Genomic DNA, 65,893 nt, shown 5'->3' with positions numbered 1-65,893 from the left:
CAGATTCTACATTATTCGTTATCGTTGCATAGTATTCCATTGTGTATGTACCATAGTTTGGTTATCCATTCCTCAGTTGATGGACACCTAGGTTGTTTACATCTTTTGGCTATTGTAAATAGTGATGTGATGAACATGGGTGTGCATATATGTCTGTTCTTGTCATGGCTCTCACTTCTTTAGGATATATACCTAGTAAAGGAATGTCCAGGTCAAATGGTATTTCTAATTCCAACTTTTGAAGGAACTGCCATACTGCTTTCCACAATGGTTGTACCATTTTACAGTCCCACCAGCAGTGTATTAGAGTCCCAATCTCTTCACATCCTTGCCAGCATTTGTTATTTTCTGTCTTTAAACAGCCCTTCTGGAAGGCATATTTTTTGATTGCTTAACTGATACTCAGGACAAAGGACATGTAGCTTCCATGTTAAGAATAACTGAAACCTTGCCAAAGTAACTCAACCTAATTATTGTCACATAGCCACAATGTCAAGAGAATTTCAAATAACTTAAGTTAAATTTACAAGTTCTGATTTTTTACTGGGAGCTGGTAGCATAGTACCTAAGACATTTGACTGCTAATCAGAAGGCTCAAGGTTCAAACCCACCAGCCACTTCTTGGAAGGAAGGTTAGGCAATCTATTTCCATAGTGATACTGCCTTGGTAACCCAAGGAGGGGTTGCTGAGTCAGATCCAACTCGATGGCAGTGAGATTGGGTTTTTTTTTTGGAATTTTTTACTACATCTTTTACTACAATCTTAAGGAACTCTGGTGGCATAGCAGTTAAAGCATTTGGCTACTAAGAAAGGTCAGTGATTCAAACCCACCAACTGCTCTATGGAAGAAAGATGAGGCAATCAGCTTCCTTAAAGATTTAAAGCCTTGGGAACCCAAGGCAGTTGCTACGATTAATTCAACAGCAGTGGGTTGACTACAACCTTATGAATTAATATTCTGTAATTTTATTTTGCTTTTCCTGGCACAAAACATAAGGAGTTCTGGTGGTTTAGTGCTTAAGGCATTTTGCTGATAACCAAAAGTTTGGTGGTTCAAACCCACCAGTTGCTCTGCAGAAGAAATATGAAGCAGTCAGTTTCCGTAAAGATTTACAGTCTTGGAAACCCAATAGGGTCACTATGAGTTGGAATCGACTCGATGGCAGTGAGAATGGTTTTGGTTTTGGCATAAAACATGAAGGTTACCTTATCATGTGGATTGAATTTACCACTCAGAAAATACTCCAACATAATAAGGTAGAGGATTTGTATACATGAGAACTTAGTAGGTATGTCCCTCATGTTCTCAAATGAGTCATTAGAAATAGAGCAAGTTAAAATAAAATAATTAAAATAAACTAATTGATCATCTGTTTCATAAGGCAAGATATTCCATGAGGCATTTAATATTGTCTGTCTTTCAAGCAATACAACAAGAACAAAAATAAAACCTTTTAGATTTTTTGAGTTAAGAGTTATAAAGCTTTTTTTTTTAATTTAAGGAAATAAGGCTTTCAAGTAATTGTGATGTTGAACTAAATTATGCTCCTGATGCTTTTTTTTTTAATTGAGGCAATAATACATGTAACAAACATTTGCCATGTCAAATCAACATTTTCTTACATGTACAAATAAGTGACATTAATTATGTTCATCTCGATGTTTTTTTACATGCCTCCTGTGCTCTGGTGGCATAATGGGTAAGGCATTTGGTTGCTAACCAGAAGGTCAGTGGTTCAAGCTCACTCGCTGCTCCATAGGAGGAAGATGGGGCAATCTCCTTCCATAAAGAGTTTCAGACTTGGAAACCCAATGGGGGTCACTATGAGTCGGAATCAACTCAATAGCGATAGTTTTTTGTTTTTTTTTTGTGTGCTCAGACATGAGTTTCAGAGGAAAAACCCACACCAAACTCACTGTTGTCGAGTCAGATTCAGCTCATAGCGACCCCTCCTTCGGTTTCCAAGGCGATATCACTATGGAAGTAGATTGCCCAACCTTCCTTCCTTCCAAGGCGTGGCTGGTGGGTTTCAACTAGCCTTCTGGTTAGCAGTCAAGTGCCTTAGGCACTATGCTATCAGAGCTCCTATACATTGAGTACATGAACCTATAAACCCCAGGCTGTACTATATCCTTTCTCCCCAGACAGTCTTCTCTTCTCTTAACTCTTGCCATTCTCCTACCCAACTTACACCACAGGCTGTGGCCAGAACCCCAACTCTGCAGCCCTTCCCTCCATCCCTCAGCTGGTGTGGTGACATTCCCCAGACTTCTCTCCCAGGTCTTCTCTCTGAGTAGGGCTCATATCCATTTTGAGAAAGTCAGGCACTGTGGTGTGAACAGATCACCCGCCCAGCATGTGGTGGGGGCAATTTGAAAGGCCACAGGCTCTCTCTTTATTTGGAAAATTCCCTGCCATTCCTCTCCCACCTCCTGTCTGTGTACTCTTCCTAAGAAAATAAAGGGCCTCTTCCTATTTCGGCTTCACTGCCTCTCCAAAACTCTGCAAAATACTTTGGGATATATATATTTTTTTTAATAATTTCTAGTTTCTGTATCCTTCCACTTAGCTATTATTTCTCTGTCTCCCTACCCTATTCTTTTTCTTGCTCTCTCGTTGTCCTTACTCTCTGTTGACCTTTTCCTTGTTGTTCTTGTTAGATGCAATCCAGATGACCTAGACTCACGGAGACCCCATGAACAAAATACTGCCTGGTCCTGTGTCATGCCCATGATTGGTTATAGATCAGACCCTTGTGATCCACAGGGTTTTCACTGGCTGATTTTCAGAATTAGATCATCAGGTCTTTCTTCCTAATCTCTCTTAGTCTGGAAAGTCCAATGAAACCTGTTTGGTATCATAGCAACACACAAGCCTCCAATAACAGTGGCTGGTGCTTGAGATGGATTGGGTTTGAATCAAGCCCAGGTCTCCCCATGGAAGGCAAGAATTCTACCAGTGAACTACCACTGCCCCTACGCCCTTGCCTTCCCTTTCCATATGTTTCCAAACCCCGTTACCTCACTCTCTATTCCTCCTGCTCCTACCTCTCTCTCTCCTCTGTCTCCATCCAAGTTAAACTTGCTTCTCCTCCCTCATTCTTCTCCTCTCTTCCAACCTACTGTTCCCAAAGACACATTTGGATCAACAATTTTCAGTGAAGATCAGGGGCCCACATGCCAACATGCACTACCCCCATTCTCTGCACAGCAGCCAGTGGGGACATTTTAAAATACAGGAAGAATTGAAACTAATTACTGTTTAGACAACATGAGCTCAAGGATGAAATAGGAAAAAGTAGGTATATTGAGTCCTGAGGGTATATAATTTTTTTCCACTGGTGATAAAGCCAATCTTATGGCCTATCTTATTTCTGATTATTGTATTTGTTGTTATGGCTAATAATTACTTCAGAGTGCCATCTTGTGAAAGGTAATCAGCTTTAATTTGGATTTGAGGCTCACCTTGGTAGCAATGATAACTAGACTTAACAGGGGTTCCATCATGAGAACTTGGCAGAGCAGGTCAGTTGCTTCCTCAAGGTCAGGCTCTCAAGTGCTAACCACAAAAGAATGACACTTACCTTTGTTTCTTCTGCATTTCAAGTGTTGGTTGTTGTTAGTTTCCAAGATGAGGTGACTGAGAAATATCCTGGGAGAAGAGATGTGTTTTTGACAAATTCATTCATTCATTTACTGCACAGATGTTATATTGAGTAACCAGGCACTGTGGGGACATCAGTGAACGAAACAGAGCACCCCCCCAAGTTCCTCAGCTGTGTATGTGTGTATGTATGTGTAGTGTGTAGAACAGTTAACAAAATAAATACAGTTAAGGACCTCTGGTGGTGTGGTGGTTAAGGCATTTGGCTGCTAATCAAAAGGTTGGTGGTTCGAACTCACCAGCTGCTCTGGGAAGAAAGATGAGGCAGTCTGCTTGAAAATCCAATGAGTAGGAATTAATTTGGTAGCAGTGAGTTTGCTCTGGTAGCACAGTGCCTAAGGCATCTGACTGCTAACCAGAATGTTGGTGGTTCAAACCCACCAGCCACTCGGTGGGAGCAAGACTGGGCAATCTACTTTTGGTAAAGATTTACCACCTTGGAAAGCCAATGAAGGTTGCTATGAGTCTGAACGCGACAGCAGTGGGTTTGGATTTTTTGGTTTTAGAAGGAATTTAGTGCCAGGAAGAAAATAAAGTCAATAAGGGGAATAAGGAGTGTTTGTGTGAGTAGGTGGAAGATGCAATTTTAAATAGTCTTGGGAGTATGAAAGAGATCAAGTGTTTCCTGTACAGCTACAAAGTGTGTTTGTGTGTAAGGGAGGAGTCACAGACAGTGCTGGCCCTCACTGCACCTTCCAGAGGCTGGGGTCTCACCAGGGCAGTTAGAATGGGAGGAGCCAGGAGTCCGTGGTTGAATTAGTTCCTAATACATCCTCTGATTCCCTACAACTTCTCCAATCCCTTTTCACATCCTTCCATCTCAGGTTTAGTGCTTGGCTGCTAACCAAAAGTTTGGTGGTTTGAACCACCAGCCGATCCGCAGGCGAAAGATATGGCAGTCTGCTTCCGTGAAGATTACAACCATAGGGCAGTTCTACCCTGTCCTACAGGGTCAAGTCGGAATGGACTGCATGGCAGTGGGTTTTCATGCATCAGGTTCATACAAAGGTGTGTCAGAGGTGTGTGAGAGAGAGGCAGAAAGAAACAGAATCAACACTTTTTGGAAGAAACATCAGTAAATGAAAATTGAACTACAATAAAAATGATGGAAATAAATTCCTGACCTCAGTTACAAGGTACACAACCATTTTTGTTAGTACACCAACACTAATAACAACCGAGTCCCAGAAACCGCAGCCCCCCTTATGCATTGCGGGCGGGGAGGTCGGGGCTGGGCGCGCAGCCTCCCCTGGCGGTTGCCTACAGAAGCGCAGAGAGCGCCTGGCTCCTTTCAGCGCTCACCTCGCGGTGACTTGCCGGCGGACCCTGGCGGGGCGGGGCCTGCGTGGGCCCCGCCTCCGCCATAGTCTGTAGCGGGCGGGCAAAGAGCGCTGGTTAAAGAGGCGCGTGGAGGCGGGCGCAACGCAGACGGATAGTGGCGCGCGGAGGAACGGCCCACGTGTCCTTCTAGAGTTGAGTTCTGGGTTTCCCCTACTCCTTGCGCTCCGGGGACCCAAGGTGCCCTCTCGATCCCCTTCGTGTCTTCTTACCCCGGCCCACGTTAGCTGGGCTCCGCGCACCTACACGCGTTCAGTGTGCCAACTTACCCGAGCAACTCCGTTCAGAAGCGGCGTTTCGGGACGGGGCACTGCGCATGCGGAGCTCCAAATTCAAACAGCTGTTTCCAGAGGCTGAAAGGGTGGGCGGACCTAGAGCCGTAGGGGCTCTGGAAGGCTTTCTTCAGGCTGTGGCCACTCGAGAGCCATGGTAGACCGGGGCCCTCTGCTTACCTCGGCCATCATTTTCTACCTGTCCATCGGGGCGGCGATCTTCGAGGTGCTCGAGGAGCCTCACTGGAAGGAGGCCAAGAAGAATTACTACACGCAGAAACTGCAGCTTCTCAAGGAGTTCCCGTGCCTGGGCCAGGAGGGCCTGGACAAGATCCTGCAGGTGAGCCGCCGCCTGTAACCCATATGCACTTACCTGAGGTTTGCTGAAGTTTAGGGGTGCTGAAGGGAAGCTCCCCTCAGCTTTTGATGGCCATCAGACCAGGTAGAAGGCCCTGGGGTGACGGGAAGAGCATGTCCCAACTTGAGTCAGACTGCAGGGATCTCTGCCCATCTTTCGGATACACGGGGGTCTCCGTGCATGGAGACTCATTGGAGCCCAACTTGTGGGGACAGAATTTGGGGTTGACCTCAGTCAACTGAGCGCAGCCCTCGCGGTTGCTTGGTGTGGTTGTACGGGTACCTCCCTACTTGGAGGGAGGTTGTGGGGAGGATAAAAGCGTTTATCTATCCTTGGAGACGCTCCCGGAGTCCGGGAGCTTAGCCGGTTGCCACCCCCTCGCGTCTCCACCTCGCCGCTCCTGGGACAGCGCCGCGCCCGCGCTGCTCTTCCTCTGGAACGTGACCCGGAGGAGCTGCAGGAGGGTCTCCCAACCCAAGCCTGCGCAAAGCCCTGTGCTCCTAAAGAGCTTAGAACGGGGGGAGGGTCCGACTGAGCCTATGGCTGGAGGATTGGTGGAATGCTGGGTGCGCGCTCAAGTTTCTGAGAAGGCTTATCTTGCAGAGACATCCCCGCTTGGAGTTAAACTTTGTGCAAGTAGCGAGTTAAACAAACGGACTTTTCTTGAGTTGGGGAGAAAGGTGGGTGGAATGGGAGGTGATGGGGGAGTTTCTGGTCCTTGTTGGAATTGGCTGTCCTCTGGGTGCACGCCCTATCAGTGGCATTGACCTCACTCTGATAAGCTGTGGGCTGACCTTTTGGCTCACACTCTGCCAGTTTGGGGACTAGGCCTTCACCCAGTTTCTCCAGGGGTCTTAGTGGCACAACCATCCACTCTTGCTTCTCAACCCACTCTAGTGTCCTCTTCTCAATGGAATGACCAAGATCTGGGTGACACCCAGTGAGGACTCTAGATTGTAGAGTGGAGTCGGGGTAGGTTGTCCAAAGTCTTACATTTTTCGTGGGATGAAAGGTATCAGGAAGAAGGGATGAGAAATAACATTTAATCTACATCAGCTGCCTTTTGCTTTATCTAGTTGTACCTCATTTTTCCAGCCTCAGTTTCCCCATATGTAAAATGGGAATTAAGCTATGTTCTTTACACTTTCCTGTCCTGGACTGTTGTGGAAGCATTTAGAAGACACGATGATGTCTTGCCAGTAAAAACTGGTTGTCAGTTAAATGGATTCCCACTCATGACTACGCCCATTGTGTCCGAGTAGAGCTGTACTTCATAGGGTTTTTAATGGCTGAGATTTTTGGAAGTAGATCACCAGGTCTTTCTTTTGAGGTGCTTCTGGGTAGACTAAAATGATCAAACTTTTGAACCCCTTTATGTCTTGAGACATTCACACAGATGAGCATATAGTTGCCCACCAATAGCCATGCGTGTAGAGACTTGTCCTCATAGGAGACCAGTGAAGAGAGATCTAGACCAGGTTGGGGAGAGTCTCTTGTCCTGTAGGACTTTCCATTGTGTGGGCAAGTGGGAGGTGATGGTGGGGAGGATGAGCTTGGAAAGGCAGAAAGTTGGTTTACTATCTAATAGCAGGAGATGATGAAGTTTCTTTCTAACCCAGTTGCAATGCATGGGTTGGGAGGAGGGGTCACTTTATAGTTTCCCTTGAGGAAACAATTCCTCTGGAGAACAAGTTTTTGTTTAGTTTGCTCCAGGGCTTTGTTTAGAGGGGGAAGAGGCCAGGCAGAGATGATAAAGCCTTGAGCTGCCCTCGAAGTGTTTCCCTCTTGCTGCTTCTCCACCACTGCAGGGGAAGGAAGGAAAGAATTCAAGGCTAAATGTGGGAAAATAAACTTCAAAACACGAGGAGAAGGGAAAAGGGGGGAGGGAGTTGAGGGGTTAGGCAGCCGGGTGCAGCTGGTGGTAGCAGCTTTGGAGGCTAGACGGCTTCCGTAAGGTGTTTGAACAAAGAAAATATCTCTTATTTTGAGGTTCTGCTAAATCTGAAAACGGTTATCCTCTGAAAGTGGGCAGATGACTTTTAGAAAAAGATTTTTGAAGTCAGGACAGTGTGATTTGGAGGTCATTATGGACGAGTTCACAAACAAGGTCAACACCATCCCTGTTCCTTTCCAAAAAACTCTGAAACTAACCTCAACTCCAGGTGACTCCCCTTACTTCATAGGAAAAAACCAAGAAATGAAAAGCAGCCATTGGGAGCATTTTGCTAGCATCAATTTTCATCTACAGAAATCTGCTTTTTTGCTCTGCTTTCTGATCTGTGACTCGGGGTGCTGCCTCAGGAAATTGACTTAAGGAAAAGTGAAAACTCAAAAAATCTTTCTTTCCCATCTGGCTGCTTGGGCATTTTCCACCAGAGGTTCTGTGTGTTAGCTGATTCTGAACCACATCATAATCATAAAGGAGTCCTGAAGCTAGAAGAATTCCTGAGATGGGGGTGGGGTGGTGTGAAGGATAGTTGGAAGAGGGGTGCAGTCTGGGTTGGGGTTTTTCTTACACTGGAAATTGTGTGTGCACTTTCAACTGCGTGAGAAAGGCAGTTAACACACCTCTCCTTAGAAATACTCCCAGTTCCATCAGGTGCTGCCTTCCCTGCCCACACTGCTATCATACTGAGTGAGTTTAAGCAGGCAGCAGATACTGACTTAAAAGCGCCCCCGCTAGCCTCAGACCACCCTCTTTCCTGTTTTCGGAAACATCTTGTACCCTAGTTCTCATGAGGTTGCTCTGCCAAGTTTTTGATGACATCCCTAGCCTCTTCTTACCTTGAAGAAGAACCCACAGTAGAAGTTAGCATTTATGGAGCACCTACTGTGTGCTGAGCATGATGGATGTTGTTATCTGCATTTTTTGAGAGAGTGCATGGGTTGGTTTTGCCATCTAGCATTGCCATTAACCCAAGTCTTTTAACCTACCTTTTGCCTCCTTTTCCTCATCTGCAAAATGAGAATTTAGTGAGGCTCAAGTAAAGTAGATATATTAGACAGGATGTGTGTGGACACGTCTCACAAAAGTGAGTAAGTCCGCAGATCGACTAATTGGCATTGGCTTTGGTATTGAGCAAGGCAACTTGCTGAGTGCTTTACCTGTATTATTTCAGGTTCTCCTTACAGTGACCTTATATTTTCAGATAGAGAAACTGAAGCACAGGGAAGTTAAATTGGCCAACTAAGCCAAAAACCAAACCTACTGTCATCAAGTCAGTAGCGATCCTGCGGACAGAGTAGAACTGCCTCATAGGGTTTCCAAGGCTGTAATCTTTATGGAAGCAGACTGCTACAGCTTTCTTCTGTGGAGCAGCTGGTGGATTCAAACCACCGACCTGTTGATTAGCACCCAAGTGCTTTAACCTGGACACCACCAGCACCCCTAAAGTGGTCACACACAAAAACTCTCACTGCTGTCAAGTCGGTTCCAACAGATAGTGACCCCTCCTTGGGTTTCTGAGGTGGTATCTCTATGGAAGTAGATTGCCCAGTCTTCCTTCTGAGGAGTGGCTGGTGAGTTTGAACTACCAGCCTTCTAGTTAGCAGTCAAATGCCCTAGGCACTTTGCCACCAGTGCTCCTAAAGTGGTCATAGGGACACCAAAACCAAACCTGTTGCTGTCTAGTTGATTCTGACTCATGGTGACCCCCATGTGTGCAGAGTAGAACTGCTCCATAGGCAGGAGGCAAGCCCTGAGATGTAAACCAGGCACCGTGCCTCCTGCACCCTTGTATGCCCCTGACCTCTCTCGGGGTTGTGAAGTTATATAATTGTTGTTCTGTAAGTGAACTTTAATAAATTGGTTCAGGCTGGACTCTGATCTGCTGGGAAATTCTATTTTCTGTTCCCTCTAGAACGGACATCTGCACACAGGCTTCTCCCATGTTGTTGCCTGGCTAACCCAGCACCTCCTCCATTACTGGAGCACCACACTTGTCTACTCCCCGCTCCCCTGATTCTCCTTTAACCAAACCCACTGTCAGTGAGTAGATCCAACTCATAGTGACCCTATAGGGCAGAATAGGACTGCCCCATAGTGTTTCCAAGGCTGTAAATCTTTATGGAAGCATTTTTCTCCTCTGGAGTAGCTTGTGGGTTCAAACTGCTGACCTTTGGTTAGCAGCCCAACGCTTTAACCACAGCACCACCAGAGCTCCTGATTTTCCTTTCAAAACACACAAAAAAGCTGAGGAGCAGAAAGGGAGGGAAGACAGCCCTTCTCACCCTCCTGCTGCTGGTGTGCAGTAGCAATAAGCAGGAAGGATTTGAGCACCCACGTTCTGCCAGGCACTGTGAGTAAGCACTATACATACATCTCATTTTAATTTGATCCTGAAAACTTCCTTGGGACACCAATGTTGTTCCCTTCTAATAGATGAGGAAATTGAGGCTTGACAAGATGATGTAACTCACCCCTAGGATCTTATTGTGTATAGTCAGCTTTCAAATCTTAAATGTGTCTTATTACAAAGCACATGTGATTATTCAACAAGTATTTATTAAGCACCTGCTGTGCGCTGGGCATTGGGCTAGGCACCAGGAATGCAAAGGTGAACTAGACATGGTAGCTCTCTCAGAGGCTGTCCTCTGGCAAGACAGAGGAGTGAGCTCAGTGTACCAAGATGGTGAACAAGGACCACAACAGAGGTGTTCAGGAGGCATGCTGAATGAGGACCCTGGGTCCAGCCTGGGATGATCTCAAGCCAGAGTAGAGTTTTGGGATGAGGATTTAACTGGGAAAGAAGGGGTGAAGAGAGTCCTAGCAGAGGGTATGGTGTTGCCCTTGCTTCTAGCCTTGTCTCCTGGGAGTGGGGTGGAAAGTGACCCTAGGTCCTGCGCCAACTGTGGCACCCACATCTAACTCTGGTTTTCCTAGGCTGCTCATATAGCTTACCTGTTCGCAGAAGCCTCTCTGATCCCACTGATCTCCTTTCCTCCTCAGCTGCAGCCTGCATTATTATATTCTGAGGTTTTCCATGTGTACCAGACCTCCCGCCTCTCGTTTTCAGACCCTTCATACTGCTGTGTACATATGCCTGCCTACAGTAGTAAAGCTCATTCCAATTTCCAAGTTCTGACATCCTGTTACTAACAACACTCCTCTTATCAAAATTTGAGAAATAAAACCATGTATTACGTGGTTAAATGACACCTGGCCAAAATGCACGAGAATGGGGGGACTTAACTGAATTTGCTAGAGAACTGAGGATTAACATGAAAACCCTTTTTGTTTCAAGCCTTGCTGGAAATTGTAAAATGCACGGGTCTACTTTACTGCCTTTGTAAGTAAAGGGAACACAATGAATCTTTTGATTATCGAGGATCGTGGAGGCCTCCAAGTCATTAGTTGGAGCTTGAAATCTCACCATCTGCGACAGCAGAAGTAGAAAGTGAAGTTGGGTTCTTGAGAGGAAACAGAAGAAAGAGGTCCCTTCCTGATGGCGCGTTTTCTTATTTATGTTCTACTCAAAGTTGAGGACAGCTCAAAAGGGAGAAAAAAAAAACCCACCAATTCCCAACAGACAAATTCATAAATTCACCTTAGTTAACTGCTCTAGTTAGAGCTTAACAATTAAAGTGAATTTTTATTAAATCTTTTTGAGAGTTTGACTAGGGACTTTTGAATGATCATAAGGAGCTCTGGTGGCATAGTGGTTAAGCACTTAACTGCTGACCAGAAGGCCAGTGGTCTGAACCCACTAGCCACTTTGTGGGAGAAAGATGTGGCAATCTGCTTCCATAAAGATTACACCCTTGGAAACCTAAGGGGGACAGTTCTGCTCTATCCCATAGGGTCACTATGAGTCAAAATCAACTTGATGGCAGTGGGTTTGGTAGGATGACTACAGATGACACAGTAATAGGATTATTGAGGGTGGGTATTAGCAAGTGTTGAAAGATTTTGGTGGGAGAGGCAGGCAGGTAGGAGGGGGTAGAAGGGAGGTGATGGCTGTAACTTCCAAGTATTTTCCTGGGGTTTTGCCCTATTTATAGCCTAGCATTTAAAAGAAACACAATCCTCTGGTTTTGGATGCTGTGCTTGGCTGGCCCTGATCCTGGGCCAAGGGCTTTCATCTTGAAGTTGGCTGTTTGCTGTCTGATTGGGCTTAGCTTCTGAACGAGCATGTGTGTGTCTGTGTGTGTGTGTGTGTGTGCGCGCGCGCTAGGGGAGGGCTTTGCAGGGAAGTACAAGGCTTTGGGGAACAGAGGAACCAGGATCCTGAGATGGAGCCCTAAGAGAGTCTTTGTACCAAAGGGGTGCTGTATCTGAGTGGAGCTAGAAGTACCCTTTGGCCAGAGCTGGGATGAGGCAGATGATCATGGGAAACCACGTGAAGTGGCTTCACTTTCCTCTGATGTCCCTTTTGGGGAGTAGAGGGGCATCCCCTTGGAGTTGTTGCTGAGCATCCCTCTGGAATAAGGTAGAGCAGCCCTGCCCTGTCTGCCTTCCCAAGCGAGGATGGGGAGTAGCTTGACATAGATAGAGGGTACTCAGAGATCTTTCTCCAAATGCCACACTAGCACGATATATGTGACGGTTATGGGGGTGGCCTGGGAGGACAGACTGCTCACTGACCTTGGACTAGTTACTGAAGAGCTGTATACTTACTTGTTTCCTCATTTATATGGGACAAGTAATAGCATCAACCTCACAGGATGCTTAGAAGAGTGCTTAGTGCATAGTAAGTGCCCATTAAGTACTTGGTGCTGCCATTACTACTTCTAGATATGCTGTGGTCCCAGCTTGCAATGGGGCCAACCATACACAAGTGTGGATGGACAGCTGAATAATATTGCTAAGACTCAGGGAGGTCTTCCTGGAGTGGAGGGGATATCAACCACATTTTTCTTTTCTTTTTTAAATTTTTATTGTGATTTGGGTGAAAGTTTACAGAGCAAATTCATTTTCCATACAGCAGTTCATACATATTTTGTTTCATAACATTGACTGCAATTCCCCACAAAGTGGAAGTCTCTTCCCACTTCCTCCCTGTAGTTACCTCTTCCCTGTGCCCTCCTTTCTTATGCATTCCTGCCCCCTGAGCTATCTCCCTGTGCAAATACTGCCCTTCTGTATTTCCATGATTGATCTTTCTAAGGGGTATATCTACCTGACGTAATAAACATTCACCCTATATGCCTGTCTACTGTTGCTGGAAACCATGGGAGTGAGTTCAATTTCAACCACATTTTTTAAGACAGCTGAAAAAGGAAGGGGGACAGTGGCTCTCTTGCCCACAGACATGAGGGAGGTATAGAACAGAGGGGTGGTCCTGCTGGGCTGTAGCCAAAGGGCAGGGAGATGATGACAAAATCCTTCTGGGTTTAGCCAAGGAATTTGAACTCATCAAATTTTTGCAATTTTCAAGTAGGGGAGTGAACAGCATTTCAAAAATTTCCCTCTTTCTTCATAGCTGTTTGCAACTTAAAAGAAGCAGAATATTCTACTCTGAATTAACGGCATTTCTGTGGGCTGATCCCTTCACCCCATGAATGTTCTGATAAGGACGCCTCCTCCTTCCTTTCTCCTCTGTTGTGATGGAGGACGGGTTTTTCCACTAAAGACAGTAGAGCCCAGAGCCCCCCAGAGGAACCAACCCATCCTCCCTCACACCCTAGCTTTTAGTTAGGGTACCTCTCTCTTCCCACCGTGACCCCCTTGGGAAGCGCAAGGTCTGTGTCCTTTAGCCCTGCCAACGACACCCCCCACACACACACACACACAACTGTTTGATGGCCTTCTCGGTTTACACCTCAGTTTCCTCTTTATGTGAAAGTAGGGGTAGTAAGCTCCACCTCCACACAGCCTGCTGAGGCCTCTAGCTTTTTTATGAGAAGTTACAGGTTCCCCAAAGTTCTTGGAGGCTTGGGGTGAAGTGGAGGCCGGCCCCTTCCGTGCCCATCCCTGCTGGCTGTCATTTCTGTGTGTGGTGTAGCCTCAGAAACCAGAGGGGGCCTTTAACTCTCTCAGAAGCTCAGACTAGCTGGGGAGGGGAGACAGGGCCGCAGTGGTGAAATGAGGGGAAATACGGTCCTGAGTGCTGAGGGACAAGTTGCAGATGGTGGAGACTGGAGAGATGGGTAAGGGTCAGAGGCCCTTGGGGGATTCAGTTTCCATTTCCTGAGGCCTGAAGAACCACTGGAGTCCCTGGGTGATATAAATGGTTACAGTACTCAGCTTATAACTAAAAGGTTGGAGGTTCAAGTTCTCCCAGAGGCACCTTGGAAGAAATTCCTGGTGATCTACTTCTGAAAAACCAGCCCTTGAAAACCCTATGGAGCAGTGTTCTATCCTGACACACATGGGGTCACCATGAGTCTGAGTCAACTAGAAGACTAGAACCCCTTAGTGTATAGGGGATCTGGTTCAAAATAAAACATAATCCCTGCCCTCAGGGAGCCCCTAATCTATCCAGGCAGAAGGATAAGGAGCTAGTCCTTGACTAACTTCAGGAAGTATACTTGGAGCTTCCAAGTGTACACTGGGGAGGGAGAATAATGTTTGCTCTCAGACTTAAAAAGGGGGGCATTTGGCCAGGCCTTTGAAGGTAAGAGGTGGGGGTAATAGCCTCTGAGCATTCTGTCACGTGCCTGCTATATACTGGACACTGGGCTGGCACTTTACCTGTAGCTCATTGAACCAGTCCTGTTTAGGTGTTCTAGCTGGTCCTATTTTAAAAGAAGTCGGAAGCTAAGTGAGTTACCCAGGTCCATATAGCTAGGTAGTGGGCTTGAGATTCAATCCCCCTTGCTGACTTCAGAGTCTTTGCCCTGCCTATGAGAGGAGGTGGAGCCAGGGGTTGGAGTGACAGAAGGGAGTGGAAGTGGCGTTTGTGGAGGCAAGGACAGAGTAAAACTGCCCATCAGAGTTTACAAGGCTATATAAATCTTTATGGAAACAGACTGCATTATCTTTCTCCTGAGGAGTGGCTGGTGGGTTCAAACCACCAACCTTTTGGTTAACAGCCAAACGCCTTAACCACTACACCACCAGAGCTCCTTGAACGTATCCGTAGAGGTGAAATAACTTTCCTGAGGCCCTACAATTGGAAAGTAAAAGAATGGGGGTTTGATCCCAGAACCCACCCTCTGAGCCATTCCACCATGTGTTAGGCTGGTAAAACAGGGAGTAAAGGCCTAGAGGCAGGAAACTGCAGGACGAATGTGGTGTTGTCAGAGCCTTAGGGTACGCAGGTGGCCTTAAGGATGCTTAGCTGTGTGATCCGGAGTAGTCAGTCTCTGAAATGGGCTAATAGTACAGTATCTTGCTCATGCCCACAGAATCCACATGAACATGTAGCAGAGTGCCTGGCATATGACAGAGGCCTTGCTATGATTAGCTGCTGTTCCTGGGCCCTTCTCCCTGTGGAGTCTGTTCCTGACACCCTACTCCTAGCCCTGCCATGCACTGAGCTCCTGATCTGGGGGCAAGAACAGAAATGATGATATATTTTTAAAGTCCCTGCTCATAAAATTTTCTTGGATACTCTGCTTGCCTCCCTGCAGACCTACTGGAGTTGCCCACGAGCTGCTCCCTTTTCTGGGTGAAAAAGGGAGACACTTTCTCTGCTCAGGCCTGCCTTGTCCCAGCCCTTGATAAACCTTTTCTCTCTGGAGAATTCCTAGGTCCAGATAGCCTCACAGGCATCTTCCCTAGGTGGAAGGTCATAGGATCTGGGGCCTGAGTTGGGCCTCCTCGAGGACAGACACCATCCCTCAAAAGGACCCTGGGGTGGCCAGTTCTCTTTGACTGGCTTTGAAATGTGTATTCTTTTTTCCTGTCCTCCATCTAAATATTTGGGTTTCCTGCCAAAATATTTAGGCAGGACTGTATACTTCTAGCTGTTGTCACCTCCCATGGCCCACTATAATCTGGCTGTAGCTGCTCAGCTGGGGCCTTCCTATGAGGAGGACATTGCCCCTGTGTCTGGGAAAAAATGGTAGGCGTGGCTGGTAGCTGCCCCTGTTGGCCATACCAGGCAGGAAGGAGTATGTAGTAGAACCCCTCCATTTGCCTTTGTGGATGGGAGACCTTCATCTGAACCACTACAGTACTGGTCTGTGCTGTGTGACCCTACCCAGCTTTTAATTCTAGACTTCAATTACTTCAAGTAAACTAATCCATTCATTCAAGAAGGCCTATTGAATTATTAAATTAGAGCCAGTTATTCTGTAGGAAAAGGAGCCCTGGTGGTACAGTGGTTAAGTGCTTGGCTGCTAATAGAAAGGTTGGCAGTTCAAACCCATCAGTGGCTCCATGGGAGAAAATACCTGGCCATCTGCTCCCTTGAAAAGATTACAACCTAGGAAACCCTATGGAGCAGTTCTACTCTGTCATATAGAATTGCCGTGAGTTGGAATCAACTTGGCGGCACACAAGTCTATATGGGGTACATAGTGTCACAAACGGTTTGCACTCAACCACTAACCTAAAGGTTGGTGGTTTGAACCCACCCAGTGGTGCCATGGAAGAAAGGCCTGATCTGCTTCCATAAAGATTACAGCCAAGAAACCCTGTGGAGCAGTTCTACTCCAACACATGGGGTTGCCATGAGTCGCAATCGAGTTAATGGGTTTATTTTTTGTTTTTAGTCTGTATGAGCCCCATGTGGGCAAAGGCTTTGTCTCCTTACCATGGCCCTGTATTATTAGGTCCACAAGAGATAATCAGTAAGCATGTGGACTTTAGTTGACCACTGACTTTCTCAGATGTGTCTGTTGGGCCCCGGGTGCACAGCAGTGTGCTAGACACTGAGGGGAATGCTGAGAGGCTTATGGAACTTCAGGTTGGAAGTTCTAGTCCTGAGAGTCAGATGCCCAGCCTTTCACAAGGTCAAAGCTGTTACCAGGTGAATTAAGCCAGGCTCAGACCATTGGAGACTTACAGATTCCAAGGGGGAGGGTTGTCATTATCAAAATTTACTCCCATTCTCCCTCCCAGCCCAAGTGGGGTAGGGCCACGTTGCCTAGAGGTTAAGGGGACAGTCTTTTAAGCCAGACCTGGGATTACATACCAGTTCCTGCCTTTACAAATTTTGAACCCCTGGTGTCATAGTGGATAAAGCATTGAGCTGCTAATGGAAAGTTGGCAATTCAAACTCACCAGCCACTCCATGGGAAAAAGACGAGTCAGTCTGCTTCTGTAAAGGTTTACAGCGTTGGAAACTATGGGGTAGCTCTACTCTATTCTACAGAATCACTATAAGTGGGAATGGCAGTGCTTTGTCTGAAAATGGAACTAATTATATCCCCCTCAGGGGGAGTGAAGATCACATGAGATAATGGGTGTAAAACCCTGAGGTAACCAACAAGACCAGCTTGTTGTTATCCTCTCCCCTTTGATAAGTGCTTTCATAGAATAAACAGTACTTTCATAGAATAAATACCTGGGTTTGTGTATCTCCATGAATCCTATTCTCTATCCCACCTCCATCCCTTACTTCATAAGCTTTTCCCTAATGCCTTTCCTGTGTAATTAATAAGAGCCATTTAGCACAGAAAGTGCATGGCAGGTCAGTGTGAACACGTTCAACAGGTCTGACCCTAGCACCTGGCTAGATGCTGCTTGGGGAGCTGTGCTTTCTGCTTTCAAGGAACATAACGCTAAAGAACATGCAGTCCCTCGTGTAGCAGGTGTGTACTGAGCACGTACTACATAACCAGGCCGATTTCAAGATTGCTGCCAGAGAATGAGCCCTGTAGAGAATGTCTTCAGACCATGTACTGTGGAAACCAAGAGGGCAAGTGGACGTGCTGGAGAGGGAAACACTGCCCCCCCCCCCCCCGCCCCTTCCTTGTGGAAACCAGTTTTTAATCTTCAGAGCCTTCTGGGGAGGAAGGCCAGGTTATTTGTAGAAGACATGTCCTTTGCTGATGCCTTCTTTGGACTGACCTGAACTTCAGGTCAGGGCTTTTCTACTTTGTGGCTACCCCTTGGGGGACACACTCTATAAGGATGCTGACCCTGGGGAAAGGGAGCAGAGGTATTTGCGGGGTGTCACTTGCAGCCCCTGAGTGACAGCACCCTAGTCCTTTAAGAAACTTGCAGATACATAGGCTTTTGCACCCTTGTGTGCCCCTGTCCTTGCCCTCACCATAGGTCTCTGCAGACCCATTCTTCTGTTGAAGTGCCTTCCTGTGACCTCTTTTTGAGCCTGACTGTGAGGTCTGCAGCCAAATATAGACTATTTACTAGATGGGAAAACTGAGGCCCAGTGAGGCCTGGTTAAGAGTAAAATGCGTGGGTCCAGGCTATGGATAGGCTTGTCTTCTCTGAGCCGTTTCTTAACTTACTTCTAATTCCTTTTAAAATTACCTTTAAGGTTAAAAACCATTTTGATGGTATTTTGGGGTGCATAGTACTTACTCTGTTTACACTAAAGTGTTTGGCAGGCCTGATTTCCTAACCTGCACAGCACGTAGGTTCTTGCCACCTCTTTAGCACCAGCTTCCTTCTGGGATGAGGCAAAAGTTGAAGTTGTGGTAGACTAGAGGTTCAGAAAGGTCCCTGGGCGGTATGCATAGACGGTTTGTGCTTAATGACTAACGTAAAAGTTGGCGGTTCAAACTTTCCAGCAAGGCTGTAGAAGAAAGGCCTGGTGATCTACATCCATAAAGGTTGTTGTTGTTGTTGTCAGTTGCCGTTGACTTATTTCTGACTCATGGTGCCCCTCTGTGTGCAGAGTGGAACTCTCCATAGGGTTTTCAATGTTGTGTCCTTTACAGCCAAGAAAATGCTGTAGAGCACATGTCTGTTTTGTAATACATGGGGGTATTATGAGTTGGAATCAATTTGATGGAAGTGGGTTTTTGTTTTTGTTGTTGTTAGAGGCTTAGAAGAAAGGAGTAGTTTTTTAGGGACCATCCAGAGCGCCAGACAGAAATGATAGATGCCTCCCTGCCCCTCAAGGAGTGTCCCCATCACAGCACTCTGCCACCCATGTGTCTGCATCCAAGGAGCTGTTGTTGGCAGCTGTTAGGGGATGGCTGATGGGGCAGAAGCATCATGCTCTGAGTACCTGCCTGGCAGCAGATCATAAAATCTGAGGCTGGAAGGCATGGAGCGGTTACTTAACTGGCCTCCCTTTACAACCCTGAAACTGAGGCCTAGACTGTAAGAGGTTATGTAACTTGTCCAAGGTCACTGTGCTCAAAGGAGAGGGAGGGGAAGTACAATAAAGGAGCGAATAGAGCTAAATGGGGCAATTAGGGGAGGCTTCTTGGGAACAGTGGCAGCAGAGGAGGAGATAGGTTGAAGGTTATTGCAACATGCAATAGGTCTCCTTGTCACCTCCATGCAGCAGTCAAAATGATCTTGATAAAGTCCTTTCCCTCACCTCAACTCAGAATGCCATTGCATGCCTTCTCTTCTCCCTCAGAGTAACAGCCAAAGGTCTTATAGTGCTCCAAGTGATTTGCCCTTTGCTACCTCTGTGAGCTTACCTTTTCTGGACCTCTACCCTTGCTCCACAGGAGCCCTGGTGGCACAGTGGTTAAGGGCTTGCCTGCTAATCAAAAGGTTGACAGTTCAAGCCCACCCAGCAGCTCCACAGGAGAAAGCCTTGATGATCTGCTTCCATAAAGATGACAGCCTAGAAAAAACTCTATGGGGCAGTTCTACCCTCTCACGTGGGTTGCTATGAGTCAGAATTGACTTGATGGCAAGGGGTTTGATTTTTTTTTTTTGAACTTTCGATTCAAGTAGGCCTCAATACAAACAGGAAACTTCAGAAGCCACCTCTTAATAATTTGCATTCTAAAAGCAAATCTCTAATTGTTACACAGAACTAGAGGTCTTAGCCACCTGTAATATAAATTATTTGGGGGGGGGGCAGCGTGGTGGCAGCAAGAGCTGGCAAAGTAAAGGCCGCAGGGAACAGTATTGACAGTAGCTGACATTCAGTGAAATCTTGGCATGTGCCAAACATCATGCTAAATCCTTTATGAGGGCAATTTCATTGATGCCCCAATAGGGGCAAAAGGCACTGCAGGAGGCCCCATTTTGTAGACAAAACAATCAAGGCAGAGAGAGAGGTTAAGTAACTTACTAAGGTCAGATAGCTAGTTAGTGGTTTGAACCCAGGCCTGAGTCCAGAGCCAGGGCTTTGCTGCACTGCCTGTCATTTCAACCCTATTGTGGGCTAAATTAACACTGGTCTTACTGATCTTGCTATGCTACAAGCCATTCCACCTGAAACCATATTTCTTCCTCCTTGTATCCTAGCAGCTCTGAGCACCCAGTCAACACTCAGTGCGCTTAGCTGGCCCCGTTGCTGACCACTTTTCTCTTCAGCCTTGGGGGCTCTGACACCTTACTACCACTGTTTTCCGACCACATTGACCATATATAGGTGTGTTTGTTATTTTTAATGTGACAAGTTTTAAAGCAGGAAAACTTGGGTTATGTAAGTGAAGCCTACAGCTCAGATTGGTACTGTCAACTCTTTCCCCATCCTCAGCCTTTCCTCTCTTTTACATCTGTACAGACCCGTACAGACTTCTGAGCCATTTCTCACAGTACTTCTAATCCTTTTTAAAATTTCCTTTAGGTGAAAACCTTTTGATGGTATACCTACTCCTCAATTATCAACTCAAGATATTTTGTTTAAGACAGAAGTAAAAAATCTATCCAACTACTTTATAAATTAATGACATATGTCTGGCCAAAGTGGTGGGTGAGAGCAGTGCTGGCTGTGATGGTAAGTTATGGTTATGTGTCAGCTTGGTTTGTCTGTGAGATTCAGGGGTTTGGCAGTTATGTGATGAGATAGTCATCCTCCATATTGTAATCTAATGTGGTCATTCTCCATTTCCACATAACACCAATTTTCAAGTAACAACCTCTTCTTTGGAAACTAACATTGTCAATAAGTGAAGAGGGAGTGCCTTTTGGGGTACAGATGTCTCTGACCCTTGTTCACTGCTTCCATTCCCTGCCCCTCACCAAATTTGTGAGTTGGGAGACCCAGACACCACCAACCCCAGGAAAAGAATCAAGGAGCTAGAGGGGGGAAGTGCACTTGCCTCTTAGCTGTGGGGCTCCTGTATGAGTCCCCACATTACTTGCTGAGTCCCTTGTGAGCTAAACACACTCTTGTGACAGTCCCCTCACTTAGCTTCCCCAGGGCTCATTCCTAACAGGATTCTGGTCTGTACCTCAGGAGGAATAGCTTTTGTTTCCTTTCTTCTGGTGTACAAGTACCACAGGCTAGAAATACCAAAAACCCATTGCTATCAAGTTGGTTATTGTAGGGCAGAGTAGAGCTGCCTTATAGGGTTTCTAAGGTTGTAAATCTTTCTGGAAGCAGACTGCCACATTTTTCTCACATGGAACAACTGATAGGTTTGAACCACCAACCTTTGGTTAGCATCCTAAAGCTTAACCACAGCTCCACTGGAGCTTCCTAAACTGGAATAGAGAGAGGTTATTTTGCAGACTGCTGGCCTTTTATGGAGTAGGACGTTTATTTTGGCTTGGGTGCCACTAGTGTCTAACACACAGTTCTGGTTCCTCCCATGCCCTGGGCTCCAGGGTGGATGGAGGTGGGCACCTGCTCGCAGACCCTCTGGAGAAGAGCAAATGGCAGTCCCATAGCTTCCCCACTGCTCCTGTTCAAATAAAATTCTTGCCTCCTGGGTCGTAGAATGCATCCTGACAGTGTTAGCTTTGGAAGGATGCCCTTCCCTTCTCAGCATCCCTACCCCCTCGGAACAGTGGGTGGAAGGCTGCCTCTTTCCAAGGGGATAAGTGCTGAGTGGACTAAGTGGGACTAGCTGATGCAGTAGTGTCTTGTCAGCACCCCCTCAGTAGCAGGAAAAGGGAGGATGTCCTGATTATCAGCTTCTCAGCATCCCATCTCCCCCAACTCCCAGGCTTTAACCTCAGCTCTGGGATCTACTTGGATGAGAAGTTGGACTCATCCCCATTTGGAGGGTTAGAAGACTGTGAGTAATTAAACATTTCCTGAGTGCCATGTATACGCCCTGTGCTGTTTAAGGTTTGTGGTAATTAGGAGAAAGAGTAGACATTATGCCTGCCCTTGAGGTTGGGGTGGGGCTATCACATGGCAGTGTGGGTCACCATGCATATTAATTTATTTGGGCTACTGTAGTGAATTACCACAAAGTCATAGCGACCCCCTCTTTGGGTTTCTGAGGTGGTGTCTCTATGGAAGGAGATTGCCCAATCTTCCTTCCAAGGAGTGGCTGGTGGGTTTGAACCACCACCCTTCTGGTGAGCAGTCAAATGCCTTAGGAACTACGCCACCAGAGCTCCTTGGTGTCTTAAAACAACAGAAGTTTATTGTCTCGCAGTTCTGGAGGCTGGAAGTCCAAATTCAGAGCGATGACAGGACCGCGCTGCCTCTGAAGGCTCTAGGGGAAGATCCCTTTTTCTCTCTCCCAGCTTCTGATAGCTGCAAGCATTCCTTGGCTTGTGGCTGCAGGGAACTCCAATCTCTGCCTCCACGCCCTCTGTCTGTGTCTCTGTCTCTTCTCTTTTATATGGATACCACCCATTGGATTAGGACCCATCCTGTAAGGAATTCTGGTGCCACAGTGGTTAAAGCATTTGGCTGCTAACCAAAAGGTTCAAACCCACCAGCTGCTCCATGAGAAAGATGAGGCAGTCTGTTTCCATAGAGATTGATAGTCTTAGAAACCCTATGGGGAAGTTCTTCTCCATCCTATAGGGTTGTTATGAGTTGGAATTGACTTGATGGCAGTGGGTTTGGTTTTTTGGTTTACTCCAGCATGACTTTATATTAACTAATGATATTCTCAAAGACCCTTCCAAACAAGGTAATGATCACGGGTACCTGGAGTTAGGACTTCAGCATATCTTTTTTGGGGGGACATATTTCAATCCAAAACACCATGTAATACATATGAAGGGTTAAATGGGGGTGAAGCATGTAGTAAAGGCCTCAGGTGCTCTGAGGAAGAAAAGTCCCTTTCAGATGGCCCTGTCAGGGAAAACTCCCCTGGCCCTGATCAATACATCCCACTTGGGGTTTTCATTTGTTTGCCTCACCCTCCTGCAGTGTTTTGAGGACAGAGCCCTCACCTGTACCGCAGTGTATCTCTCAAATCTGGCACCATGTGATGGAGTAATTATTAATGAATGTACTGAACTATGTCCCTCTTATTTTCCCCCTCTCCCACCAGCCCCACTAGCACCTTCACAGCCCTCTTTTGCCTTTCAGATGGGCCCACCTCCAGCCTGGAAAAGTCTCCTACCCCTGCCCTTCCCAATGGGAGCCCTGCATGCCCAAATTCTCCTTGAGCAGCACTCTAGGACTGATCCCATGCCTCTGCCTCTCATTTGTGCAGGGCCCTCCTGGCGGGGGACATTGCGTTCTCTGTTTGGATAGGTCATTAGGTTGCCTGGCAAAAGTCTGTGTCAGTTTCTCCCCCATGTACATCTTTGTAGCCCCAAGGCATGCTCCCTGGGGTGGAGTCATGGGGGAGGGACTCCACTTTCAGGTCTGGCCCTAGAAGGTTCTAGAAGCTGGGCATTCAGAGTTCACAGAACTCAGTTTTGGCATGCTCACACTTTTTGGAATGCCTCTGAGGGTTGCTCAAAACTCCCATCTCCCAATGTTGAGATCATTGTGTACATGTCTTAAAATTTCCCCTGAAGTCAGTTTCCCATCTGCGTATACTCTTCCTCCATACTCCTGCGCACACAACAGTTTAATCACTGCTCGTCGATTAAAGTGATGGCTCTGGCCTGTGGAGTGCAGGACCCATAGGCAGACTGGAACAGAGACCTCTGGCTGAGGGTGGAGGGGGGTGGCTTCTGGTGTTTCTCAAAGTGGGTCTGAGGTGTGAGCCAGCTTCAAATTACACAAAAACAAGGCGGGGGAGGTGAGGGAAGTGGGCAACTCCAGATAAAGTGTACGATCTTTCTTCTCTGTTAACATTGAGTCATCATAGAAACTCAATTTAAAAACAGAAGCCAGGCAGTGCAGGACTGGAGAGGCAGGATTATTGATGACTTTTTCTCACTCTGCCTCCTAAATTTAGTATAATGCAGTTATATTGCTTTTACGACAAAAAACTAGAATATTTTTTTGAAGGATAAAATATGCATATATCATTACCTACTTCTGTACTGGTTATTTTTTAATATATGAGGTACACAAAGCACAAATAAACAGTTTTAGCAGCATCTACTCTGAAGTGAGTATGAATTCTGTCATCTCTAAACAGCACCTTAGTTTTTAAATGTAGCTACCAGAGTGGTGGCTTCCTGGACAGCAGTGCTATTTAAACAGTTTAAAGGGAAAGGCCTCAGAGACTGGGAAAACCAGGTGGGCCTTTGGTCTGCAGACCAAGAAGTTTAAGACCATGCACACAGGCTGACAGTCACCAAGAAGAGAGTGTAGTTCTCTAGTAGAGGTCTAGCAGAGCCAGCGGGACCGCAGCTGACTGTTCCAGTGTGGAATCAGTGTCCCCTCAAGGCATGGGCTTCTTCAGAGGCCTATGGACAAGTATCATTTGGTCCCTCTGTGCATCCAGCTCTGTGCCAAGTCCCATGGGGGCTCATGAAGACCTGGTCCCATCTTCCAGATAAATAAAAAGACCTTAACTCAGTGCAGATTTGGAACAGCCAGGACCATGTGCATGACTCAGTGTCAGGAAACTACTGTGGACAGTGGGCCCAGGCTCAGGTGGGCCCCAAGGTCCAGGGGAGGTGGGTCTTGCCTAAGGGTGATTGAGATGGGATGTGTTTGGTATAGACACTGTACCAATATGGTAGTCACTAACCACACATGGAGTTGCCAGATGCCATTTTAACTTTTTAAAAAACATTCTACTAATGATTATGGCTGTTTAATTTAAAATTAAAACTCTACCCTCAGTCACACCAGCCATATTTCAGGTGCCCAGTAGGCTCCTGTGGGTAGAGGCTACCATATTGGACTGCTTAGATATGGGACATTTATATCATCCCAAAGAGTTCTGTTGGACAGCACAGGGATGTTGGGTAGGAATCTGTTGAGTTTCCTAATGCCACATCTGGCTTTGATCTGTGCCTACTCAGATTTCATTCATGCTCTGGGGTGGGAGATAGGAGAGGTGGCCGAGCAGCCTTGAGTGAAGAAGGGTGAGCAGCTATTGACTTGGAGGAGGATAGCCCACTCACCTAGAAACTTGCAAGCTCTCTACTGATCCATTTTAGAGTGTGTATTTGAAGAGGCTTTGTTGACTGCCTCATTTAGACCCAGATGAGTCTATTTCTAGGTGGGGAAGAGCTCTGGTGGTAGTTAAGCATTTGGCTACTAGCCAAAAAGTTAGTGGTTCCAACCCACCAGTGCCATTGCAAGAGAAAGACCTTGTGATCTGCTATAAAGATCACAGCTGAGAAAACCCTATGGGGCAGTTCTGCTGTGTCTAATGGGGTTACCGTGAGTTGGAATCAACTCGATGGCATCAAACAACATTCCTAGGGAGGAGTGTGATCCCTGGTCTCCTGACCCAGCGTCATCAGTTAACCTTTGCTCCATTTGAGGTGGGATCATGCTTTAGAAAGTGAGTCATTTTTCACGGATATCTGAGTTGCTCATCATCTCCAAATTCCTTTTCATTTCCTCCTGCCCACCCCAGCCCCTCACCCACTGCTTTGCACTGTTCCCTTACCTGTGGGGAAAAGCTTGATCCTTAGGGTTCAGGGTCATTGGTTGAGTGGGTCTGCCTGCTAAACCAGCACATCTCTATGGGATAAGAACCATGAATATACCTTCCCAGTGCAGTTCTATGAAGCGTGAAAGGAGGTGACTGAGGAAATTTGCAGGGGTTTTCCAGGTTAGCTCTCAGTTCTGTGGGAGGGTCTTGGGCCAGGGGAAGGGTGAAGATACAAGGTTTGGGGCTAGGAAATAGGGAGGGGCAGGCAATTTTCAGGGTAGATGGAACATCTGACCTGGAGATTTTTGCTCTAGTCCTAGCTCGTTCATGTCCTTTGAGCCTCAGTTTCCCTACCTGTGTTAGCACTTCATAACCTGCTTCATGCCGCTTTGCTTGGACTTGAAAGAGGCACAGTGGGAGCCCTGGGGACTGTCCTGGCCTCACTGCTCTTTTTCAGCTGCTTTCTCATTCTCTTTTCCACTGTCCTGTAATGCTTTTGGGGCTACTTGCCTGTCTTTATTAGACTGTGAGTTCCCTGTGGGCAGGGCCTGTGTTTTGCATTTGCTTTATTTTGCTCCAGTCTCAGCAAGTACTTATTGAATGAATCCACCCTGCTTCAAGCTGCATAACACAAAGAAAGATTGTTCATGACTCTGGTCACGTGTGTCTGTGCTCAGACACACATGGGGTTGCCATGCATTTGAAGCATGACTCTGCTTTCTGTGAGTTAGATTAGGCGGGTGTCTGTGTGGCATCTGCCAGATAAGGCATTTATAGCAGGAGGGACATACATGGCACAGCTGGACTTTTGTCCCTCCAAAGATGGGAATGGCCCAGGGACCCAGGGGGAAATGAGAGTGCAGAGAACCCCTCGTTCTCCCAGCTTGTCCTCATGTCCCCCTCTCTGCTCTTGCTAGGCAGTGACAAGGAGCCGTACACGGGGAATGGGCAGAGGCACATTGAGAAAGGCAGGTTTTATTCTGAAAGGTCAATGCCAATGTTTAGGTTTTAATGGCCCAGGACAAATGGTCTTGCTTCAGCAACCCTGAGGGCTGAACAGACCTCTCTGGACAAGCCTGTGAAGTGGCCGCCACAACTACCACCCACGATGCCTCTGTGGGAAACATGGAGGGGTATAGGATGCAGCCACGCGAGAAAATGGGTCTTGCTCCACTGACTGTCCCTGTGGTAGCTTGGAAATCTGGTGCATATCTGTCCTTTCTTTCAGCCTCCTCCAGCCACATAGCACATTCCTGCTCCCAGCAACACTGGATATTCTTAAACTGTTGTTAGCAGCCATGGAGTCAGCAAACCCATGCACAATGAAATTGGTCTGTTGTGATCCCTAGAGTTTCCATTGGCTGGTTTTTGGAAGTCAATCTCTCCAAGCCTTCTTCCTAGTCCATCTTAGGAGGCTTTGCTGAAACTTCCTCAGCATCACACCAACACACAGACCTCCACTGATAGCCTAGGTGGTGGTTGCACATAAAGTGCATTGGCTGGGAATTGAACCCTGGGACACCTGAGTAGAAGGTGAGAATTCTACCACTGAACCACCACTGCTCTCGTTCATAAACTAGATATTCATAAGTCAGAGAGCATCTCCAGCTTTTAGTGTACCATGGTTCATGTGCTTCCCTTTCACAACTACCCAGCCTTTTGGCCCCTAACTCTGAGAAGTGGTAGGAAGTGGCATTCCCATTTTACAGATGAGGAAACTGAGGCCACAGCTGGCCTCCAGGGTAGTGGAAGCTGTACAGGCATGGCAGTCAAATGCTCCTCTACTCTGGTGGGAAGGCTAAGGTGTTGTCAAGGCCTGGGTGGGTAGTTGGGGGTTAAATGGGCTTGGGAAACGTTCTTGCTTAAAAATCATGGCTCTTGTGAAGGAGAGAGAATGAGTATGTCTAAGGCATGGTCCTTTCTCAGCCTTCTGTGTTCTCAGTGGGGTTGTGTCTCAGTCAAGATTCTCTCGGGGTGTATGGCAGGAGAGTTTCCATTTCCTGTCGTCTGGCCTGTCCTGGGCCCCAGGTTAGAGGGTGAGAGGTTTTTCCTACACTCCCCACTCCTCACCTCAGCCCAGCCTCTCTGGGCTAAGAGGACTTGGCTGTACTTTTCCATGCCTTCAGCACAAAACAGCTCTGTGTTTCTTAACTCTGGTCACGTCCCACTCTCCAGTCAGCCAGGCATGGAAGGTGGGCAGGGGGTGGGGGTGGGGGGACACATCCAAGCAGGGTGGAAAAAAGCAGAGGCAGCTGTACCTGGTCTGTCCCTCTGCTCTCATGACTTATCTAGGTGGTAGTGGCAGGGATGCCATATGTCAGGCCTCCCCTCCTTTCCCACACTGCTTGGGGATCCTCTCTGTACCTCATCCCTGGTTTGACTGGTACAGCCCACAGTCTGTGCTTGTGTCTGGGAGTCTGAGGCCTAGGGAGTATGTACTTTAAGGTGAAACGTCCCTTGCATCTCATCCAGCAGTTTCTTGTTTGTGGGGAATTGGTCTTAGCTGTTGACCTTAGTTGTGACTCTGTCCTCCTGTGGGGTTTAAGTCTGGGGCTTAGGAGCTGTTTTGGCGGAAGACTCCCCTGCCCCACAAAGAGTACCATCTATCCCCAGATGCCCGTGCTGGTTGGCGTGTAGTTTCATGTACAATTTATTCCAGTGAGGATGGAGGCCAGCTGTTGTCTGTCTCCAGCCGGAGACTGAACCAAAGGAAATGGGCTTGGACTGCAGCCGGAGGGATTTAGGTTCAAGTCAGATAATAAGGAAGGATTTTGTGACAGGTGGCTGCCCTCAGGAGGATCCTGTGGGGAGCTTGGTTCTGAGGGGTGGGGTGAGCTCATACTTACGGCCATTGGCGGAGGAGAAGATGTTCTCGGACAAGTTCCTTCAGTGCCAGGCTTGGGAAGGAAGAGGTGGTTAGTTTATAATAGGCAGTAATGTTATTTCATGGGATAGAAGCTCAGCTGCCCGACCCAGTGCAGGATTACTACCTAGCCAAGTGCCCCTTGGGTTTTTTTTTTTTTTTTTAATTAATGAAGAGGTTTGCAGTTTAGCCACTTGTTCATTATAGTAAATGGGCAGGCTCAATAGTACTTTGTCTCCAGATGGCACAACCATTGAATATGCTCACCTGCTAACTGAAAGGTTGGCTGATCAAGTCCACCCAGAGATGCCTTGGAAGAAAGGCCTGGTGATTTGTCCACTTTTGAAAAACAGCCATTGACCCTATGGGGCATACTTCTCCTCAGACACATACAAGGTTGCCATGCGTTTGAATCACTCATTGGCAACTGTTTTTCATAATCCTTTATCATCAGAACCCCAGCCTTCAAGGACGAGCAGTTATTTATTACCCTGTCAGCAGCCACAGGTGAAGGGAGAGGGGAGGGGAGGAAGCGGAGGTTCTTTCTTGAGTTGGGAAGAGTTTGCTGGGTGGCTTGGGCATTCCAAGGTAGAGTGGGTGTTAGTCACAACTCTTCTCTCAAGGGCATAGGTATAACCAGGAGGGATGAATATGGCAGGAGTTGGCAGGTTTCTTCCCATGGAGGTGGGAATATGGTCTGGGGGTATTGGCAGTGGAGCCTTGTCCTCAGAACCCCATGAGAGGGGTGCTCCAGGCAGGCTGCTCTATCTAAAGGAGCATGGCTGGCAGCCACCAGGTCACAAGAGAGCTGCGTGGAACACGGTATTCTTCCTTCCCACTGCTTGTTGTTGTTATGTGCCATTGATCGGACCTGACTCATAGCGACCCCTCCTTGGGTTTCTGAGGCAATATCACTATGGAAGTAGATTGCCCAACCTTCCTTCCGAGGAGTGGCTGGTGGGTTTGAGCCATCATGCACCGGAATACCTGTGCCCTCAATCTTGAAATCCCTCCTCAGCCCCCGCCCCTACTCAACTCCTTCCTCCTTTCTCTGGAATTCTGATGACTCCAAAGTCCACAGTGGAGCTGACTCACCAGGGTCTCAGACCTCCAGGGGCTTTGACCCTGAAGAGGGTGGGTAGAGCAGAAGAGAAGAAGAACATAGGAAGCACAGAGCCATTGACCCAACCTGTGCCCACCCTTGCCAAGGGTGCCCACCTCATCCAGCAGAGGTGGGAGCCCACCTAAATATAACCCCAGCACCCACAGCCATGCCCTGGAAGGAGTGATTGGTGGAGGCATAATTCTTGGAGATGCATTCATTCATTCATTTAGCAGATATTTACTGAGCCCCTACTGCTGCTGCTAGGTTCTGTTCTGGGATTGAGGACTAAGAAATGAATAAGGTCTCAGCCTTCAGACTGCATAGAGCAGACCCGCTTACACCAGTCAGGGAGATAAAGAGCAAACCAGATAAGCAATTTTATACTAGAAGGGCATGTTCAATGAACTAAGAGGCTGGACTATGACAGGATATTTAGTGATTTAGATAGGGAGGGAGGGAGCCATGTGGCTAACTGGGGGGAGTGTCCCTAGCAAAGGGAAACCAAAACCAAAACCAAACCCAGTGCCATTGAGTCGATTCTGACTCATAGCGACCCCCAGTGGGTTTCCGAGGTGGTAAATCTTTACGGAAGTAGATTGCCCCATCTTCCTTTTTCAGAGCTGCTGGTGGGCTTGAACTGTCAACCCTCTGGTTAGCAGTCAAATAAGCAAAGGGAAGGCACATACAATGGCTCAGATTGCTCCTAGCAAGAAGTAGAGGAGAGCTGCAGAGCCAGGGTGGACTCTGTTCCAAGCCCTGATCATCCCAAGTGGTGTTGGACAGGGAAGAGGGGCATTGCTTTCAACAACTACCCCAGCTCTCAACTCTGCAGCCCTGGACACAGCTCTGGAGGGTCTGTGCAACAGCGCAGCTCCTCAGAACAGGTGTCACCCTGAGGCCACTGATCAACATGTGAAGTAACAATATTGTTGTTAGCCGCCATTGAGTGGGCCCCCTGGTTCATTGCAACTCTGTGCACAAGGGCAAAACATTGACAGGTCCTGAGCCATACCCTTGATTGGTTGGGCACCAGAGTGTTGGTACCCATGGGGTTTTCACTGGCTGATATTTAGAAGTAGGTCACCAGGCCTTTCTTCTTAGTCTGCCTTAGTCTGGAAGCTCTGCTGGAACTTGTTCAGCCTCATAGCAATACACGAGCCTCCACTGACAGACAGGTGGTGGCTGCTCATGAGGTGCACTAGCCGAGAATCAAAATGTGGTCTCCCATATGAATGGTGAGAGTTCTACCACCGAACCACGCTTTACTTCCTATATCCTGCACTAGAACTCAATGAGACCACAGCATTCTCCTGATGCCAAAAGTCAAGCTCAGAGAGGTGACTGGATGTGCCCCAGGTAGCCAGCTGGCAACTGACGGAGCCTAATTGGAACCCAGGTGTGTCTGCTTCAAAGCCTGGGCCTTTCCCTTTCTGCCCCTGTGCTTCTCAGGAGGGCCCCAGACTCAACGTTTGTAAAGTCTGGTGGGCATATTTTGAAGTGGCTCAATCATTTCAGCTTGTGTTTCCAGGCTGCCTTCCAGGCCTGGACTTGGGAGGAGGGGAGCTGGGCTGACGGTGAGCCAGATCTTCCTCAGGTCATCATCCAAGTTGGGGAGATGGCAAGTCAGCAGTTCTTGTGGCCTGCTCGGAGGACTGTTTTTAGAAACCGTGAGTGGCTGATGATTCTCGTGTTTGCTCCTAACACCCTCTCGCAAGGTTGGGGTCAGTCTAAGTAAGAAGCATCTCTAGGGTCTGCTGGGGAGCATAAGCGTACTCCAATCCTAAATAATGTAGCCAAGATTAGATTCGTAGATATGACTAGCACAGCCCTTTTATAGCTCTGTCACCTGTCACCTATATCTATGTGTCATTGTCCCTCCTCTGCTCTGGTTGACATTTCTCAGTTGGGTTCTTGGATGAGAGTCAGGGGACTTCTGGCCGGTTCTGCTTTGTCATCAGCTGGCTGTGTGATTTCACTGTGTCACTACCCCTCTTTGATCAGTTTCCTCACCAGGCAGTGTTTCATTCTGTTGTTGCTTTGAGTTGAAACTGACTCGACAGCACCTTAATGACAACCATATCTATTTTGTCTGCCTTCCTATAGGTCCTTGTGTCTCAGACAAGATTGTGGCCAGGGAAGTTAGTGCTGAGAGGTGCTTGAGTCTGGGGTTATGAGGAGGAGAAAGATGCTGGCTCAAGGCTGTCCTTAACCTTGTCATGGAAGAAGAGGGTGGGGCTCAGAGTGACTTGCCAGCTTGCCTGAAGCCAGGAGCCAAATCCTGTGCAGGGCCCTCTCCTCAGAGCCCCCTAGCCCACCATGGGAAGACCCCTTGTTCCCACTGACCACATCCCCGTGGGGAAGCAGGGGAGGCTGCTCTGCCCATTTGGCGTGTATGACGTGCACAAGGAGTCCTCACTGAAACAGTATTCTGCCCTCAAGTTGTCAACCCACTAGTAAGGGAGACACCTCTTGACGTGAGGGCAGAGAGATGTCTGATACCCCTAAGATCTGGATTGGGGGTGTGCAGGAAGTGAGCCAAAACCAGCTCTCAGGCTCTAGGAACTGATAACATCCCACATAATAACATCCCACTGATAACATCCCAGGCAGGTCCCAGGCCTGGCCAGTGGTTGTGAGCTGGGGCTGGAGAAGCTGCAGGTGTGTGAGGGGTGTGTCTCTTGTCATTTCACCTGCCTGGAAATCCCATTCTCCCCTGAGCCTCTCAGAAGATGAGGTGGGGGCTGGGGATGGATTTGAGAACATAGTTCCAGAGGGTTCTCTGGTGTATATGTTTGGGAGGGAAGGAGATTCTTTCCTACCCTTCCAGGGCCAGCTCCCAGGCAGCCATGCACAGAGATTTCCAGTCTGACTCAGCTCTCCAGGTGCCCGGGAGCGCTCGCCTGACCCCTCCAGCCCCTTCCCTGTTTGCTTTAGCACACCCTGCCGCCCTCCCAGGTCAGCCATCACTCCAAAGCTCTGCCTGGGCTCGCTCTCATGGGAGGGGTGTCTGGCTGCTGGGGATTACCGTTCCAGCCTGAGAACAATGAGGACAGGGTCACCTGCCTTGTTTTCTTTGTCCTTCCAAAGCATGGACAGGGCTCCCGGGCCTGTGAAAGTCGGAAACCCTGAGATTTCTGCTGAAAATGCGCTCACATCTGGCACAGGAGCGAGCGTGAGACCTAGCAGCACCTCTGGGCTCTGAACAGGCTGCTGAGAGATGGTTCAGGACAGGAGGGTGTGGGGGAAGTGGAGAAAGGAAACTCAAAGGTGGACAAGAGGACAGTCATCACATACACTGACGCCAGGGGGTGGGGTGGAGAAGGAACAGGGCCCAGCATGGGAAGGACATGTTCCCTAACAAGGAGGATGGTTTAGGTCTAAGGCAGTGGTTTTCAAACTTGGCTCTATAATATCAGAATCAACTTGGAAGTTTCTGAGGATCCCAATTCCCAGGCCACACTCTAGACCACTTCTTTTGAACTCTGGGGATAGGCCCCAGGCATGAGTGTTTTTTCACCCTCGCCCAGTCAAAGTTAAGAGGCTGTCGTATAGTGTTCCACTAAGGTATGTATCACCATTCATCTATCAGTTTGTCAGATTGGAGTGGCTTGCATGTTGCTGTGATGCTGGAAGCTATGCCACCAGTATTTCAAATACCAGCAGGGTTACCCATGGTGAACAGGCTTCAGCAGAGCTTCTAGACTAAAACAGACTGGGAGGAAAGGCTTGGTATTCTATTTCTGAATATCAGCCAGTGAAAACCTTATAGATCATAACAGAATATTGTCTGATACAGGGCTGGAAGATGAGCCCCCTGGATTGGAAGGTGCTACACAATAGCCACAACAATGGACTAACCGTAACAATGATCATGAGAATGGCACAGGACCAGGCAGCAGACCGTTCTGTTATATATAAGGTGGCTATGAGTCAGAGCTGACTCAGTGGCAATCTACAACAACAACAAAGTGTAAGGTGAGGGTGAGGGGTTAGTGTACCACTTTCCACTTTACCCAGTGTGGTTGTCAGGGTTTGGGGGGCTTGGGGGTTTGATCTAGGTGACCAGCAGTGCAAGGTCACTATGGGCACATGGGAATTTTTTTTTAACATGCAGGCTTTCTTCCCATGACACGATGGGGCATGTTCTGGCTGGCGGGCCCAGGCCCTGAGGAGGGAAGGCAGGCCATGCTAGCACTGAGCACACTGCTTTAGGGCCAAAGAGGAGTGTACATGCTGAGGCACCATCTCTCCAGCCTGCAGCAGGCTCTGTGGGAAACGCAGGAAGGAAGCAAGCAAGTGTGAGCGAGCCTGGGAAGAGCTCCTGACACGTGTGGTGTGGCTTGGGGGCTCCAAAAGGAGCTGCAGTTTAGGGCAGTGAGCTGAGTCCTGGGAGCTGAATCCAGAGAATGAGCCAAAGCTGTGTGTTCTCCTGTGTGCAGAGGGTAAGGGTGTGCTGAAGGGCTTGGAAGACATGCTTATGGGAGGAGAAAAGTGTGAATTTTAGGGAGGTGTCACCTGCTCAGGCAAGAAAAACAGTTGCCCTCCAGTCATCTCAGACTTATGACAGCCCTATGTGTGTCAGAGTGGAACTGGGTTTCAATGGCTGATTTTTGAAAGTAGATCACCTGCCTTTTTTCCAAGATGCCGCTGGGTAGACTCAAACCTCCAACTTTCTGGTAAGCAGTCGAATGTATTAACCATTTGCACCTTCCAGAAACCCCAATATAATCTTGCTCAGACAGAGACCTCAATGATCTCAGTCTAACCTCCTCCTTTTACAGAGGAGGAAATGGGTAGAGAAATGAAGGTTTCTTGAGAATCTCAATAATTGACCAAGTTGAGCTAGGACCTGGTTTACAGACCCTACATTGACATCCTACCACACCAATCTCCAACAATTTATTTGTCCTTCTCTCTTTTTCTTCTGGGGAGGGATACACACACACACACCCATGTCTATATATGTGTATATATAAGTACTGTATTTTGGTATTGGAGCAAATCTGAAAATACAGATAAGCAAGACAGAATGGCACCAACTTTGCAATAGCCCCTATTCTATCTCAGCCGAGACTGTGGCCCTGCCCCCTCAAGTCCCCTGCCTCTGCTCCCAGAGACACCTGTTTCTCCTCTGAGAGAGACAAACAGAGCCAGGGCAGGCTGGGCCTACAGGTGGCACAGGTATCAGGGTGGCACCCATTGGGCCTGTGCCAATCCCTTGCCCATAAACTAGCTTCAAGCCACACCTTGGTCACTTGGGCTGGGGCAAGAAGGCAATGAGAAAATACCTAGAATTCCTTCTCCCTCCCCTGGCATACTCCCAGTCCTATACCTTTTTGTAAACTTTGGGGCCTTTGGCTTGAAGATAGAAGGCTGAGCTCTGTCTTTACCCCTCCACACACAACACCCACCATTCTCCATTCAGTAGTGGCTGCACTAGAATCATCTGTGGAGCTCCTTGAAATCCCAGTGCTCAGATCAGCTGCACAGTATGATGGGAGGAGGTTGGACATCAGTATGAATCTCCCAGATGATTCCATTTGTGCATCCGTGGTTATCTAAGGTCCCCAAGGATTCTCTGAGTGACACAAATAGGTACTGTGCCCTGCTGTTAATTGAAAGGTTGAAGGCTCAAGTTCTCCTAGAGGTGCCTTGGAAGAAAGGCCTGCCAATCGATTTCTGCAAAATGAGCCATTGAAACTGACAGAGCACGGTTCTACCCAGATAACACATGGAATCAATTGACAGCAACTGGTTCAGATTTTTTGGTAAGGTCCTCACAAAGCCCTCAGTGTCCTTATCACAAAATAATCTTTGCCCCCTGGCTACCAGTTGATTTAGCAAATTCAGTTTTAAATTTTCTCGTCTGCCTTGGGGAATAAGTGTTGCTGTTGAGATCCTTTGATATGCTAACACACCCAATGAGACTATCAGATTGAGGGATACTAGATAGAGAGGCTGTGCAAACAAGCCCTGGCCTCTAGACCCCTGGTGGTCAGAGAGCTGCAGGGAGACATGCGAGTCCCTATCCCTAGGTCTTGAGGCCCTCTCCCTCTTTCTCCTCCTCATAAATTCATGGCTTTAGAAAATTCAACAACCATTATACTGAACAAGCCCAATCTGCAAATGTTTGCCTGAAGAGTGTCTGTGATTACTAATCTCCCCTTCTGGGTGCCCTGCTCAGAACTCCCCCACCTTTGGGGGTGCCTTGTGAGAGGCTGGGTTTCCTTGTTAGAGACTTAGATGGACAGACAGACATGGGCTCACAGGGAGAGCACAGCCACTGGGCAGGTGGTGGTTTGCTACCTTGCAAAGCTGTCACAGGCTGTGGCTTCGGGCAGGGCTTTGAACCGGTTTGTTCTGGTTCGACCCCAGCTGAGAATTTGGTCTTCCGACTCTAGGTGTACTGAATCAGGATGTACGTCTTACAGCAAGATCCCCAGGTGGTTCCTTAGGTATTCATAGCTTGTTAAAATAAAGAATGAACCAGTTCAAAGCCCTGGCTGCAGGCAGTTAGGAGGGAAGTTGAGACTGGTTCAGATGAAGCCAGGGGGAAGCCATTGGCTCAACCTGTGCCTCCCCAGGGGAGCACAGGAGAGGAACTCGTGTGGAAGCCTGCCCAACTAGCCTGATTGAATGGGAAGCTCTTCAGGGTAGCTGGGAGCCCCTGGGTGATAGAGGACAGGAGAGAAGGGCACTTCGAAGGATGGGCTGGGACATCATCTTGGAAGTGTTGGGTGTGCCTCTCTGTTATTGCTTGCTGTCCATGCTTCCATCAGAGAGCTTTAACCCCCTGTTCCCAGGTCCCCTGACCCCTCCTCTTTGGGGGCCTGGGACCACCTGCAGAGCCATGGTCCCCCTCTATGTCTGAGAAGTCACCACGTGGCCTAAGGAAGTAGTTTGATCAGATTTAGAATGGTTAGTTTTCGTTGTTAACACAAGACGTGATGGGAAGAGGTGGCAGGAGATATGAGGAAGGTTGGGGACAGTGTCTCTGGTTCTCCCCAGTGCTGTCCTCCAGGTGCAGGGAATTAACCCCCACCCTTCCTCTGCCCTTTTCCAGGACATGCTATTCCCTCTGACTTAACTGGGCGTAGAGGTCTTTCCTCCTGGGTCTCTCCTCGCCACAGGGCTTGGTTTCCTCATTGACACACACACAGGGTTTCAGAATACTGACCGAAGATACACAGATTCTGTGCTTTCTGTTTCCTAGATACTTTTCATCTACTCCGAGTAGGTGTTATTTTTGGCAGAGGCTGGGAGGCTAACTGATTTACCCATTGTTTTGCTGCAAGCAATTGGGAGACCTCCCTTTGGATTCAGACTTCTCTCAGCCTGCTGTGTCCGTGAGTCATACTATGTGGTTGAGAGCACAGGGTCTGGAGTTGGAGAAGTGGCCCTTTCACTTTTTTGGATTTGATTCTAGATAGACAGCTCAACCTGGGCCTCTGTGGCCTTGGTGCAAAGTAGGATTGTAAAGATTCAGTGAGGAAAGTGCCTGGCTTGTAGTAAAAAGTCAATGTTGAATTTATATTCCTTTTCCCACTTGCAGCACCTCTAGCACTGGAGAGCCTCTAGAGGATAGGTCTCCCCTCCCCATAGAAAGGACAACCCCTGTGGTCACCTCAAGGGTCCTCTCCCAGAGCCACTGCTGTTCCCTCTGCTATATGGCACCCCCTTTCTTGGGGCTCTTACCTGCTGCCCGTATCTTGCCCTGTCCCCTACCCGTGGCCTCTTTTCCTCCTTCGAAGCTCAGGCCCCCAGGTGTCTTGGCGCCCGTCCCTCTGTTCTCAGACTGGAAACCACCCCCCCCCCCGCCAACCCAGTTGGATATTGTGGTTCCAGCAGCCCCTTTATCCATCCCCAGCCCCTGCCAGCCCCACAGTGTCCAGACTGTTGATGGGATCTGCCTCTATTCTTCCTGTGCTCAGTGGTTGAAAGCCTCCACCTTATTGCTGATGAATTTTAGTTAACACCCAAACTGTGGAGTGATTTTGTAGTGGCAAGGCATTAGAGAATGAGCTTTGGCTAGTTTTCTCAGTGCCCTCAAAGGAAATCAAGCCCAGAGAATAGACCCTGAATCGTTTTGACTTATTTATTCACTCATTTAACAAATCTGTGTTGAGTACCTTCTGTGTGTCATGTAGTGTTCTAGACTCTGGAAATACAGCAGTGGAGGAAATTTTTTTAAAAAAGAGCAGATAACTAAGAGGCAACTACTGGTCTCTCCCTCTCTGGAGCAAAGAAGAGTGAAGAAAATCAGACACATGGGAAGAATTAGTCCAAAGGACTAACAGGCCACATGAACCTCAGCCACCATGACCCTGAGACCAGAAGAACTAGATGGTGCCCACCTACCACTAATGACTGCTCTGAAAGGGATCACATTAGAAGGTCCTGGATAGAGTAGGAGAAAAACGTGGAACGAAACTCAAAATCATAACAAAGACAAGGCTCACTGATCTGATAAAGACTGGTAGAACCCCTGAGATTATGGCCCCTAGTCACCCTTCAAACCTGGACCCAAACTCACCCCCCTGGCTCAGCTTGAAGCCAAACAATAGACTGGTCTATAAGGTGAACAATAACACCAGGGAGGTAGCACATCTTAGAACAACCAACCATTTGAGATAAAAAAAAAAAAAAAAAAAGGCAGCATTTGCCCAGGGACAAAATTCAGAAGGCAGGAAGGGACAGGAAAGAAGGACAAATGTAACTGGGAAACACAGGGAAGAAGTGAGATGAGCACCATTACATTGTAGGGCTTCCAATCAGTAGCATGAAACAAATTATGTATAAATTATTGAATGGAAAACTGATTTGCTCTGTGAACCTTCACCAAAATCACAATAAAAATTTTAAATAAAAATACAAGAGCATTAAGAGTCCCTGCCCTCCTGGAGCTTACATTCTAGGGAAATATCTGCATTCCATGGAGTTTTGGTGGCAAAATAGTTAAAGCAGGAGCTCTGGTAGTGTAGTGCCTAAAGCATTTGACTGCTAATTCAAATCCACCAGCCACTCCTCAGAATGAAGGTTGGGCAATCTACTTCCACAGTGATACCGCCTTGGAAACCCAAGGAGGGGTCACTATGAGTCGGATCCGACTCCACAGCAGTGAGTTTGGTTTTTGGTTTTAATGATTAAAGCATTTAGCTACTAAGCCAAAAGGTCTGTGGTTCGAACCACCAGCCACTCCACAGGAAAAAGATGAGGCAGTCTGCTTCCATAAAGACTTAACAGCTCTGGAAACCCTATGGGGCAGTTCTACTCTGTCCCTAAAAAGGTTGTGATGAATCAGAATCGACTCGATGGCAGTGGTTTGGTTTTTATCTGCATTCCTGTGGATATTTCCTTTGCAGTTGCCTGAGAAGTTGGCTTTCTAGACCTAGCTCCACTCCTTATAGGTTCCCTCTTCCTTCCCATCTACGGATAGCCACCTACAGATAATGCTATGGTCAAGAGCAAGACTGCCTGAGTTCACATCCCAGCTCCACTACTGATGAGTTGTATGATCTTTGGCAAGTTTTTTAACCTCAGTGCCTGTTTCTTCATCTGTAAAATGCTGTTGTTGTTGTGTGCTGTTGAGTCGATTCAGATTCATAGTGACTGTATAGGACAGAGGAGAACTGCCTCATAGGATTTCCTAGGTTAAAATTTTTACAGAAGCACATTACCAGGTCTTTTCTCCCAGAGACCCACTGGTGGGCTTGAACCACCAACTTTTGGTTAGCAGCTGAGCACTTAATCATTGTTTCACCAGGGCTCCTTATCTACAAAACGGTTAATAATAGTACCTATTTTAATGTTAGGAGCTCTGGTAGCGTAGTGCCTAAGGCACCTGACTGCTAACCAGAAGGCTGGCGGTTCAACCCAGCCACTCCTCAGAAGGAAGATGGGGCAATCTACTTCTGTAGTGATACTGCCTCAGAAACCCAAGGAGGGATCGCTGTGAGTTGAGTCTGACTCGACGGCACATAACAATAACAATTTTAATGTTGGGAAGATTGAGTGAGCTTAAGTGCTTAAATGAGTGCCTGTCATATAAGTGCTCAAATATTAACTGTTATACTTGTCTGTAAAGTAAGAACTAATCAGCCATGCTTCTCCCACCTGAGAAGGTGGCTGGAAGGGCCAGGTAAGAAGAATGATGAGGTTTTTTTCATACTGTACTGCCAAAAACCCACTGCTGTCAAGTCAGTTCTGACTTATAGACCCTATTAGAGTAGAACTGCCCATAGGGTTTCCAAGGCTGTAAATCTTTGTGGAAATAAACTGCTTCTTTCTCCCAGAGAGCAGCTGGTAGATTCAAACCACCAGCCTTTTGGTTAGCATCTGAATGCTTTAACCACTGTACCATCAGAGATCCTTTCTATAATGCCAAGGATCATGCATATACGAAGATTAGCCCTGTTTCCCCTTCCAGACCACAGGGGCCAAGTTAGATGGTGTGAATGAAGAGTGGATGCAGGCCAGGTTTGTCTGCTGCACCATCAACAACCTGAGGGTCCAGTAGAGGCTAGAATCAAGGTGCACTCTGAAGGTTGCATCCTGCAGGAAGAGCAGGAAGGAGTTCTTTGATCATGAGTGATGTCTACAATGGGGGCTGGAGTCATGGTAAGGATAGCTCTGTAGGTGTCACATTTCTGATTCCCAAGACAGACTAACATCCTGACTGGTTTCTCCCATCCCAACCCAGCACGGGAAGGCCCTACCTCAGCTCCACCTGCCCATTCTGAAGGCTGGTGGTGTGTCCAAAGCCCTGGATCTGCCCTCTCAGCACTTGCCCACTTGTCAGGATGAGTCTCTCCAGGAAGGGGACAACACCTGGCAGCTGAAGCCTTGGATCTATGGGGGATGAGGAAGAGGCTGGGAACCCAGGCTGTGTGGGCAACAAGAGCCCAGGTTGTCAGAAGCTCAGTGCAAGAGCATGGTTTGTGCTCTTCAGCTAGAGATGCCAGACTTGGGTCAGAGTGGATGGGCCCTGTTTTTTCAGCTGGTGGGAAGGGGTGGAAGTCTGCACAGGCCTCCTTCCTGTGGCATTTATGGGGAGAAGGGGTAGGATAACAGCAGTAGGGACCAGATGAGCCTGGGTTCCAGTCCTGGCTTCATCACTTCCAGCAATATGACCTTGGGCTACTTACTTAACCTCTCTAAGCCTTAAATCCTCATCTGCAAAAGGGAAAAATTTTACTATCTGTCCAGCAGGGTCTGTCCTCATTAAATGAGTTAAGAGCATGTAAAGTGCTTAGCCCAACACTTGGCGCACAATAAGCCCTCATAAATCACAGCTGCTTTATTATGAGGGTGATGAAGAGAGGAACTGTATTCCGTCCCCAAACAAGATCCAGGCCTGGCTGTGTGTAGATTCCCCCTCTCCCATCGCTCTCCAGGCTTGTATGGAAAATGAAAATATTGTCTTCTGTAAGTTTAGGAGCCAAGTTAAAGAATCCTGTGGGTGAACAGGGGCCGCCTCCTCCCGTGAAAGCTGTTTCCCTAACCCTGAGGACAGGACACCTTGTCTACCCGGGTGTTTGCCTGGCTCCCTCATGCTCCTCCCTCTAACCCAGGGGTGACCTTAGTCCTGGGTCAGCCCCTGTGTTCTGGGACACATTTTAGAGGCCTGAGTGATGCTGACCATAACCAGTGAGGCGTCCCAACCAGAACCACAGCTGAACATGGTAGGAAGAAGGGAAGAGCCATTCTGAATTCACCTCTGGACCTCAGCTCCCAGAGCCTGACAGAGTCATAGGAAGAGTCAGCAGGTAATCAGTGTAAATGCCCACAGAGGGGCCCTTGACACACAGCAGCACTGAATTACTAGCTCCCTCCCGTAACGAGCTCTGATGGCATAGTGCCTAAGGCACTTGACTGCTAACTAGAAGGTTGGTGGTTCAAACCCACCAGCCATTCTACAGAAGGAAGACTGGGCAATCAACTTCCCTAAAGCTTTACCACCTCAGAAAGCCAAAAGGGGTTGCTATGAGTCAGAATTGGCTCGATGGCAGTAAGTTTGTTTTGTTTTGCTTTTTGTTTTTGTTTTCCCCTTAGCATGCTAGTCCAGCTGCTTTGGGGGGAACCCTAAGCCTACACGGGGCAACAGCAAGGGGTGCAGAGGGAGCCCAGGGCAGGCAGAGCAGTGAAGGGCAGCAAGTGGGGAGTTCCGCTGAATCAGAATCAGGGTAGAAAAACCTTACCCCATCCTGCCACTTAACCTCTCTCACTTTGCTGACTTGACCAGTGGGTGACTGCTGCAACTGGGATGTCGTAAGGACCAGTGATGCTTCCAGCCTTGGGAGGCTAGGGGGCTCTTGGGAATACCCCCTTTGCCTGCTCCTTGCAAAGGCAAACTAGGCAGGGTGAAGGGTGGGAAGCTAGCCTTCTCTACCTCTTAAAGGTCCTTGCCTTCCTAGGCTCTCCAGTGACCCTGTTTGCCCAGCTGTTGTGTTTGATGTCTGGTTGTTAACTGCTGTTGAGTAGGACCCTGATTCATGTTGACCTTATGCACAGTGGAACAGAACACTGCGCCATCCCCATGATTGGCTGTGGATCAGACCATTGTGATCCTTAGAGTTCTTGTGGTTGATTTTTGGAAGCAGATTACCACAACTTTCTTCCTAGTCTCTCTTAGTCTGAAAACTCTGCTGAAAGCTGCTCAGTATCCTAGCAGCATGCAGGCCTCCACTGACAGACAGGTGGTAGTTTTGCATGAGGTGCACTGGCCAGGAATTGAACCTGTGTCTCCCACATGGAAGTGAGAAGTCTACTACTGAACCATCAGTGCCCCCTGATGTCTCCTTAACTAACTGCCATTGATACGATTCCAAGTCACAGCCACCTGCATTGCGTTACCAAGGCTGTAATCTATGGAAGGCGCTCTGGTGGTGCAGTGCCTAAAGCATTTGACCGCTAACCAAAAGGCTGGTGGGTTTGAACTCCTGGGAAGTAAGATTGGGCAATCTACTTCCATAGAGATACTGCCTCGGAAACCCAAGGAGGGATCACTATGAGTCAAATTGACTCGACTCAAAGGCAGTGAGTTGGTTAGTTGTTGGAATCTGTACAGAAATAGATTGCCTTATTTCCCTCCCAAGGAGCAGCTAGTGAATTTGAACCACTGATCATCTGGTTAGCAGCCAAAATATCTTACCCACTATGCCACCAGAGCTCCTTGATATCTCCTTGATGCCATGGATTGATTCTGACTCACAGCGACCCCCACTGGATTTCCCAGGTGGTAAATCTTTACAGAAGTAGACTGCCCCATGTTCCTTCCACAGAGTGGCTGATGGGTTTGAACCACCAACCTTGGTTGGCAGTCAAATGCCATAGGCACTATGCCACCAGAGCTCCTTTGATGTCTCCTTGTTGTTGTTATGTACCGTCGAGTCGGACCTGACTCATAGCGACCCCTCTTTGGGTTTCCGAGGTGGTATCACTACAGAGGTAGATTGCCCAACCTTCCTTCCAAGGAGTGGCTGGTGGGTTTGAACTGCTAGCCTTCTGGTTAGCAGTCAAGTGCCTTAGGCACTACATGTCTCCTTGTGTTGTTGTTGTTGTTTGCCATTGAGTCAGACCGGACTCATAGCGACCCCTCCTTGGGTTTCCGAGGCAGTATCACTATGGAAGTAGATTGCCCAATCTTTCTTCTGAGGAGTGGCTGGTGGGTTTGAACTACCAGCCTTCTGGTTAGCAGTCAAATGCCTTAGGCACTATGCTATCAGAGCTCCTACATGTCTCCTTAGCACATATTAAATAGATTCCCAAATCTCAGACTACCTTTATCAAGCCAGTGTCTCTCAGTGGGAGTGTATTGGCATTGTGGGTGGAGTTGTAAATTCCAGAGCATTAAGCATCCTTGAACTTTGCCCATCCAGTGCCATCCGTGCTTATAAAATCCACTAGAGTAAATGTATGGTGAGGACGTAGGTATTGTCTATGCACTGTGCTTTTCCAAGTGCCTAAAGCGGTGCCTTATACCATTTTAGTGTTGTTGAATGAATTGTGACAATGAAAAAACTCCCCTCAGGTGGAACCCTTCCAGAGGGCGCTATTATCTCCAGTTGAGAATTCCTGATGAGTGATGGTTTACTTTGGTCTAACTGTATCAATTATTGGAAATTTATTACTGCAAAAGACAGTCCATTCTGTGGTAACTTATTGTCATAAAAAGCCACCCTTCTCTCCTCTTGGACCATGGCCAGTTGGTTAACATATCGTGTAAAGTCTGACACCCAGAATGGAACAGGGTGTGTGGCCTGACCCTGCAGAGAACAATGGGATTGGTACCTCCCCACCCTGGATAGATAGATATGGCCTTGACACCGCCTGAGATTGTATTTACTTTTCTTCATGCATCCACCCTAATGTTTGCTGGTTCATGGTCAGCTAAAACCCAAAGACGTTCCCCTTAGATATTATACCAGTCTTTTCCAATCGAAAATGTAAAAACTCATTGCCAGCTAGTTGATTCTGATTTATGGTGGCCTCGTTAAGAGTAGAACTGATCCATAGCATCTTGTTGGCTGTAATCTTTGTGTCTTCCATGCTACCTCTGGGTGGGTTCAAACTAACAGTAATCAAACACAAACCATTTTCACCAATGAGGGACTTACCCAAAGTGTAGAATATGAAATTTGAAACTACGTCCATATCTTGTTAGTTTTGGCCCATTGTTGCAGTCCAAATGATTTTGAGTCTTCATACACTGTTAGCTATCTTCCCATGCCATACCTATCTCCAATATTACATTGTCTGCACATTTGATTGGTAAGCCATTGATGTCCTCACTGTGTTGTTGATTAAAATATTGAAGAGGCCAGGCTTTTGGCAATATAATAGAGACTCCAGTTAAGACTGATAATGATCAGTACTCCTTGAGGTTGTTTGTCTTTGAATGGACCCAGTTAATTCTAACTCCACCCCACAGTTCTTTCTTGTCCACATAAATATCTTCAAGCCCATCAGTAAGCTGCCTTGCTGAAATCTAGATTGACTTTATTCCACAAAACTTCAAGGCTTTGCAACCCCACTGGAAAAGGAGATCCATTTAGCTGAGCATGACTTGTTCTTGGTGAACACATGCTAGCTTCTAGTGCCCACCACTTGCTTTTCTGAATGTTCCAAATATTTTGTTATCCTCCTTTGGAAGTTTGCAAGAGTTGGGTTTGCTTTCCAAGTTTCTAGAATCTACCCTTTCCTTTTTTGTGAAAATATGACCACTTGTCTCCTGACATCTTTTCCTGTTGTCCAGGATTCCATAAAGAGGACCAGCAGTAGTGCTGCAGTCTCACCCCTAGGTTCTTTCTCTGGGCAGTGATGCAGTCAGTGCCTGGGTAAAGTGTTCCTGTATGATCTTTCCATCTAACTTGGGCACAGACCCTAACAATTAGGATTTACCCGTGGCAGCTGAAGATTGATATTGGTGATACTAAAGGTGGAAGCCGAAGGGGAGTGAGTGGTTCTGCGTCATCTGCCATCTGTTTAACATTAACAGACAGGGCGCTCGGACTTATTGATTCTCTTGCTTTGAACATAGATTTAGTTTTTTTTTTTTAACCTCTGGATGGTTGTTAGCGTGTGTTTGAGCTCTCCTGTTGGCCTGTTGATATCTAAATGTCTTCTGGTTATTTCATATTTAAGTGGCTTGCCCAGCTAGATAGTGAGCTCTCTGTGGACAAGGCACATCTTGGGCAGAGTTGAATCCAACCTTCTTCTCTTTCTACTTTCACATACTCCACAGCCTTCAGAGAAGTGCTCTTGAAATGCCAAGAGGAAGCAGGGGAATGAGTGGTGGGGCCTGTCAGACACACATGTCATCATGGAAAATTCTTTATAAGAGTATGCATATCCATTTACACAGGCCCCACTGCTGCTTCTACAAACTGCACATTCCTGCAGAACAACCCACCCTTTTCCTTTTTTCCCACCAAATGTCAGTCATGCTTTGGGTGGGTGAGAAATACTGTTTTCTGTCTCCCTCCCATTTCCATCGCTCACTCCTCTGTTCTTCTCCTTCGGTCCTTTTGTTGGATTTTTATAGGGAATATGGCTGAGTTTCTGGTCTCTGAACTTGGATGCCCCAGCCTGGGGTCCTCCTGGAGACAGGATGCCAGGTTTAGAAGTCAACCCCAGCCCTTTCTTGTGGGGCTTCTGCGGTTCAGGCTCCTAGCAGCCTCTAAGTTCCACTAGTAGATTGGGATGAATGGCAGGCAGAGCTGAAGGATGGAGTAGAAACAGGGTCTGGCCACATGAAACAGGTTTGGCAACAGTTTGTGTCCTATGAAGGAGCCACGGTGGTGCAGTGGTTAAGCATGCAGCTGGTAACTGAAAGGTCAGTGGTTTGAACCCAACTGATAGGGAGTGTTCCCTGGGGCTGATAAAGCCTCTCCTGGGGCCTCCCAGTGGACTCTACCAGGTGGCCTTTTACCTGCTGCCCATAGTCCCTAGGAGCTTATTGGGACTGATAACATGACTTTGAATTACCTGGAAATACACATGCCACCTTCCAATGATCTGTCTCTGCTTAGCCCAGAGCAGAGAGAGAAAGGGATCCAAGGAAGAGAGGGAAAGGGAGGCTACAGGAGGAGAGAGTAGGTTAGAGTCCTAGGCATGGGGCAAAGGAGGACCAACCAGTTTATTTTTAAGGCTTCAGAAGACAAATCCAAGAGGTCACTGAGCTGACCTTAACAGATAACCTGATAGTGGTGATAAAGGGTATATGGGAGTCCTTCCCAGGGCAACCTCCACCCCCCCAAAAAAAAACCCACCTTATTTTTGTTGTTGAGAATATAGACAGCAGAACATACACCAGTTCAACAGTTTCTACATGTATAATTCAATGACCTTGATTACATTCTTCAAGTTATGCAACAATTCTCACCCTCCTTTTCCAAGTTGTTCCTTTCCTGTTAACTCCCTAAGTTTCTTACCTAATCTTTCGAGTTGCTGTTGTCAGTTTGGTCCCATATAGATAGGTCTTAAAAGAGCCCAATGTTCAAGGCAGATATTCTTTCCTTAACTAAAAGCTAAACTATTGTTTGATTTAAAGACTTAAGGAGATATTTTTACTTTAATGTTTCAGGTTTAAAGATTATCTCAGGGCAATTATTTTGGAATTTCATCCAGCCTCAGTGGCTCCAGAAAGTCTGGACTCCATGAATTTTAGGATCTGTTCAGCATATTCCCCCTTTTGATCAGAAATCTTCTGTAGAAACTTTGATCATAAAGTTCAGTAATGGTAGCCAAGATCATCTACTTCTTCCAGAGCAAACTTGAACAGGCTGCTAGGTGGGGGCATATGGTTATATGGGTTTTCCAATGTGTTTGTGTCACACTTCGGGTGGGGGGGAAATGGTTGGAGGAGGCAGAGGGCCACTCTGAGTCCAGGTATATCACCCCTGCAGAATAGCTAGTGCTGTGGTTCTTAGTATTGTCTGGGGACCAGTAGCATTAGCATCACCTTGGAACTTGTTGGGAATGCCAGGTCTTGGGGCCCAGCAGTCAGCTGTTAACCCTCCAGGTGATTCTGGTATATGCTAATGCTAGTAAGCCTGAGAAACAATAGCTCAGTGATTAAGTGGATAGACTCTGGCTGCCAGATTGCTTGGGTGTGCATCCTCACCAGCTGTGTAACCTCAGGCAAATCACTTAACCTCTCTGATCCTCTATGTTGTCAACTATAAAAGAGACAATAACTACCACCCTGTTATTATGATGATTAAGTGAGAACACTTGTAAGCAGTTTAATACAGTGCTACCACTTAGAAAACATCTGTTAGTTTGGCTCAGAACTGACATTCATTTTCTGTTTCTTTCTTTATTTTATTGTGCTTTAGGTACAAGTTTACAGAGCAGAGTTTATTTTACATTCAACATTTCATGTACATTTGGTTTCACTCCCCAGTTACTGTCCCCAACCCTAACCCACTCTCCTCCCCTCCCTGCCCCTGCCATGCTCCTCATAGTTATGTACTCCTCTGTGTCCTACATTTCCTCCATGCGAATGTTGCCCCTCTGGTTCCCTGTGGTCGATTGTTCCAAGGGATGCATCTCCATAGAGTATGTGGGTACGTCACCCTGGGTTGAGTGGTCTGCATGTACTGTTTACTGTTGGGCCAAGAGTGAGCCCCTGGGAGTGAGTTTTATTCCAGGCCCAAAGTGTATCCCAGGACCATAGCATTGGGGGTCCCACCAGAATCCATCCAACCAGTAATTCTGGTCCTTATTGTGTTTTTGGATTTTGTTCCACGTTTTTCCTCTCCCTCTATCCAGTTTTGATCCTTTCCCAAGTGGTTGGCATTGGTAGCCGGGCACCTTCTAGTTCTGGTCTTCATTCTCTGTTTCTAGGTAGTATCTGATGCTGCAGGACAGGGAGTGGCCATCACAGGGAACCAGACCTTCAACAACTGGAACTGGCCCAACGCAGTCATTTTCGCAGCCACAGTCATCACCACCATCGGTAAGTTTGTCTGGTCTGTGTCTGTCAGGTGGCTTTGCTCCTTTAAGGCTCACATTATGGCCAGAGTCCCCCTAATAGCGCTCCTAGGACCCTCAGGATACCCATTAGTCCTGTCCTAACTCCAAAGAACATCATAGGGGCCTAGCTGTGGCCACTCAGACTTATGGATTAAAGTCAGGCAAATTGTCATCAGTCATTTTGACACTTCTCTGGGATTTAGTAAATCCTTGGTGACTGGCCATGCCTGGAAGACTGTTTCTATGAGTCTAGAAACAGAGACACAACCAAGGCCGCTGCAGGAGGTGGAACAGATTGCTCATTGCATAAACCCCACCCATACTTGCTTACCAAGCTAGGTATCTTATTATAGTTATCTTAAGAAACCACCCCAGAAGTTAGTTGCCTAAAACAACAATTGATTATTCTTTTTCCCATTCTGTGGGTTGACTGGCTTCCACTGGTCAGTTCTTGCTCAGGCCTCTCATGTGGTCAAGTGGCAGCTGGGACTACAGTTATGTGAAAGCCCAGCTGGCTGGATATCCAGATTCTTCAGTCACATGTCTGACAGTTGATGCTGGCTGTTGGCTGAGATCTCATCTGGGAATGAAAATTACAGTGCCTCCACAGGGCCTCCATGCGTGGCTTGAGCATCTCACAGTAAGGCGGCTGGGTTCCAAGAGGGAGGATTCCACGAGCAAGCATTTCAAAAGATCAAGGGAGAAGCAGCAAGATTTCTTAGACCTAACCTTCACAGCCTCATTTCTGCTACATCTATTGGTCAGGCAAGCCATTAAAGCCAACCTAGATTCAAAGGGAGGGGCTGAGACTCCACCTTGATGTGCACAGCAGTGTGCATGCGTCAGAAGGGAAGGTGCTTAGAACAGCCATCTTGGAAATCCTCTACTGCAGGGCATTTTTGTGCAATGGTGCCATATGGACTAGTGCAAAACCTAATGAGAGAGGCATAATCCCTGCCCTTAGGGAGCTCCCAGTCCGCTGGAGGAACCACAGTCCATGCATCATAATTGCAACAAATGATCATATGATCACAGTGTGCTCAAGGGAAATGGCATTACTTAAGTATGGCTTGGAGTCCTTGGGGTAGTGCAAATGGTTAATGCACTCAGCTGCTAACTGATTGGTTGTGTGTTTGAGTCCACCCAGAGGCACCTTGGAAGGAAAGCCTAGTAGCAATCAGCCGTTGGAAACCCTATAGAGCACAGTTGACTCACATGGGGTTGCCATGCATTAGAGTCAACTTGATGGTGACTGGTGTGGTATATGTAAGTGTGACTTAGAGAATGGTCTCCCTTGAGCTGAGTGTGGGGAGGGCAGTTAGAGGAGGCAGAGGGCCACTCATTCCGGGTACATTACCACTGTAGTGGCTCTGTTCTCATTCCCACCCACCTCACTTTATTTCTTTCCTACAAAGACCCTTCTTTTTGGCCTCACTTTCTCCCTCCTCTTTCCTCAGGCTATGGCAACGTGGCCCCCAAGACCCCCGCTGGACGCCTCTTCTGCATTTTCTATGGTCTCTTCGGGGTGCCACTCTGCCTGACATGGATCAGCGCCCTGGGCAAGTTCTTTGGGGGACGTGCCAAAAGACTTGGCCAGTTCCTCACCAAGAGAGGTGTGAGCCTGGTATGTCCACTACCCTAGGCAGTGGGTAGAGATAGGGGGGCTGGGGCTGGTGATGGGTGGAATAGGAAGGATCTAAGAGTTGGTCAGGGGTGTTAGGGAGGGCAGCACGAGGGCAGTTTCTAGACCCCCAGCCCTCCTGTATCAGGCTGAAAGCACCCCCCCCCCTTTTCTGAGTATCACCCCGGCTGGGCTTCTCTAGTGTCTACCCTGTTGTCTGATTTGGCCTCCTTGCCCCCACCAGCGGAAAGCACAGATCACATGCACAGCCATCTTCATTGTGTGGGGCGTCCTGGTCCACCTGGTGATCCCGCCCTTTGTCTTCATGGTGACGGAGGAGTGGGACTACATCGAAGGTCTCTACTACTCCTTCATTACCATCTCCACCATTGGTTTCGGTGACTTCGTGGCTGGTGAGTCCCTGCCCTCTCCCCGTTCCTTTGCCTCTCACCTCCTTGTTTCTGCTTCTCCTCTCCAATTCCAATTCAGCTGCTGTTTACTGGGGACCCCAGTAGATGTTCATTGTTCTAGATACTCCCCCCCAGTGGGATCTGCATCCCACCCTGCCAGTTGCAAGGGGAAACTGAGGCATAGGAATGGCAAAAGAATCTTTTTTCTGTAACTCGCTTTCTTGAATGTGGCTTTTCCCATCCTCCCCTCTTTTCACTCCTGTATGTGGAGCTTTAGTCAATCTTCTGCCTACGGCATTTGTAGGTGTTTTCCATGAGCCAAGCCAGGTCCCTTGCCTGTCACAGAGCACCTTCCATCCTTCTAGAGCCTGTCCTCTGCAGGCTTGGCTCAGAGATCCGAAACTTTGCTCTTGCCACAGGCAGTTTAAAGACAAGGAAGGCCTTCTCCCAAGCTGCCCTGCCCCCTTCACCCCAACACTCCCTCCCACTCCTCCCTACATAATCCAGGGAGACGATAAGATTCTTTGGCCCTTTGTCTGACCACCTGCAGCCTGCCCTAGCCACTTGTGCCTGTGGCCTGCATAGCATCTTGGCTTTTACTCTTCTAGACACCCCATTTGGCTGCACTGATCTAGCCTTTGTTCCCTCCAAGCCTGCTGCCCTGCCCATTTGACCTCCTCCTCTCTTCCAGGGACCTCTAGTCCCTGCCACCCTCCCCTTTGGGGCCAGGAAGAGGTCACTACCCTTCTGCCTTGGTGCAAGGAATGCTGGGAGGGGATGGCTGAGTAGGTGGGAGGAGCAGGAAAGAGGCACTCCACTGAGCCTGGCAAATCTAGGCCTGCTCTCCTGAGAGATAAATTTAGTCCCAGGCACAAGCCTGCCATTGTCTAGTCCTTGGGGCCCAGAGTAGGGTAAGGAGACACATTTTGTGTTGGGGGGAATATAGTAGTGTATTTAATGATGTCATCCTAGCTCCAGTAAGACACCACACTTCTGTGCCTCAGTTTCCTCATCTATAAAATTGTTCAAAATAATAGAACCGACCTCACAGGATGGTAGAAAATTAAATGAGTTACTATTTATTTTAGTTTTTTCATGCTGCAATAACAGGAAAGTTGGGCAGTCTGCTTCCGTAGTGATACTGCCTTGGAAACCCAAGGAGGGGTCACTATGAGTCGGGTCTGACTAGATGGCACATAACAACAACAACAACATAACAGAACTACTACAAGTAGGTGGCTTTAAACGAAAAACCAAACTCACTGCTGTTGAGTCAAATCTAACTCATAGCAACCCCTCCTTGGGTTTCTGAGTCAGGATCTCTACTAAAGTAGATTGCCCAATCTTCCTTCCCAGGAGTGGCTGATGGGTTTGAACCACCAGCCTTCTGGTTAGCAGTTAGATGCCTTAGGCATTGTGCCAGAACAGAAGCTTATTTTCTCACAGTGGAGGAGGCTAGAAGCCCGAACCTAGAACACCAGCTCTAGGGGAAGGCTCTCTCTGTCACCTCTAGGGGAAAATCCTTCTGCTTCTCTAGCGTTCTTCTTGTAAGTGCTCCTTGGAGATGTCCACTTGACATTTTATCTTCCCCTGTTGCTTCTGTGCATAATCTTCTTTCCTAGCTCAAAAGTGGTTGGCTTTAAACAAACCCTGTACCCATATGGTCTCATTAACATAACAAAGAAAACTCTATTCCCTGTTGGGATTATATCTACAAATATGTTGTTGTTATGTCCCAGCGAGTGGGACGGACTCATAGTGACCCCTCCTTGGATTGCTGAGGCAGTATCACTGCAGAAATAGATTGCTCAACCTTCCTTCTAAGAAGTGGCTGGTGGGTTTGAACTGCCAGCCTTCTGGTTAGCGGTCAGAGGGGTTAGGATTTACAACACATATTTTGTGGGGACATAATTCAATACATTACACTCTTCATGAGTGGTGAGGGTAGGGTCTGTCGTTATCACACTCTGCTGATGATCACCTCTCAGATCACCTCCAGTCTGAGGGAAGAGAAACAGTCTTTGCATTTGAGGAACCTCTAATCTGATGAAGATATAGTCCATTCCGAGTGTGAGGGAAGAGATAGGATACAGATTACAAAAGACGTAATGATGAAAATCAACATGCCTGTAAGTGTAAAATTAAAAAAGAAAACTCAAATAATCCTAGAGTGTAGAAAAGCAGTCGGCCATGTTGAGGGTTAACCTGACAAGGCTCCCTGAAGCAGGCCTCAGGAGCCCGGCTGTGGAGGAGAGGAATGGAGAGTGGGCAGGGCCCTCTAGGCCTAGAGGGGAGAAGGCAGAAACAGGAAGTCAAGGAGGCAGACCAGACCTTTGAGAAGAAAAAGGCAGTTCTCAGTATTTCCTGTCAGGACCAGTGCTGGCTTCATAGATAATCTTGGTCTTTCTGCCTCCATCTTGGTGGCTTTTCCTATCGGGGAACTCCCCTTCCCAGAGGCAAGCAGAAGGAAAGAAGGGGCACCTGCCACAATGGTTGCTCACTCCCCATTTACTGATGGAGTCTTGATAGAAACCAGCCCTAATTGTGGACTCCACCGAGAAGTGCCTGGCGGGGGGTGGAGGGAGTGAGAAAGTCAGCTGCCCCAGTCACCAGCCTCATATTAAACCAGAGTCCATCTCCAGCTCTGAGCATGTCTCCAGTATCCCCTCACTTGATTTCCATCCTGCTTTTTAACTGATATGTAACAAAAAAGTGTACAAAACAGATAAGGTGCAGTATATTTTTTGAGTGCATGTTGATTGTATTACCAACCCCCAAGAAAACCTTCCTTAGTATTCCTCTCCTTGTTCCCAGGGGTAACCACTCTCTTGACTTTTTTAGTTGGGGAAACAGGCTCAGAGACAGATTAGGGTCTGGGGTAGGGGCACAAGTGTCTAGGGCAAGGTCCTTCAGGATGCTGGGGGTAGTCCTGGGTCTAGAACAGGCCTCCTTCCCCTCGCTGCATCCCTTTTCTGTGTTCTGTCTCTATTACACCCACTTTTGGATAACACAGCTTTGGCCTTTGTGTGTTTCTGGGTCCCTGTTGACCCTTTCATGACCCTCTGGCCTTTCTGTCCTCCTGTAGGTGTGAACCCTGAGGCCAACTACCACGCTCTCTATCGGTACTTTGTGGAGCTCTGGATCTATCTGGGGCTGGCCTGGCTGTCCCTCTTTGTCAACTGGAAGGTCAGCATGTTTGTGGAAGTCCACAAAGCCATTAAGAAGCGGCGGCGACGGCGGAAGGAGTCCTTTGAGAGCTCCCCACACTCCAAAAAGACCCTGCAGATGACAGGGAATGCGGCCTCTAAGGATGTCAACATCTTCAGCTTTCTCTCCAAAAAGGAGGAGACCTACAATGACCTCATCAAGCAGATTGGGAAGAAGGCAATGAAGACGAGCGGGGGTGGGGAAAGGGTCCCGGGGCCCGGACCAGGGCTGGGACCTCCAGGGGGTGGGCTACCAGCCCTCCCTGCCTCCTTGGCCCCGCTGGTGATCTACTCCAAGAACCGCGTGCCCAGCTTAGAAGAGGTGTCACAGACACTCAGGAGCAAAGGCCATGTGTCAAGGCCCTCCAGTGAGGAGGCTGGGGCGGGCTGCCCGATGGATGGCTCCCCAACCCCTGAGGTGTTTATAAACCAGCTGGACCGAATCAGTGAAGAGGGCGAGCTGTGGGATGCCCAGGACTACCACCCACTCATATTCCAGAATGCCAATATCACCTTTGTGAGTGAGGAGGCTGGCCTCTCAGACGAGGAGACTTCTAAATCTTCACTGGAAGACAACCTGGCTGTGGAGGAGCAGCCCCAGGAGGAGGCTGAGGCTGAGGCGCCCCTGCACCTAGGCGAGTTCCACTCCTCAGACGAGTCAACCTTCACCAGCACCGAGTCTGAGCTCTCTGTGCCTTACGAACAGCTTATGAACGAGTACAATAAGGCAAACAGCCCCAAAGGCACATGAGGCAGGCCCGGCTCCCCACCCCACAGTTGATGGCTTCTTCCCCCTCACCCTGGGGTGTCCTTTGATGGCTGGGACCCCGGCCCCTGGTGGGGGGACAGCCTTGAAACTGGGAGTGGGGGGCCAGGGGCCTTCTTTACCTTCCCTCCCCTCTAGCTATATGCCCAAGACAAAACCTCTGTTCTACAGCTGAACAAGTACCAGCAGTGGGACTCATTTGTCCTGAGTATTGCTAGGTCCTCTGATGGTTCTAAGATGTCTTTGGTTGACTGGGCAGGTGGGCAAGACTGGCCCTGTGGAGGCCTGCACACAACTGCATGGGTCATTCGGTTGATCATGTCACACGGTTCTCCTAGGCAGAGGAGATTGGCCACCAATGTTTAATGAGCTCCTTCTGTGTGTCTAGAACTGAACTAGGCATTCTGGAAAGGGGGAGGAAAGTATGAGGCCTGAGTCCTGCCTTTGTAAGCTCTAAAGTGTTTGGCGAGGTGCAGTACAGTGTGGGGAGTGGGACATTCGAGGGACCACAGGAGTGGTGGAATCCAGGGCTGGGCATATCCCACCTCCTCTGCCTCACCACCCCAGATCTTGGTAGGGAAGAAACTGCCTGGGGACAGGAATGAGTGGGCAGGTACTGGGAACACTCCAGATAAAGAGGAACTAAGGCAAGGCCAAAGTGTGGGCCCAGTGTCCTAGTCCCACAGTGTTTATTTCTCAGACCTAGCCCAGCCCAGGGCCCAGCACTCTGCCTGACACACCTTTTGGCCCCAAGCAATAGCAGGTGCAATGCTTCTTGTCCTCCCCATGAAGTGGTGGGAAGAAGAGAGGGTGGTGGAGCATGGGCCAGTGGGTCACTGGAGGCTGGGACTCATGGGGGGACCGTAGCCAGGTTGCTGGGAAAGTAAGGCTCAACTCTGGCAAAGTCCACCCTCAGCCCTCTAGCTCCATGTCAAAGTGCACACACACCTCCTGGCTCCAGGCCTTTGCCCGCCCCATCCTGCACCCCAGCCAGTCTCCTTATTTCCCCTTGCCCAGAACAAGGACCTCACTACCCACCCTCCTACTAGCTCCCAAGGGGGGGGTGGTGTTGGCAAATGGCTCTTGGCTCACAAGTGGTGAGCTGCCGAATCTGTGAATCAAGCCTCTCCCCCACAGCTACTGTTAGTCTTTTGTGTGTGTTTGTTTTTGAAGAAAGAATTTGGGATGGGGCAGCAAAAGATAATGTGAAACTGTAAACGGACTCTTTCTGGTAAAGGGGCTGGTAGAACCCCCTGCTGCCTGACTTCTGAGGTTCTACTGCCCCCTCCACCCTGAGTATTTTGTTGTTTTTAATAAACTGCTGTTTTTACATACCTGGAATCTGTTGTTGGCTTCTGAGCCAGTGGAGAAAAGAGGACATGAAAGAAGCAGGGTCCAATGTCCACCTTCCCCGACTCCCATTGGACCTTTCTCAGTGACCTCAGCCAACGTCATGTGTCAAGAGCCAACCCCCTGTGAAGAGTGGCAGAGGGGCACAGGTGTGGGGGCATCAGTTGCAGGCAACTGGATGCAGCAAAGGGAGATGGTCACTCTCGGCTGCTTCCCCCACACCATGTGAAGAAGGTGATGGGCTGTGCGTCCCCAGGCCCGTTCACCCTCTAGTAGATGTAAGGGAAATAGTCACTCTCGGCCCGCTCCCCCACTGCTGTGGGGCAAATGGGCCAGAGCTTCCCCCACACCATGTGAAGAAGGTGATGGGCTGTGTGTCCCCAGGCCCATTCACCCTCTAGTAGATGCCAGCCTGGGGCTCAGCAGGGGGGCATATTGCATTTTTCTGTGAGCTGTGTTAACTCCATCCTCTCAGTCCTCGCCCCACCTGGCTGGGGTGGCACTGGCTGTCCTGGAATCGTACACACTGTATGTACATACTGGCAATGATACTGAGTGTAATTTATTTTAACATTTTTACAATAAAACATGAGGTGGACAGGCCAGCTTGATGTGTGCTTATGTGGGGGACACAGTGGGAGAGGAGAGTTGGTTTGTGGCATCTTATGAGGGGGGTGGCTGGGAGAATTCATGGAGACATGGAAGGACCAAAACAGTCTGAGGGTCCAAAGGAGAATTTGAGTGGTTTTAGAAGGGAGTAAAGAAAGTGAAGAGGAGTGATGAGGTGGATGATGGCAGGCTATTTAAAATGAAGTGGTCAGGAAAGGCCTCATGAGGGAAGTGACAGTTCACAGGTGTGACCAATGTGAGGGTGGTAGGAGCCATGGTGAAGGAGCATTGTAGAAAAGGTTGAATGATACGGAATCACAGGAGCAAGAGACAAAGTAGGGGTGATGGCCAACTCCTGGCACCAAGCACGGTTCTAAATACTAAACACTCAGCAATAGAGGGATGAACTCACTCTATCTTGCAGTGACCCTATGAGGGGGCTATTAACATCCCCATTTTATAGATGAGGTATCTGAGGTACATTGACTTGAACTAGATCTCACAGTAAATAAACCAAACAGAAGCCTGTTACCATTGAATCAATTCTGACTTCTAGCATCCCTATGGTGGGTTTGAACCTCTAGCCTTCTGGTTAGCAGTCAAGTGCCTTAGGCACTACGCTACCAGAGCTTCTACCAGGGCTCTTAGCAGTTAGTAAATAAAACCAAACCATTGCTTTGAGTCAGTTCTGACTTGGAGCAACCCCATAGGACAGAGTGGAACTGTCCTGCAAGATTTCTTAAGTTATAAATCTTTATAGAAGCAGACTGCCACATCTTTCTCCCATGGAGCAGCTGGTAGGTTCAAATCACAACCTTTTCGTTAACAGCTCAGTGCTTAACCACTGTGCCACCAGAGCTTCTTTTAGTTAGTAAATAATAATCCAGTAACCAAAACCAAACCCACTGTCATCAAGTCTATTCTAACTCATAGCCTATGTTGTTGTTGTCATTGTTATGTGCCGTCGAGTCGGCCCCGACTCATAGTGACCCCTCCTTGGGTTTCCAAGGCAGTATCACTACAGAAGTAGGATTGCCCAACTCATAGCCTATAGGACAGAGTAATCCTGCCCCATAGGATTTTGAAGGCTATAAATCTACAGAGGCAGACTGCCTCATCTTTCTCCTGCAGAGTGGCTGGTGGGTTCAAACTGCTGACCTTTGGGTTAACAGTCAAATGCTTTAACCACTACACCCCCAGAACTCCTTAGTAAGCCAATATCAAAAGCCAAACCCACTGCCATTGAGTTGATTCCAGCTCATAGTGATGACCTCCATTGGGTTTCTGAGGCAGTAAATCTTTTTTTGTTGTTCTGATTTGGGTGAAAGTGTACAGAGCAAATTCATTTTCCATTCAGCAGTACATACACACTTTGTTTCATGATATCAACTGCAATTCCCCACAGTGTAACAGCTCTCTTCCCACTTCCTCAAGACGGTAAATCTTTGTGGAAGTAGATCATCCCCTCTTCCTTCTGCAGAGTGGCTGCTGGGTTTAAACCGCCAGTCTTCTGGTTAGCCAGTCTTCTGGTTAGCAGTCAAATTCAATAAGCACTGCACCACCAGAGCTCTTGTAAAAACCAAACGAAACTCACTGCCATAGAGTCGGATCCAACTCAGCGACCCCTCCTTGGGTTTCCGAGGCGGTATCTCTGGAAGTAGACTGTCCAATCTTCCATCCAAGGAGTGGCTGGTAGGTTTGAACCATCAGCCTTCTGGTTAGCAGTCAATTGCCTTAGGCACTATGCCACCAGAGCTCCCAATTAACTTGACAGCAACTATTTTTGTTTTCTCCATCCAACAGCTATCACTGCAAACAGAGGGTTTTAGTCCAGAGTCAAATCTGACTCCATTTCTTTCCTATGTTCAACTCCTCATGGGCCCCCATTGCTCACCCAGCCCCTGCCTCTCTCTCTAGCCCCATTTTCACCCCTCCCCCACACCTTTTTCTGGGCTCCATCCGTATTGACATTTCTCAAATGAGCCAAGGCTCCCCACCTATGCCCATGCTGCTTGCTCTCCTGGGAGTGCCCTTCTTCCCTTCCTTCTGGTTAAATCCTAAAGCCTCTTGGATTAAACTTGAATATTAGCATCTTTGAGAAGACTTCCAATTACTTCTTTCAGATTCTGGGTCAGGAGCCTCTCCTCTGTGCTCCAGGAAGCTGCCATCATGAGGTCTACAATGTTGTCAAAGTTGACTGTCTCCTGTTCTCAGGCCCTCTATCCTCACCAGAAGCCACAGGAGAGAGCAGGGAGTGGCTTGTTCACCTTTGGATCTCTACCACAGGGCCTGATGTGGAGAAGGGCTCAACTTTCGATGTTTACTGAGTGGAGGGTGAATGAACTGGTGTCCTGGACCCTCCAGTTAATCAGTCAATCCCTCTGAGCAGAGGCCAAACTAAGAGGCATGGGTACTTCCACCAGGACAAGTCCCAACAAAGACAGTTCAATTATCTTGAGAGATCTTGTCGCAGGCTGGTGAGTCACCTCATCTTGTGCCAAGTCACCTGAATCTGGCATGGGTGGGCCAGGCTCTTTTCATCCAGGCAGGCCAGGGCCACAGCACAACTCATGCCTCCGCTCCCTAGGGAGCACCTTCTGTCTGCACCCCCTTTCACATGTCCCAGCATCTCCCTTTCCTCGCCTCTCCTCATCCCCAAGGCAACATTTTATTTTCTGGTAATTGCTCCCTGATGATCCCAGGGAGCTGGGCCTTCCATCCCAGTAGTCCCAAATCTCCATGCTTACCTCAGAAATTCTTCTCCTCACAGTAACCTATCACATGCATCCCAGCCTCCCAGTTTACAAGCCCCTTTCAAATCCATTCTTGTGTAGGATTACTCAACAGCCCTGGGAGGCAGGTGTAACATTTTATAGTCCAATAAGGGGTTTTCTCAGATGTCCTCATTGAGCGCCATGGTTTGGTTTCCCATGAAAGCAAAGCCCCAGGCAAGAGCTGGGCTTGAAGAAGTAGTAGAAATGGATGGGGAGATAAAGATGGTGAAGGAAGAAAAGCCAACAAATGTGCATTTTTGAGCTAGTTTCACTGTGGGCAGCTAGGGCTCAGTTCTGGTGGAGATCCTCTGTAGTATATGCCTCCTAATTGACCCTCTGAAGGACAGGAACCCTCTCCATTTATCTGCTAACTACTACCCTCATTGGTAAAGGATGTCCCCAGGGGTACTAATCCCCCCTTCCTCCTATACATGCTGTGGTAGACTGTATTTCCAAAGATGACCACAGCAATCTCTTCCATCCTACATTCTCTTCTGCAAAGTGATTTTACTATTCCACGAGCAAGATGTGGAGTCTATTTCCCTTGAACAACAGAACATGGTGGAACTGACCTTCTGGAATTTCTGAACCCACACATTAAGAGGACTTGACTGGCAGCTTCTGCTTTTGTGCTTTTGGGGAAGCCAGTTGCAGTGTAAGAAATCTAAGTACTTTGAGAACCATGCTGTGAGGAAGGACAAATTAGCCTTATGGAGAAGCCACATGGAATGAGGCGCCATCTTGGACACTCCAGCACCAACAGATGTCATGTAGGAGCATAGACCAACCAAACTGCAAAATCATTAGCAAAAATTATTGTAGTTGGTTTAGGCCTTTAAGTTTTGGGGTGGGTTGTTACACAGCAATGAGTAATCAAAACATTCACTCAGCTTGCATCAAGGTAAGTGATCTTCTGCCATCCTTTGAAGAAACTCTGAAGTGGAAAAGTCCAGAGAAGGACTCAGGGTGTGGAACTCTCTTCTATAGCTCCACTGAAATCAGAGGTGAGCCAAGGGATTGGGATACGGAGGACAATGAGTGTCTATTACCTGACACTAAAACTCTTTGCTCTCAGACACAATAAGTAGCAGTACTGAGACCAAATGCCACTCGGGTCTTCTAACTCCTCATCTGGACTCTTTGGTCACATAACAGCAGAGTTTCTTACCTTCAAGAAATTGAAGTCTCTTTTACTTTGCCTAAATCTAGTCTCTAGTCCTCTCAGCAATAGTTGAACAGTATTGGGAGGCCTGAGGTTACTACAGCCTAACTGTACAAATTTAATAGCCACATCTGCTACTTGTTGGATCCTTATTCATATAGGCACTGACTAGGACACTTTATGTCCATGATCTCATTTCATCCCTACAAAACTTCTGTTGTTGTTGTTAGTTGCCATGGAGTCGGTTTTGACTCATGGCGACCCCACGTGTGCAGAACAGACTGCTCCATAGGGTTTCTAAGGCTGCGACCTTTCAGATCACCAGGCCTGTCTTTCAGTGTACCTCTGGGTGAGTTTGAGCCACCAACCTTTGGGCTAGTACTTCAATGCTTAACCATTTGTGCCATCAAGGGGCTCCTTCCCCACAACACTTTTGTTGTCAGATGCCCTTGAGTCAGTTCCAATTCCTAGTGACCCTACATACAGCCCAGTGCTGCACCATCCTCACAATCATTGCTATGTGTGAGCCCATTGTTGCAGCCACTGTGTCAATCCATCTCTTTGAGGGTCTCCTTTTTTTTCCCCGCTCACCCTCTACTTTATGCATCATGTCCTTCTCCGGGGACTGGTTCCTCCTGACAAATGTCCAAAGTTTGTGAGACTAAGTCTCTGATCATCCTCACTTCCAAAGAGCATTCTGGCTGTACTTCTTCCAAGACAGACTTGTTTGTTTTTCTGGCAGTCCATGGTATATTCAATATTCTTTGCCAACACCATAACTCAAAGGCATCAATTCTTCTTCAGTTTTTCTTATTCATTGTCCAGCTTTTGCATGTATATGAGGCAACTGAAAATACCATGCCTTGGGTCAGAGACAGCTTTGTCCTCTAAATGGTATCTTTATTTTCTAACACCTTAAAGAGATCTTTTGCAGCAGATTTGCCCAATGCAATATGTTTGATTTCTTGACTGCTGCTTCTGTGTGTGTTGATTGTAGATCCATGTAAAATGAAATCCTTAACAATCTCAGTCTTTTCTCTATTTATCATGACATTGCTTTTTGGTCCAGTTGTGAGGATTTTTGTTTTCTTTATTTGAGGTGTAATCTATACTGAAGGCTGTAGTCTTGATCTTCATCAGTAAGTGCTTCAAGTCATCTTCACTTTCAGCAAGCAAGGGTGTGTCATCTGCATATTGCAGATTGTCAATCAGTTTTCCTCCAATCCCAATGCCACATTCTTCTTCATACTCTCCAGCTTTTTGGATATTTGTTCAGCACACAGCTTGAAAAATATGGTGAAAGTATACAACCCTGACACACATCTTTCCCAATTCTAAACCATGCTGTATCCCCTTGTTCTGTTTGTATGAGTGCCTCTTGGTCTACATACAGGTTCTGCATGAGCACATTTAGTGTCCTAGAATTTCCATTTGGTGCAATATTATCCATAATTTGTTATGATCCATACAGCTGAATGCTTTTGCATAGTCAATAAAACACAGGTAAACATCTTTCTGGTATTCTCTGCTTTCAGCCAAGATCCATCTGATATCAGCCATGATATCTCTCATTCAATGTCCTCTTCTGAATCTGACTTGAAGTTCTGGCAGTTCCCTGTTGATGTACTGCTGCAACCATTTTTTAATTATCTTTCACAGTATTTTACTTGCATGTGATGTTAATGACATTGTTTAAGAATTTCTCATTCAAAGGTTCAATCACCTTTGTTTAGAATGGCCACAAATATGGATATCTTCCAGCTGAATGGTTAAGTAGCTGGCTTCCAAATTTCTTGGCATAGATGAATGAGAGCTTCCAGCATTGCATCTGTTTTTTTCAAATATCTCAATGGGTATACCATTAATTTCTAGAGCCTTGTTTTTCACTAATGTCTTCAATGCAGCTTGGACTTCTTCCTTCAGGACCACTGGTTCTTGATCATATGCTACCTGCTAAAATGGTTGAACATCAACCAATTCTTTTTGATACAGTGACTGTGTATTTCTTTCATCTTCTTTGGATGCTTCCTGCATTGTTCAATGTTTTGCCATTAAAAAAAAAAAAAAAATCAAACTCACTGCCATCAAGTCATTTCCTACTCATAGTGACCCTCATTGGGTTTCTGAGGCTATAAATCTTTATGGAAGTAGATCACCCAGCCTTCCTTCTGCGGAGCAGCTGGTGGGTTTGTACCGCTAGCAGTCAAGTGCCTTATCCAGTACTACACGAAAGCTCTCCTTTTGTCCATAGGATCCTTCAATATTGCAACTTGAGGCTTGAATTTCTTCTTCAGTTTTGTCAGGTTGAGCAATGCTGAGCGAGTTCTTCTCTTTTCATTTTCTAACTCCAAGTCTTTGCAAATTTCATTATAATATTTTACTTTGTGTTCGTGAGCCACCCTTATGAAATCTTCTGTTCAGCTCTTTCACTTCATCATTTCTTCTATTCACTTTAGCTACTCTTCTTTCAAGAGCAAGTTTCAGAGTCTCTTCTGACATCCATTTTGGTCTTTTCTTTCTTTCTTGTCTTTTTAATGACCTTTTGCTTTCTTCATTTATATTGGCTTTGATGTCATCCCTCAACTTGTCTGGTCTTCAGTCATTAGTGTTCAATGCATCAAATATATTCTTGAATTAGACTCTAAATTCAGGTGCTATATTCAAGGCTGTACTTTGCCTCTCATGAACTTGTTTTATTTTTTTTCATCTTCACCTTGAACCTGCATATGAGCAATTGATGATCTATTCCTCAGTCAGCCCCTGACCTTGTTCTGACTGATGACATTGAGCTTTCCCATTGTCTGCTTTCATGGAGGTAGTCAGTTTGGTTCCTGTGTATTCCATCTGGCAATGCCCATATGTATAGCTGCCATTTATGGTTGTATAAGTGCAACATATTGTATAAACAAACAAACAAAAAACCCAAACTCACTGCCATCAAGTCGGATCCGACTCAGCAACCTCTCCTTGGGTTTCCGAGGTGGTATCACTATGGAAGTAGATTGCCCAATCTTCCTTCTGAGGAGTGGCAGTGGGTTTGAACTGCCAGCCTTCTGGTTAGCAGTCAAACGCCTTAGCTGGTATAGTTGTTGAAAAAAGATATTTGCAATGAATAAGTTGTTGATCTTGCAAAATTCTGTCATGCAATCTCCAGTATCATTTCTATCACCAAGACCCTATTCTCCAACTACTGATCCTTCTTTGTTTCCAACTTTTGTATTCCAATCACCAGTAATTATCAATGCATCTTAATTGCATGTTTGATCATTTTTCTGATGGCAGAAGTTGGTAAAAAATCTTCCATTTCTTCTTTATCTTTGGCTTTAGTGGTTGATGCATAAATTTGAATAACAGTGGTATTAACTAGTCTTCCTTGTAGGCACATGGTTATTATCCTATCACTGACAGCATTGTACTTCAGGATAGATCTTGAAATGTTCTTTTTGATGATGAATACAATGTTATTTCTCTTCAATTTTTCATTCCTGGCATAATAGACTATATGATTGTCTGATTTAAAATGGCCAATATCACTCCATTTCAGCTAATGCCTAGGTTATCGATCTTTATGTGTTCCTTTCCATACTTCATACATTGCATGTTATGATTATTAATGAATGTTTGTAGCTGTTTCTTCTTATGTCAATATTATTATCTCCTTTTGAAAGCTAAGGCTCAGAGTGTTCTGTACTTGCCCAAGGTCACACAGCCAGTGGCGCCTGTGCTGTTAACTACCACACCAGTCTGCTAGAGCAAGGTTCTCCTGCTCAAAGGCAAGAGCACCCAGAGTGGGTGCCCTGGCTGCAGTTCTCTTCCACTCCTGGCAGCCTCCCCATGAAATGAGTGAGGTTGACCAATCAGTGGATCCTACCCTTCATTGGATGACTACCCAGGAATCACCAGGGAATTCCTGAGCTCCACCTCTGAAGATCCTGATTCAGAAGGTCTGGGGTAAAGTCCAGAAATACCCAGGGTTCTGGGAATACCAGCTGGAGATCTCGGAGGTCAGGTCAGCACTATTGTTCCGGCACTCTCTGTCAATCCATTCCAGGCTGTGTTTTCACCCTGCATTGCGATCTGTGTTTACCTGCAGTTATGTAAAACTTCCACCTTCTTCTTTGATTCCTCCACCTGCAGCTCCAGCCACCTGAGCTGCTGTTTGGAGTGTTGACATCACACTCTATTCAATTCAAATGACCTGTATTTGTTTGGTCTTTCTGATGTTGCCTAGAACACCTGAGACTGGTGACCGAGGAGTAAGGAAAATAAGGAATAGATAATTAGCTAACAGGAGGTCAGGTCCTTGCCACTCTATGTTCTTCCTTCGGCTCAGATTCCAACCTTAACAGTTCACACCAAAAGAAAGGCTCTGACCCAGTGGTGCAGAGTTAGTTCACAGTGGCTCATGAGACCTGATGGTTAAATTTTCAGAAATTTTCCATGCCAGTTGTTAAACACAGTCATTATTTGTGTTAGACTGGGTTCTCTAGAGAAACAAAACCAGTAAAACTTATATATATATATAGAGAGAGAAATTATCTTAGGAAAATGGCTCACACACTTACAGAAGCTGGCAAGTCCAAAGTTCCTGGATCAAACATCAAGCTGGAGGCTTTTCCATGTCAAGCTGAAGGCTTTTCCTGGCTCTTGCAGCTGCAGGGGCTGAGGAGCTCAAGGTTGGCAGGTAGTATACTGTTGACTCCAACGAGTAACAAATCCAAGATCTCCAGGCCGAATGGTGGATTGTTCTCTCATGGACAGTTGTAGGCAGCACAACAGGATCCCGATTCACAGAAGAATGTCTCTTTTTTCCAGGATGTCCATAAATATACTGGAAGCAGGCCACACCCCTAGGGAAACTCACTTTCAACGGATTGGCTGCTCAAAACATATTCATATGATCCTATCATGGGAATAACCACATCACAACTGCTTAAATCACACAGAATTGTGGTCTAGCCAAGTTGACACACAGCTCCAACTATCACATTATTAAAAATTAAATTACATAAATATATACCCACCCACTGTCATCGGGTTGATTTCATTATTTACAGCAGAGCTCCGTTCCAATGACTCTATCATAAGTTGGTTCTTACGTACATCAAATATCTTTTTTTCCTTCAGTGTTCATTATTATTGTTTTTTATTATCATTATCTTTATAAATCTGACATTTACCTCTCTTTTGGAGTTGGAAACATTACTTTTAAACTTACAGATATGATGACATAAAAAAATTACATGCTGCAACATTGTATGTAGTATATATTACTAATAAGTACGATAAGATATACTAGGGGGGGAAATAACAGTCATAAGTACAGTGTGTGTTAACTTAAATACATGGTAATTCAGGGACAAAGGTAAAACATTACTTTCTAATTCTTTCACTATTATCCACATTATTGAGTAATTCATGTATACTGTAGGTATTGTTGTTGTTGTTATGTGCCCTGGAGTCGGATCCGACTCATAGCAACTCCTCCTTGGGTTTCCGAGGCAGTATCACTATGGAAGTAGATTGCCCAAACTTCCTTCCGGGGAATGGTTGGTGGGTTTGAACCACCAGCCTTCTGGTTAGCAGTCAAGTGCCTTAGGCACTATGCTACCAGAGTAGGTATGTGGAGGAAATACTAGATGATAGTGCTCTCCCATACATCTCTTTCCAACTCCATGCTCATTGACATTATATTGGTAGCCTGAAATTAACCACAGTGGAAATATTTGCACCCAGAAATGGGTAAACACTACAAATTAGGGCCTCCCTCTCCCCAGAGGGGGTCCCCAGGTGGTACAAATTGTTAATGTGATCAGCCATTAATGGAAATTTGGGGGTTCAAGTCCACCCAGAGGAACCTTGGGGGAAAGATCTGGAGATCTCCTCCAAAAAAATCAGCCACTGAAAACACCATAGATCATAGTTGTACTGTGATTCACATGGGATGCCATAAGTTGGAATCAGCTCAATAGAACAGGTTTTACCTAGAGAGCCAGATATTAAACATTTACCAACACACCATTGCTCTGACTTGCTGGACTGGCTATGCTGGTTGGGTGGGTTGAGGGGGACAGTGAGGTGTGTGCTACCCTGCAAAGAAAAGTAGCAGTTTCTGGTTGCAGGAGGAACATAATTCATAAAGCCTCCACTTGCATTCTTTTGCATCCTACAGACCATTGTGGATCAGAGGTGAGGATTCCAGGCCCGTAGGAGCTGCCTTTGAGAGTAAGATTGGGCAGGTTATACATGTGCCTGCCCATGTATGTGCATGAAAGTTCTTGG

At 47.2% G+C, this 65,893-nt stretch overlaps 1 protein-coding gene across 1 annotated transcript; it reads left to right on the top strand.

The window, feature by feature from the left end:
* The first annotated feature begins 5,429 nt into the window (after positions 1 to 5,429).
* On the top strand, positions 5,430 to 53,701 carry KCNK5 (potassium two pore domain channel subfamily K member 5). The gene is made up of 5 exons (XM_007939423.2): positions 5,430 to 5,615; positions 47,585 to 47,696; positions 49,171 to 49,337; positions 49,579 to 49,747; positions 52,830 to 53,701. Exons 1-5 carry the CDS (start codon positions 5,430 to 5,432, stop codon positions 53,699 to 53,701), a joined length of 1,506 nt encoding a protein of 501 aa, XP_007937614.1.
* The last annotated feature ends 12,192 nt before the right edge of the window (positions 53,702 to 65,893 follow it).

This window comes from Orycteropus afer, unplaced genomic scaffold, assembly GCF_000298275.1.
Source record: "Orycteropus afer afer isolate SDZICR_OR568_19922 unplaced genomic scaffold, OryAfe1.0 scaffold00059, whole genome shotgun sequence".
NCBI lineage: Eukaryota > Metazoa > Chordata > Mammalia > Tubulidentata > Orycteropodidae > Orycteropus > Orycteropus afer.
This window is presented reverse-complemented; position numbering and strand designations above follow the sequence as displayed.

Coding starts and splice junctions, on each gene's coding strand:
- KCNK5 (XM_007939423.2), top strand. CDS start 5,430: ATGGTAGACCGGGGCCCTCTGCTTACCTCGGCCATCATTTTCTACCTG. Junction 5,616..47,584: donor GCCTGGACAAGATCCTGCAG/GTGAGCCGCCGC, acceptor CTCTGTTTCTAG/GTAGTATCTGATGCTGCAGG. Junction 49,748..52,829: donor TTTCGGTGACTTCGTGGCTG/GTGAGTCCCTGC, acceptor GTCCTCCTGTAG/GTGTGAACCCTGAGGCCAAC.